General features: G+C 41.1%; 2 protein-coding genes across 3 annotated transcripts; one reads left to right on the forward strand and one right to left on the reverse strand.

Moving 5' to 3' along the window:
• Positions 1-22,620: 22,620 nt before the first annotated feature.
• On the forward strand, positions 22,621-34,129 carry SBSPON (somatomedin B and thrombospondin type 1 domain containing). The gene is made up of 5 exons (XM_030012007.1): positions 22,621-22,968; positions 31,204-31,398; positions 31,975-32,065; positions 32,898-33,074; positions 33,759-34,129. The coding sequence occupies exons 1-5, from the start codon at positions 22,752-22,754 to the stop codon at positions 33,874-33,876; spliced, it is 798 nt and encodes a 265-aa protein (XP_029867867.1). The 5' UTR covers positions 22,621-22,751; the 3' UTR covers positions 33,877-34,129.
• On the reverse strand, positions 33,290-58,578 carry TERF1 (telomeric repeat binding factor 1). 2 transcript variants are annotated; one of them, XM_030012005.2, is made up of 11 exons: positions 58,325-58,578; positions 54,607-54,702; positions 52,260-52,390; positions 51,495-51,581; positions 50,483-50,632; positions 46,885-46,985; positions 46,075-46,107; positions 45,690-45,755; positions 45,556-45,599; positions 44,377-44,441; positions 33,290-36,558 (listed from the first exon to the last, which is right to left on the reverse strand). In XM_030012005.2, exons 1-11 carry the CDS (start codon positions 58,530-58,532, stop codon positions 36,400-36,402), a joined length of 1,140 nt encoding a protein of 379 aa, XP_029867865.1. In that variant the 5' UTR covers positions 58,533-58,578; the 3' UTR covers positions 33,290-36,399. The 2 variants fall into 2 exon arrangements, with proteins under 2 accessions (XP_029867865.1, XP_029867866.1); XM_030012006.2 differs by lacking the exon at positions 46,075-46,107 and having other exon boundaries at positions 58,325-58,575.
• Positions 58,579-60,948: the final 2,370 nt, after the last annotated feature.

The following is a 60,948-nucleotide window of genomic DNA, read 5'->3' on the forward strand; positions in this document are numbered from 1 at the left end:
GTATTCCCTCTCCCCAGTGTATATAACATACATCCAGATACTTCATATGGTATAAGATGGTTTAATGAACTTGTGACTACCCATGGTTATAAAGAAAAAATGCTGAACTGTTTCTCAGTAGAGAAATAGTATGCTAGCAAAGGAACTTCCCTGACTACTCAATCATTATTTCTTACCTAAGCAATACTGTGGCTCCCTGTAAATTGTTTGGCCTGTTAGAACCACCATAAAGTCGGTAAGAATATATGTGCACTGTGCTTGCAGAATGCAAGGATAATGTTTGTGCATGGTATTAAAGAGCTACAATCTGTGGGATCTGGCTGAAGAACAATGGTTTTGTGAAGGTCCAGCTGGTCCAACCCTCAGCATAAGATAAGAGGAAGAGCTTCAGGAGACAGCTGGTCTCACACGGGATTGATGTTGTTAATAGGATTAAGAAAAAGTGATGCCGTTGATAAGACCAAGAAAGAGCAAAACCACTGAAGTAAAAGATAGGTCAAGATGGGTAATTCTTCAAAGACCAGAGACTGCAATCTGAAAGATAAAGGACACTTGTGGGTGTTCTCCGTGTGAAAATGGAAGGAGCATCCAAGTGCTCAGGACAGCAGTCTGGCTCCACTCCCCAGTGACTTAGCCACCAGACAGCACAGTGGGCAGCTGAAACTGGTGAATTGTAGAGACTAAGTGAGCATATGTTTATTCCTGCAAGTAGTTTTACCTAAAAACAGTCTTCCCCTTGCAATGATCTTGCTTATTTAGGATACAATGACTACTGGTGTTAAGAACTGTCAGCACCCATTATTGTATTCAAAGGTAATTATGTAACTTGGCATTGTGCATTCATCTCTCTTCTTCATGGTCAAACTCCTTTCGTTCCAGTTACTTTCAGACCTTTTGCTTATGGAACTGCATAAATTACAACCTGAGTGTTGTATTTTTCCTAAATGCTAACGACAATCATTTCGCTAAAAGACAACATGCAATGTTTGACATATTTGCATTTTGTGATCTGACTGGAAAATTATTAAACATATATTAGGTCATATTCATGGAGTGTAGTCTGGAGAAAGGATGCCAAAACTGATGGTTTGTGTCTCTTACTGTGACAATAGCTACCTGTAGCTACCAGTGTCTACAAAGTATTTTGCCAATAAGTATGAGCTCTTTCTCCCTGTCCTCTCACCGGGCATAAATCTCTTGGCTATTTATTGTGGCACTGAACCCCAGCTAACAGACAGGGTATTTTAGTGTTGGTTTAGGGATGCATTTAGCATAGCCACATAATTCTTGGTCAGTAGGCAGTGTGAGCTCATGCCTGTCCTCAAATGATTGTGCAGACATTCTTTCTGTTGCACTTCTGTAAGGCTGAGAAAAAAGTTGAATGATGACTATCATTTACCACACGAACAAGCTTTGAGACCTTAGGGGCTAATCTCATCCCTCCTGGTACCTCCAGTTCTGAATCAAATCCTTTTTAAGGCAACATCTGTTTACAAAGCATGCTATTCTCATAGCTTGTTCAACTTATGTGACTTTGTCAAATCAAATGTTTCTTCTCCATCCTTTATCTGCATTCTTCATGTAATGTGAACCAAATGACTGTATAATTGGACAGCAAGGAACTCCTGTTTAATGCATATGGAATGAAGGCACCTCAGTTCAGCAGCATTTAACCTCCTCTCAAAACACCACTGTGGCCTCCTATTCCTTCCTGTAGCTCTGATCTTTCATTGCTTGCAGTGTTCCACACACAGAGGCTTAAGTCCATTGGTGAACTAGACCAACTCTTGCTCTACCCAAAGTCAAAAGGATTTGCTTAATTGTAAACAATTTTGAATACAAGACATAAATATGTATTTGTTTGAATGCATTCAAAAAGGTTTATTTGAGCAATAACAACATAATTAAAAATCCAAACACATTTCAATACCTTTTATATCTAACTGGTTTTTTTTCTCTTCCCTCTCAATTCAGACTGCTTCGTCTCAGCCATCTCTCAGTAATTCTGTTTTTGGCCTATCAGTTGTCTACTCTTCTTGGACATTAAATAAACTTTGTATTTCAGGATAACTTTCAAGCACCATTTTACTAGAAAATAGCTAAACCTTTATCTTTGCTGACCCATACTCTACCTGAAAACAACTGGGAAGTCCTTTTCAGATAAGCATTTTGGCAGTTAATGTTCTGTTGCAGTATTTTTATTAGCACTGAATAAATCCCTCAACACACTTCAACAAGTAAATGAGAAAGGAATGATTAAATGTATCCGTGCAATTAAGTACCCTAATATATTCCAAACAAAAATTATTTCATGAGTAGCTGAACAAATGAAGTCTAGTTTCCTATGGATTTGTGTGTTACATGCCTTCATTTACTCAGTCCCTTCTCACTGCAGTATAATCAGCTCCTTTGCTATCTGATTTCTGTTTGACTGAACAAGAAGTAGCAGGGTGCATTGGCCAAATGGATGCTGCACCATAGAGTAGAAACACAGCTATGTTAAAATTGCCTTTCCTTGGTAGGGGAACTACTTTGGTCTTTCTATACACCTTCTGATTTTCCTAAAGCTTACAGGGACTAAATGTATTGCAGGTTTCTCTCTCTCTCTGTCAAACATACTTAAGGTCTCTATTCTTTTTTCAAATATATGTAAAATCTCCACCCCTTTGTCGAAACAATGAAAAAAAACCCAAGAGACAGAGAGGGAGGGTGTGTAAGTCTTGCTTCCTTGCAAAGACTGGCAAAAAATACCCACCCCTACAGGAGACTGCATGAATATTTCTCCGAAGTTCTAATGCCACATGTTTAAACTGTCTTACCAAAATATACCTTGAATTTGTCAGAAATGCTTTCCTCAGTTATTTGTGTTACTATGTAACGCAGGAAAACACATTTCAACAATTAACACCTCTGTCTGAAACATTCGGAAGACTTCGGCCCACTTTTTATTTCCAAATCAAAACTGGCACAAACACATTCCTACTGTTCAATGTAAAAAAGGTTATTAAAATTAAATGCAGTGTCAATGCAAGGTGTTCAAGAATTTGTGACAACAAAATTCTTTGCTAACATCTTTGGCCACAGTCTTGTGATTATGTCAGCTTCAGCCTGGCCAAAGTCCTGCAGGACTGCCCCATAAAACTTAGTCCAGAACTGCAGCTGGAAAATCCTCAGTGAGTCTTTGTCATTTTCAAACATTAAGTTAAGAAGTTTGTTCTGCCAGTAAACTTTCCAAGCTGATTTTCCAGATATTAGGGGGAGCCTTCTGCTGCTGGCAAAGCAATACCAAAATGGACATATCTTGAGAGGAAAGAAGATATTGGTCCCCTATGCTGCCCTGGGAAGGAGTAGGGCTATGGAAAACCTGTCAGGAACCTGATGAGAAGAAAGTGGGCTATTGCTAAGTCCACTCAGCTGTACTGAGCACTTCTTTCCAAAGGTCTGCTGCACCACTAGAATCAAACACTGTGGGAATGTTTTGCCCATTTCTAATCCTTGCAGGAACCATTCACTGTTGCTGGAAGGTATTTGCCTCTGGGCTAAGAGCATTCATGCATATCAACTGGGTCCAGGACACTTTGGCACAAAAAATACGCAGAATAAGGTTAAAGAAAGGATGTTAATTGCTATCCAGCAGAGAAAAAGTGACATTATTGGCACAGGAAAACATATTGCAAGAGGTGGTCTGGAATCTCATTTGCAGCCTATCTGAATGCCATTTCTTTCTTTGTGAGCAGGGATCATGTTGGATTTTTTCTTCATATGAAGGATATATGTTAAATACAACACGAACTCTCAGTTCCAAATTCCAAGCCTAGAGTTAACTCCACAGCCTTCTGAATCAGGTTTATAGAGCTTAATCAAAAGAGCTGCACAGCTCTTCTCATGTATTTAAGAGGACTGCAATATAAATGAAGTGAAGGAAAAAGTGGGTCACAACATTGGCAACCCTTTTTCCTTCCCTCTATTTTTGGTCTCGGAGTTAAAGCCTTCAACATTTCCTTGTACGGACAAAACAATTAATAAAAACCCAAACCTTACAGTGGAGGCAACCATACAACTAAAATGGCTTTACTTTACCAGTGAGGAAAATACATAAAAATGGGCAATGGCCTGTAAAAGCCCCAGCATCATACCACATATGGTGTGAACTGATAAAATTAGTGTAGGCGATCTGCAGATAATGTCTGGGAAATGTTAACAGTAAAACTGTACGTGCTGAAGGCCTCCAAAGTTTAAATAAATATTCCAAGTAAATGTTATGAAAACCTCTACTCCTTTCATGAGAACCTGTTCCAAGAAGGCCAAGTGAGATATAGTTTATTTACATGAATCCCATTTTGATCTTCAATAAAAATAAAGTACAGGCTGTGTTGGACAGGAAGGTATTGCACACCCAGCAGGACAGGGCACAAATCCCGTTCATCTCAGAGGTAGGCCCAGCCTGTGGAAACAGGATATTGCCCCCCTAGGAAAGCAGGCAAAACTTTGTGCGATGCATGCTCCAGTTTTGCAGCTCCAGAGTGCTTAAAAATGCACGTTCAATTGATTCTCCTGTAGGAGGGAATCCGATTCAGTTTATCCCCTTTAGGAAAGCTATAAGAAGCCAAAAGGAGGGGAACATGTTCTGAAACGCTGTGTCAACACACAAGGCCAGAAAAGGCCTTCTGGTCAGCAGGGGGAGAGTTCCCCTGATCCTGGCCCAGCAGGACACTGCCCTTGGCTTTGCAGACTTAGTGCTTGCCTCGGGTGAAGCACAGCCTGGCTTGGAAGCGAGAGCAGAGGAGGTTTAGTGAGATGAGGGGAAGGTGGAGTTGGGGATGCTGAAGCAGGACCATGATGTTTCTGGAGCTGGTGGACCTAACGAAGCTTTAGGTGGGAATAGGGACAAGAAGAGGTTTCAGACACTGCAAGTGGGAAAATATTTCTTGAGAAACTACAGGAACAAGGTTTCTTTTTTCATGTCCCATCTTCCCAAGAACTCTCTCCCTCACACAAAATGCCCAGCTGTCCTCCTGTACCTCCCCACTTGGGTGGCATGTGTGGCCAAAGGAAGAGGACGGAGGAAGGAAAAGGGTAGGGTCGAGGACCATTTCACCTCATCAAGGGAGGGACAGAAACACAGCTGGGCTGGAGACCCAGCAGAAGAGCCCCAGGGGGATGTGCTCACTGCTCTCCCTGTGCTCGCAGATCTCTGCAGAGGGCAAACCAGCTGGAGGAGAGAGAGGCAGAGGAGGAGGCTTGCTGCCAGCTTGAAGTGGGCTGGCTGGGCTTCGGGGTGGCAATGCCTCTGCAAGCAGGGAGCCACGGCCAGCCTTGCTGCTTGGGAGTCCCTCCAGGACGTCAGCCTGGGGCCAGAAGAAGCCCCAGCGGGATGACATGAAGGCTGGCTGAAGCCAGCTTTCCTGTCATTCCTCCCCTCCACCCCTACTGCTCCAGACTTCATTTACGATTGACTGGAAGTCCCACTGTGTTTCATTTACAAATTAACAAATTCCTCATAGGTTCTGGACCAAAGTTTCCATAACCCCTGACTTTCAAGTGGAAACGATCCTTTCAACATGGTGGATCACCAATGCACATTGTGGGTTGTTATTGATGGGCTTGGGCAGTGGAATCAGGCCTCGATACTGTAATTTCAAGACATTTTGAGGTTGCATAGAGGTGGGGACAATGCAGAAAGTGAAAGCAGCTGCTGGGGCCATGAAGAGGGCAGAACTGCCTCCCTCGGAGCTGGCTTATGCCATTTTCTGTCTGAGAGAACTAGGCCATTTGATTCACCTGAAAAATCACTTTTTTTATAGATTCAAACCATGGCACGACAAAGCAGGAAGAATCAAACCTGAGTGACCCACATTTTCAATTCTTGATTTTTAAAGGCTAAAAATCTGAAATCCCAACAGAATCACATTTGTCAGGTTTTAATTTAAATGCATGTCTTCAGTTTCATAATCCAGTTTGCTTTTGGGCTGATGGTACATGTGTCAGGTTTCATGTTTATGACTGAGTTACAGACCCTGAATTAAATAAATAATATGGAACCATGAATGTGTTCTACTTTTGTAGCAATTTTTACTTTGTAGAAATATAAAAATAAGTATTTGCATTTGATTAATAAGTTTTAGCTTGGTTGCATAACTGTGTCATTAATTTTCTTTGTGTTCATTTAGTATAAATTCAATGGCAGAGAAGAAGTATGTCTCATGACAGCCACGTAAAACACTCCGACAACAGAGTTTCTCCATTTACTGGATAAGCAAATTGCTCCTTGGGTTTTTGTGCTGCATAACTTATGGGGAATACCTAAAGACAGGAAATAAATAAACTTTTATTCTCTGCCAGTCTGTGGGTCTGTCTATAAGCAGGTCAAATTGATGGGGAAAATAACAGTGGAGAATGTTCAAAATACCAGTTTTTCCCTTCTGGCTTGCGCTTATGTCTGTTTTGTGCACGATCCAGTTTTTAAAACCTGAATGCTAAAGAGAATGTGAACTGTACATTGTCTCTGCTAACATCATAATATGATAAAATAATTTCAGAGGGTGTTTTTTTCCAATATTAACATTTCAATGGCTGTATTTTCCACAGGTAGGGTAAGATTTTCTTTTATTTATCTACATCATTACATATGATATTCCCAGATGATTCACTGAATATGGGAATTTTACTATATCAGGTGAAATATCTTTGACAGAACAAACAGCAACATTTAACTTTTGGAAAGCTGGCAGTTTCAAAAAACTCCTTTGTATTACTTACAGATTACCAACCTTGATGGCCTAGGGTTAAAAAAATACTAAGCTGAAATAAACTAAAAATATCAACAGCTTGGGTATTAAACATCATGCTTCCCTTGACACAAAAGCAATTTCATTCATCTGCACCATTTCCTTCTGTTTTTATTAGCTGTCCAAATCTTGGAGGCAGCTCTGCAAATCCCAGTCCTACTTTTTTCAGTTTGATAGGTCACACTGAAAACTGATAAAAGATGCTTATGTTTTTTCCTGCTACATTTGCAGTGCTGCCAACCACAAACTTAAAGAAAACAAGCATATATTCCCCATAGCCTTGAAATGGTGTAAAAGTCATGAAGAAAAGAAGAAAGGTGAGTTATTCATATCTGACATGGGACTTTTCAGCCCTGAAACTATAATTGTCTCACATTCTTCATTCTTCGTCTGCAAGTAAAAAAGACAGAAGCTTTGCTTTTAATGCAAGGGGAGATTCTTATGAAATAGAAAAGTTTTAGCTTTCTGTCAGCCAGAATCTTGAGGCTTTAAGAAAAAACAGAAGTAGTGAGATTTGTGATGAAATTGTGAGAGCTGGCAACACCTCAATCAAGCTTGTTCTTCATTTCCATTCAAGTTGAAAGGAAAAATGCCAAAACCATACTTCTGGTGCAAAAAGTGATAAACCAGCAGGAAACAGTCTTGCCCAGTCAGCTTTTTCCCTGAAATGAAAGACAAGCATCTTGTAAAAGGTCTGCTCAGAGTTCCCATGAAGTCAAATTGCAAAATCGGCTCTCGCTGTCTCCAACATTAAAATAGGGTGCTCATTTATGGGGTTGTTCAAGGGAAGAGAGGGTACTCTTCTACCAAAATGAAGTTTGGATATTCTCAGACTGGATAAGCCTGTAGCTCTTTAGAAGCTGGCTGGCATAGACAAATGTTTTTCTAATTGCCTCCTTACCAAGATGAACTTCTGCTACTGGCTTTGCTTTGAAATATTCAGAAGTTATACTGAATACTGTGTTTCTGTTTATGTTTAAGAGAAGCTGAATTTATCAAGCTAAATTAAATGTTTAAAAGAAGTTGAAGTTAGCAAGCTAAATTAAATTTTTGCAATTTATTCAAGAAAGTGAGTTTATTGGGTAAGGGGTACAGACTTAATAGGATAAGTTAAAATAGTGTAGGTTTAAGGGTAAATATGGCACCATGATGAATAGCATATAAAGCTGTATACTCATTATCTTTAAAACATGATGGCAATTCTAGTGCCAAGTTATATTCAGCATCACAATAAGCTTTCTACAGGTGGTGTCTTAATCCAATGCAAGGTCATGTTGCCATCAAAAATGCCTGTGCAATCATCTGTGCTCCAGTTGTGTGTGCCCACCACGTCTTTCTCATTAGCACTGTCAATTATGCAATCTCAGAGCTGTTGGATTGGCTTGCACAGCTGCCTGAAAATCAGCCCATGGAAAAAAAGAAAAAAAAAAAAAAAAGAAAAAAAAGGTTAACATTTAGCTGAATCAGTAAGCTGACCTGGCTCTCTGTTCGTCCCAAATATCAGACATGGGTGGTAGCAGAAATATGTATGCAGTGGCAGTGGAAAGGTAGGAATACCTTTTTCGCAGAAGCATGGTCTTAAAAAAAGCTTAAGCTATTCTTTAAACTGGACCTTGACATTACAATTTTGTCTGGGTAACAAAGTCTGTCTGGTTCTAACTGTGCTGCCTTTCCACCACCTTGCACTTTAGGAAACCCTTCCAACCTGTGCAAACTAGGCTTAAAAGACAGAGCAGATGAACTGACAGCTCTCTCTTGGCAGTGCTTTCTATCTGCTTCCTGCAGGTGTAAATCCCTCCACCAGGTGCCAAGCAGAAAGCCCAAGGGCTGCACTCATTTTTCTTCTTTAAGACTGCTTTGTACTACTGTAGTAAAAATGAATGTAATCATAGTAAAAAACTGTTTGCAAGTCATGACAGTATCTAGCTCAGCATTAGCTTCTTGATGCTACCAGAATGCAGAACATCATTAAATTTTCATTTGTTTCTACAGATATTTAAGGTGTTCATTTAGTCTTTGCTTCATTTTATTTTCACCTGCCTAAATCAAATTAATTTTATAGTAAAGACAAATCTTGATAGGAATCAAATTAACAGGCTGAAATAGCTACCAACACAAGGTTTTGTTACTTACTGTAGCAGAGAGTTGTATACACTTCACTGAAAATCTCAAGCCACTGCTTAAAGAGTTTCTATGTCACAAAGCAAATTCACCATTGCCTTCCTTGACAGTAAGCAAAAAATCAGTGCTTGAAAAATTAAGGAAGAAGAAAATTAAGACTTTCTACAATATAACATGAAACTCTCTTGTGGAACAGAAAGTGCATTGATCTATTAGTGTGGGCAAACGCCTAATGAATACTGCTGTGTCTTTTACTTTGCCACTGTAAAGGAACAAAATGGGGGCAGTGAAGTCAAAAATAACTGTTTACTGTGTGTAAGTGTCTTGCCAAGTCCAGATACACAACTAGCTGTTTGATGTGAGCAATCGAACACACAGCCGTTCAGAATTACTAGACTCACTGTTGTTGGGAAAACAGCTTTTTTTTCCTCATCAGAAAGCAATTATATACTTGATAACTAATTGAGCAATTAAAATCCCTTCTAAGACAAATCCTTTGCTAAGCTTATACTTAGACCATATTTTCTTTCCATGTTTACTAGGTATCTGCAGTTTCTGTCCTTTTTCATTTTATGGCAGGATCCTGTCTCTCTGTTTTGCTTGTTTCTCTTCATACAGTGTGCAGACCGAAGGAACAACATGGGTGAGGGGATTAGAGCAAGCATTAGAGCCGAAGAAGAGGGGCAGCACATGAGCTAGGCAGATGCTGGAGGGGCAGGTGGCACCAGAGGCATGGAGAAGATGGCTCCCAGACTGTGAGGTCATTTAGGTGACATGCTCCATGGTAGCTGTGGGAACGCTAGTGCTGTGCAGGGCTGAAGGATGATGTCTGGATCCAAGAGTAATAGAGTAATGCTGGTAGTTTTTGTTTCTGTTCTTTTGAAGGTGAAGATCTTCTATTTAAGGCCACTTCATCTTGAGGTCAAGATGGTATTCAAGCACTTTTTGTATCTCACACCGTGATGAGGATTGTGTAAAGAGTTTGCATAGCCAGTTGCAACCTTTATAAAACCCCTTATAAACTTGGGTTGACTGACAGAAAAAGGCCATTTACAGTATCTTCCCTAGCCTGGGAGAGATTAATGGGAGTTAGTGATCCCGCAGAGCCACCCAAAGTGTGACGTGGCTTGCCAAATGGCTCTGGGGAGCTGTATTTCTTGCTTATGGTCAGACTTCAGGCTCTCCAACACAACATCAGTTGTTGCAGAGATTCATTCCTGACACTGATGCAGCAGCAGCATTATAGGCCTGAGGCTCTCTGCTTGTTAGCTGCTTGGTTTTTACCACCAACAATAATTCAGTCCTATTAACAAACATGCTATCTGTACTATGTTGTTTCCTTAGAGCACAACCAGAAGTTAGGACTGCCTTGTGCTACGTTTTCTCTGTGTGCACCGCAGAGCCATATGCTACTCATTCAGGGGATCAGTTTTAGCCCCGCTGCTTTAACTGAGCTGTGCAGGGCAGTACTGATCTTACACTTTTAAATCCGATGATGTATAAAGAAGTAGAACCCCATTTTTGCCATTTTTTTTTAATCCAATTCCTAACTGAGAGGACCCATTGATTGCAGTGGAGTCGTAGAAGTGATTAATCTGCTTTTCGTGTACAGTAAGTCTTATTCTGTAGACAAATGAAAACGCATTTAAGGAAAGTGTTCACTACTTGTTTTACTAAGAAACTTCCAGAGAGGATGGGAGTTGATTTGTAAGAAGGTCAAGAAACCAAGAAACACAACAAAAAGACATTCTTTTTTTTCCCCTTAAGTGTTTGCAGAAAAGAGGATAGAGGCTCTTTTATGCATGCTAGGCTGAAAAATCTCCATTTTAAGAAACTGTTTTTTCCTCTAGAAAAACTGTAGAAAAATCTGCTTAAAATCTTGTGTTTTGCAGCACAATCAGCTGCTGCCTGTGGCATCACTTCCAAAGCTGTTTTCCTTTCCCCATAAATAATCGAGTCCCTTTTGTTTGAAGTCTTTTACATCCTGTGCTAAGGCACTCGTCTCATGCACACATTTAAACATGCACATTCAGGAATATGCTGGGAGATTTTTTTTCTCTGAGGCCAAGACAAGGAAATGGTGGAGAACAAGTCTGAAGTCTCTTGCTGTCAGTGATGGAGTTTCAAAGGTTACTGGATAAGCTCTGAGCCTCTCTGTGAACATCTTAGATCAACTGAGAATGTGTCAAGGTCTATAATGTTACCTAGAAACTTAAAAACCTCTGTGGATTAGGAAAACCATTCCCACGGCTTACTTTGCCCCTTGGGCAAACATTGTCATCTCAAAATCCGATAACTTATGGGGCATTAAAAGTCTAGAGGTTATTTCCTTCTGACAGTGTAGTTTGGTCCTCATGGGGTATTAGATGATTATTTTGATTTCATTCCTAGTTTCACCTTCATCATAAATCTTTGCAAAATAAGAAAATGAAACAGATCAGTTTTGTTGTACTTATCTGTTGGTGCCCCCATAATACTAGAAGATAGAGTTTTGGCAGAAGACATACTCTTTTCCAGGAATTGCACTCCAGTGATGAAACGTGGATTTCTGTTAAGCCTGAGCAGAAATAAATAAGAGAGAAAAAAAGATGTAATTCTGCTAACAGTTTTGATATTTCTTTCCCAGTAGTTAGCATGGGAGAAATAGAAATAGGAATTGGCAATCCTGATACAATAATGATTGCAAACATAGCCCAGCACTGAACTTCAGGTCAGGTAGGATTACAGAAGTGAAGGAAAAAACAAGTAGGCTAAGAAACATAGAACAAAATATACCAACTAAATTATGCCTAAGTTGGAAAATCTTTTGTGTATGACCTTGTTTGCAAAACTGGTGCACTACCCATCTCAGGCAAACTGCTGATTATTTTTTTCAATTCCAGATTCTCTGGTCACCTACCCTGGGAGAAAATGTTTGTTGGAACTTGCTGTATTTCTACCAGACTTTTAATTATCCTACTGGGATGCTATTTACAGCCAGCATTTTAGGGCGAGTCTTGGAGGTGCAGTTCCCATTAACATTAATGATGTGTGCGTGCTGTGAAGATAACTATAATCCCTTTGCAGATTAAACACTTGGTGCTGTCAAACCTTTTCCTAATGCTGTAAATCTGAAGGCATCCAAAATGGGTGTAGGGGTTGGGTTTTTTTTTTTCCATATGAGTGACTGCTGTATTTTTGATTGCTTTGGATGAACAAAAAGATCTCTCCAAGACTGATGGTGTCAGCCTGAAAGCATAGTTATGAATGGGTGGTCTGGTTAATGTAGGTGTTCAGGATCTTTGAAAGTCACACCAAACAGTCTCTACAGTATATTCTTGTTGGAGCTAATGTAGTTAAAGTGTATAAAAACTTACAAATTTTAATCCTTCAATTTAATTTAAATCCACTGTCAGACTGCTGGCGGCCCATTCTGCATTGATATACATTCAGTGCAGCAGGAGGACAGTTCTGTGAGTTTCACGAGTTGTGGATAAAACCAGAATGTGATCCCATGAGAAAAGTAATTGTTCTCCTTTCTGAAATATAACCTTCTCCATGCACTAAGTGCAGTATATCTAGCTTTGCTCTCCAAGGATATGTTCTATCTCTAGCTGAACACAAAGCTGATGTAAAGAATTTCAACATCAAACTTGTAGGCATGCTGTGCTGGTCTACAATCAAATTAATGTGCAGATAATTGCATGAGGAATTGATAAACATGTTTCATACAGAGAGGCCTAACTGTGGGTATCCTCTGCGGGTATCCTCTGCCCTGGAGACATCTGCTTTGTAACTAAGCCAATATGAGAATCCAGAGAGAGACAGAAATACAGCTAAAGTACTCACATCTTCAAGTTAGATTGCAAAACAAGGCATTTAAGAGAAAGATATAAACAAATCAAGACACAATGTGGCCATAAAATTAATTCTCTCTTTAATATTATGCAGTTGCACGTATAATACATACATTTAAACGCAGAGATAGTGAGATAAATTCAGGCCCATGGGTAAGTAGGTTTCCTGGGTGGGAAAAGCCCTCACATTTGTTGGCACTGGCTGATGAGATGGCTGTTCTGCTTCATTTGCTGCAGGCAAAGCTGAGCTGGCTGCTGTTGAGTTCAGGGCTGTATCTGCCTTTGCCATACATCCACCCCAACAGAATGTAAAGCCTAGTCACATTTATTGCCTCTTTCTTCTTCTAACCATGCAGTGGTAGTAAATTGTTAATTAATTCTTAAGAGTAATCTAAAGATTTAGCTCATTAAAATGGCCCCTAAATACCTGTAGTTATTCAAGGAGATTATCCAACCTCTCCAAAGCATCATGGAAACCTGGGTGGGAATGGAAAGCAAATGTACTGGGAGAGTCTAGGAGTTAGTTACTACCATCTTACAACCCATCTGAAATATCCTTGAAGGAAATGAAGTGTCACCCATTCGTATCCAAATTACAATCTGCAGTTGTGTGATATTAAGAACAAAAGTTTTAAAAATGGCACAATAGTAAATTTGTGTTGGAGAGAATTTGCCTCAGGCTGCATAAACTGTTTGTGCTGTTTAGCACTATTCAGTACTTTATGAACCTTCTGTACACTCTGGGTAATCTCCATTTTAGGTGACAAAGAGGTTCCCAGGCTGCATGTACACCAGGCCAGGCTTGGTGCTGTTACTACTGAAGTAACAGTAAAAAGAGATGCATCCATCCTGTGTCCAGAGTCTGAACTGGAGGCAAACTCAACACTTCTGCAGAAAAGATTATTTCTCGCTGTTTGTCCCCAGTTGTCACTCTCCCTCCTTCACTGGTTACAGCTGCTGTCTGGGAAGAAGGCTCCTCCAAGTCTTTTTAATAATATTTGAAAATGCCTTTTGAAAAAGGGAGAGGAAATGCAGGTATTACACGTCAGGAAGAACCCCAAATTAATTCAGGGCCATTTTATGAAGTGCAGAGCTCTCAGAAAATTTCTGAGTACACGAACTAGGCAAAACACGGAAGGGCAGATCTCCATGTAAAATAGCATATTTCCATGTAAGTCACGTGGAGTGATGCCAGCTGAGACTGGGGATTGACCTCTTCTTTAAAGTTTATATTATTTATCTTTAAAACAATACACAGGTTTTGTAAGTGGAACTGCAAAGCATTCAAGAATATTTACATTGCAGCAAGAGTGCCTTTTGATACTGTGATCGCCGCGCCTGCCTGCACTTCTAGTTAGCGTTTCTATAAATAAGGAAGTATCTGTTACTGGTAGCCCAAAAAAGGAAGTGTGTAATAGTCCTCCCAGCGAGGTAAGTGCTAAGAAAACATCAACGCGCTCCCAGGCCCTTCACGTGCACTCCTCTGCGAGTCTGGAGAGGCCACATACCTCCGCAAGGAAAACATTGAAAGCTGGAGATGGGAGTGTACCAGGTGATAAGTCATTCAGGGTCTCTGCGGAAAATTTCTCCCAATTCACCTGGCTGCCTCCGCCCACATGTCACAAACCCGTCATGTCCTGCAAGTGCAGTGAGAGCAAAGGACCACTGGGCAGCACCTGTCCATGCCGCAGGCAGAAGCAGCGAAGTGGAGAAGGTGGTAGGAGGGAGAAGCAAGTCATGTTTAGTGGGTGATGCAGTCCTGAGGACACCTGAAGAGAAGCTCCTGAGAGAAGCCTTGAAGGTCACAGTGGCAATGGAGGGAACTTCCTAGACTAGATCCTCCACTTGATCTAAGTCTACGAGGTTAATTGGTTTCTTGGATGATGAGGCTCATTTTCTACCACATGCACGTATTGTGGTTCTGTGGTAGCTTAGTCAAAGTATATTGCTATGAAGACAGATTGGAACACAAGAAGAAAGTGGTAACAACTGGACTAACTGCATACTTCTGAGCTTCCCTCCCCTGCAGAGGTACCTGCACATCCCCTGAAGGCATTCAGGTCCTGACCCTGGTACTTGCAGGGAGAAGAATATACTCAAATCCCGTGGTGTTGAAAGACAAGAGTGCGCCATGGTGGGCCTAAAGCAGACCCTCTAACCAAGCCAAGCACCAGGGCTCATCCCCTCACCCTCTCTTCTCTTTGTCATCCAGCCCTGTCCCACTCCAGCTGAAGGTCACTAGCGGATTACAGCAGGTCTAGTAGTTACGCTGCTGGCAGGATCCAGGGGTGGGAGGCTGAAAACATGGCTGAACACATATGAAAACACAGCTATTTGGATTACTGTAGCATCCGGCAACTCCTCCATTATTTCCAGTCTCTAAACCAATGCCCAGTTTCTTCCTGAAAGCGATTCTCTGCTTCTGTGGTTATCAGCTTGTGACCTGTGTGGCTCTTCTATGGGCTGCTTCTAAGCTGATTAAGAAAGGTAAATTTTTGTACACTAGATATTGTGAGTTTTCTGCAGAGGTCTCTGCATCTAATGGAATATTTTAGGGACCCATAACGTGAAAAAGGTTGAAAATGCCTGCTACTTTAAAGTAGAGCTACTTTAACTGTAAGTCATCTGCCTCTGCGTGGGAATTATCTGGTGAAGTGTTAAAAGCCTGCATTGCACAGATGACAGATGACTGGAGATAATATTTTTTTCTCTCTTTCTGAAATACTTGGTTCCTTTTACTGAAAATAATATCAGGACCCATTTCATGTATGCAGCTAGGACTGATCCTAAACTTGACATGTCTTGCTTTTCTGGTTACCATAGCATTGGATAAACTTCCACATGTCTATTTAATGACATGAGCAATATTTGTGGGGTTTTTTGGTTTTTTTGGGTTTTTTTGTTTTTTTTTTTTTTTTAACAGGGAAAGTGTGCACATTGTAGTGACTTATTTTGGTAGATTTTGGGCATCTTTTTTGGTAAACATATATGCTTCTTTCTATTTAGGCAAGATCAAAGAATGGAGTAGTACCTGACATACAGAAGGTGCTTGGTTCTTGGGAGAGCTCTTCATTTCTGGTGGATTCCTCCACGGTTCCCATTATGGATACTACTTCCACACAGGTTGTCTCTCCCTTGGTAATGGAGCCTTCATCGCATTAGAGTAATTTAACAGTTGACTAGACTAGAGGCATAGTGTGGGACTGGGCTTTGGGCAACCATGAAGAAAAGGATCAAGACTCTGAGCTTGGTTTGAAATTCTGCAGGAAACTGATAATGGCAGGGCTCCACATCTTACCTCTCAGCTGAGACTGTTACATATGGAAAAGCTTTTTCTATTTCCTTCAGATTGAGTTAGGGCTCACAAAATCTCACTGCACCTTTACCTGCATGGTGTGCACACTCGTGTGTACACACATGGGTAGAAGTCAGGGTACTGTACGGTCTGCCTACAATGCAGGGACTCTAAGATCTCTTAGAGTTGATCAGATGAGTTACAAAGAGGTGCCTTATCAAAAATCACATTTGCCTAAGTCCTTCATCTGACTGAAAAGCTTTGTTCACTGTTCTGCTCTTAAACAGCAAGATATGAATGGAATTTGGATGGACGAAACAATCCAGAATATTCTAGATGCTGCAGACGCTAGATGTGTGCGGTTCAGAATATTTCTCTGCAGCCTGAGAGCCAAAATCTGCCCTGTACAGTGACAGAATTACACTCACTTATGTGAAGTGACATGGCTGTAACTAATTGGACTAAGCACGCAAACTTTCACTGCACATAGCCAAAGACAAGCTCTGGCTCCAAATGTTTTTCCCTGAATACATTTTCATGGTACCTGGCCTCATTTTAGCTCGAACAATACATTTTTGTCTACAGACACTAAAAATAGTTCATGAACTAATTAAAACAACCAACAAGCTGTGACAGAAAACAATAAAGGCAAGGAAATGGGAAAGCATTTTTACATAGCCAGCAGCTTCCCTGGCACCCTTTCTAGCTATGAAGAAGGTTATTAGCAAGCCCAGAATTATATAAACAGTTTCCTCTGCCTGCCAGTGTACACCAGAATCATCATTTACTTTCAAATTATTCAAGTCAGCAAAATCCACCTTTTCATCAGACCAGCGGAAAGATTGGCAGAGGTTTTTAAAAATGGGATTATGATCACAAAAATTACTCTCTTTCTCAACAGTTCAGTGCCCTAATTTCATAAACTCATTGTTATTCCTGCTTTCTTCATTGACAAAAAAAAGTGTGTTTATTCCTGCTAGCAGAGCACACTCATCAGCTGCAGGAGGGGGAGTTGCATTCTTCTCTGCAAAACACGCCATCATCAAAATAATCCACTAACTCCAGGATACCGAATCTTTGCTGCTGGATGTGATAGAAAGAAACAAACAGATTGAGTTTTGGACTATGCTGATACTGGTTATAGTTTAAAACAGCAGGGCAAATCTGATCTGGAGTTAACGAGAAATAAACAGTCTTAGCCACTTTTTGCATAAATTTCAATAACAAATTTGAGGATAAGCTATTCATCTCTTCAGCTTTATATCCTGATGAAAAAGGAGCTGACTGGGCCTAAATCAGGACTAATGTTTGCCCTAGATCTGGCAGAACAGTGTGGATGCTCTGAGGCTGTGCAAGGAGAGGCTGGTGGCTGCAATGTGCAGCCGAGGGTGAGGGAGCTGCGTCTCAGGGAGCCCCTCGGGCACACCAGGAGGCCCCAGTTCAGTAAATCCTCCAAGATTGCATAACTTGGAACAAGTGAACAGTCCTACAGTGGGCTTATTATGTGCCTCAAGTTATGCAAGTGCTTAAGTGTTTTGCTGGATAGGGGCCCTAATCACTCAGTATCGTTTTCTCCTACCTTTAAAATGGTAATAATGATTCCCCCATCAGGAAGGGAAGTAATTGATTTAGTCATAATTACAGAAAAGAGGGAGTCTATAACTACCAAACAAAATAATCCAAAAGCATGAGAAACAGGGAAGTATGTGGAATAGTATCCTGGGATGCTTATTTTATAAGAGGCAGTTCTGGTTTGGAAAGTGCTTATCTTAAACTGCCACCTTCTCTTACTCTGGCTGATCATGTGCATTTAAAAAGTAAAACTACCTGGTAAACCCTGCAGGAAGATAGCTAACAAACACGAGTCAAGTGGATTGTGCTCCTCACACATCATGAATAGATGCCTTCACATCTGAGCAAAGCCTTTGAAAGCATGAGTGTCCTATTTGGCCTGAAGAACCAGGACAGGTTGTCTGAATAACAGGCTGACTTTCCAGGACCAGGAGTTAGAAAGCTCATCACTTTATGCATCACCGGTTATGCTGCAAATGCTCTTCTTCAAACACAGCCAGGTACTCGGCATGCTCCCTTGTGAGTGATCCCTGGGGAATATTGTTCTCAATGTCACTAAGACAAATGAAAATTGGAATGACATCATGATGATGCTTCTAGATTATAATAGCATTTAGAATTAAGATAAAATAAGAACTAACATGAGAAAATGTACTTATGACTGCGATACTATTATTCCATAAGCCATAGGCTGTTTATTCAGACAGAATATGTAGTTGTAGCCTGACAGAATAAGGGGGATGTTCTACCATGTGCACTAGCTGAGCCCATCTCATCGTTAATTGCTGCTAGTGGAGGCAGTGCTGCTGCCCCCTGCCCGCCCTGCCCTGGGCTACCTCCCCTTCCTCATGTTGGCTCAGGTACTTCATTTCAGTTCAGCTCCCTGAACCTGTAAAAAGAGAAACTCACAGAAAAAAACAGGAAGAGGATATTTTCCAGCCCTGATGCACTTAGGTTGGGCATACAGATTTGTCCGACTTTTTCTGCCTGGAAGCTCGACAGCAGCTCTGTGTTCATCTGAGTACTTGGACATTTCTTCAGTAACTTACAGGGAGAGTGAAGGCCTTTAAAAATCAGCTAAATATATCCTGATAGATAGCTCTACTATATTCCCACTAACCTCTAGAATTCAAGCAATTTCATGCATCGTTACCAGCCCCAAGCAAAATCCATGGTTGTAATTGAGACGCAGCAAACCATTGTGTCTCCCATGGCAGGGCTGCACCGACAGGACTGCCAGGGCAAAGCGGGTAGAAGGGGAAGGCTGTTTGCACAGCAAATGACCTCTCTCAAATACAGCCAGATACTCCGCATGCTCTCTTATGAGCGATTCGATATAGAACAGCTCGAGCTAGTCATTGAAACAGCACCGTGCTTTCTGTGTAACAGCATGGGGTATGAAACTGTAGAAACCTTCTTTTATGTATCATCTACTGTGTTCTTCTACAGGCTGATTGTTAGTGAAGACAAATTGCTCCTAATTTTTCTTACATACAAAATGTTGCTGTTGCTTTAAGCTGTCAGCTACACTAGCAATCACCATGGTTTGGTTATTCACCTTAGTAGGGATTATTTCTTATCAGGAGAAAGTCTACTTTTTCAGAACAAGGGGAACAAGGGCCCCTTAAGGCAAACTCAAGTTGTAGCTGACTGTGGTGCTCCCGGGAAGCCTGATACTGCGTAGCAGGATCGAGACAGCCTGTAGCCTTTGTAGTCACATCAGTCACCGTGTTGTCTCAATACAAAATGTAAGCAGGTTGCTTTCAGAAGGATATTTCTGTAAAATAAATAGAGCTGTGTGCAAACACGGGTCTAAAAGAAAAAGAAATGCCCTGCAGGATCTTTGAAGTCTTCTCATTTTGTTGCCGTTGGATTAACCTCCTAGCAGCAAAGAAAAATGATCTCTATTTGTGCAAGTTAGGACCTTCCAGAGAGTTTGCTTGTGAGGAGGTGTGGGCATGTGGAATGCTGCAGGCTGACAGATAATGTATTTGAAAAAGACTTTGAAGTTGAGCTGAATAGTCCTTATATCAGGTCCTCAAAGTCACTGCGGATGTAAGTTAAACTTGAAAAATAAAAAGAGGTATTTTACTATCAAACATGTATTTTGCTTCCAGCCTGAAGCTTTTCCCAGTTGCAGGTGTTTTCAGTCTTCTGCCTAATATTATGGGTAGACGTGTACCATAGGAATGGACAGAGAGTAAGAGTTTGGCTCTGCTTTATGTGCTTTATACAGAGAGAGCATAAATAACCATGGTGAATAATAGAGTTGGTAAGCACGGTAAATAATACAGGCTAGTTCTCTTTGGCTTTCTCTTTCTCTTGGCTCGGTGTTGTCTTTGTGGTATTACAAACCAAGGAGAACTCCATGTAAGGCAGTGGGGACATTTTGGTTGGAAATAAGAAAACAATGGAACAAGACTATTGGAACCATTTACTCGTTCGAGAAATTAGTTGAAAAACATGTTTCACAGTCTTGGTTTCTCTTCCCCTCTTACCTTATAATACTGCAGTTATGTTTTAGTTTGGGAATTTGAGTTTTGAGTACCCAAAACTGAAATAGAACAGAAATGGCAGAAAAGCACAAAAATGGCTGGCAACTTGAGCTAGACCATGGTTTTCAAAATCTCAGAGCCAGCAGCAACACCTGCTTTTGGAAGGACTACCATACAGTCCTGAGATTTCTCCTCACCTCTGGGATTAAGAAGAAGTATTTTGGCACCTAGGGCACAGGTGGAACAGATGACTGATGACCTCTGTTCCATGCAATGCTCCTCCATGGCTTATGAGGAAGAGAGAGCAAGGGCTCTGCCCATTCCCTAAGCTTACCTACACATGCCTTTTTTTATCAGCCTTGCCCAAAACTGCTTTTCCTTGCAAAGTTATCTGCATGACAAAAAGATAACCAAAAGCAGGGCATGAGCAACACCTACTTTCTGTGGACCATCTCATGTCAAACTAGAAAGAAATCTCTGCCTATTTTGCTGGAATTGCCTGTAAGTGTTTCGATGCTGCTTCATTGCCCAAGGACACATTGCTGTGTTTCTCTGTCCTTCTTACTCACAAGTTACCTAGTGCTACTCCTAATAGTGAGGAACTAAACTAAAAGGGAAAAAACAAAGTATCTGCTGGAAAAAACTGGGCGAGCTTCTTCTCTCCTTTAATTAAGATTCTTTTTTCTGGTTGCTCTGAAGAATCTGCTTTACTGCATCTAGTAGAAATTTTAACATTTTTCATTTGTATTCTGTTTTCTTTTACTAGACCATTGCAGACATAGTTTCTTGTTTTTCTGTAAACATATCCACTAAGACAAAACCTCTCTTTAATCTGTTCCAAACTCATTCAAGTTTTACTGACTTATCCCTTTAGCATAAGTCATCCGCACATGATTTACCCACTTATAAACGTAGTTTCTACATTGATTTGCTAATATTTTGCCTTTCAGGTGAACCACAGGAATCCAATAAAGGAAGGAAAACATAAAGAGGCATTCCTGCTCTCACACTGCCTTTTACCAAGGCAGGCTGCAAGTCTTGTTCTCCTCTCACCCACCACAGGAACTCCCCCAATGTTCGCTATTCACGGGTTCAAGTTTTAGGCTGGCAACATGCCAGTGAGTTCATTAGTGGCACATTGGATAACAGTGCAGACCCAGTCCTCTGGGATTTAAACAACATGTTAACAGCAACGTTGTGATGGCTAAAAGAAATTAAACTCTGGCTGGCGCAAGCTATCTCAGGGGGTCCAAGTACCCACATATAGCAGATAATATAGTAGACTGTTACCTCCCATCTGTAGGCAGCTTTGTAAGACCAGATGTCTCTTGCCTTAGTATCTGCAAACGGAAATGTGCAAAGCTAACATATTTTTGAAGTCACCTCACCGCTTACTTTGGGATTTGATTCTTGGCTAAAATGATCAGGTCCGTTAATCCCGAAAACCTCTTAGGACTGGAGATAACTGAAAACCAGAATCCAAATCTTCGTGTTTTAGGAAGTTACTCGGGGATCCATCCCGCTTTCCTTGTGCACCTGCAAGTAGAGCTTCTTTTGTTTGTTCTGGAAACAGAGCTTTAAAAAAAAAAAAAAAAAGAAAGAAAATGAAAAACATAACACAAGCAAACGCTCCTGGCTGTGTGGGATGTGCCCTGAAATGAGAAAGCGCCTGTACCAATAAACCACATCCGGTGGCCCCAGGTCGTCCCCACCTGCTGGGCTGTGTGGAGGTGGATGGGGACACTCTGGGACAGCTCTGTGGGTCACTGCTACGTGAGTCACTGCCGTACGGGGTACGGCTGTGCAGTTCACAGCTGTGTGGGTCACTGTTGTGCAGGGCACCCCTGGGGGGACACCGCCGTGCAGATCAGTCCTGTGAGGGCCACTGCTGTGCAGGACATGGCTGTGTGACACTGCTGTGCAGGACATTTTTCTGTGGCTTACCACTGCCGTGACACTGCCGTGCAGGACTTTGTCGTGTGGGAGGGACGTCACTGTGTGGGACATCGCTGTGGAGGGTCACTGGAGTGTGGGACACTGCTCTGTGGGACGTTGCTGTGAGGGTCATCACCACGTGGGACGTTGCTGTGAGGGCCATCGCTGCAGGAGACACTGCTGGGGGGGACATCGCAGGTCACCACTGTGTGGGTCCCTGCAGCGAGGGACACTACTGTGTGGGACACGGCTGTGTGGGTCACTGCTGGACGGGACGTCATTGCATGGGACATGGCAGCGCAGGCCGTCCCTGCACGGGACACCACTGTGCGGGACATCGCGGGGTGGGTCACTGCCACGCAGATCCTGCCGGGTACGTCCCCGTGCGGGACACCGCCTTGCAGGACACCTCCGGGGACACGCACCCTCCCCACCTCCCACTCCCCCCCACATCCCCCAGCTCCGCCGCTGCCCGGGGCCCCTAGGGGCAGGGAGCGGGGGCGGCGGCCGGCGCGGTCCTGCCCGGCCCTGCCCGGCCCTCCCTGCCCGACCGGGCAGGGAGGGCCGGGCAGGGCCGGGCAGGACCGCGCCGGCCGCCCCCCCCCGCCCCCCGCCCCCGCTCCCTGCCCGCCGGGCCCGCCCCGCTCCGCCGGTGGCGGCCGGAGCGCGTATAGCGGTGGCAGGGTCCTCCCGTCGGGGCGGCACGGTGATGGGCGGCGCGGCGCTGTCGGGAGCGCTGTGGCTGGGGCTGCTGTGGGCCGGGAGCGGGGCCGGGGGGAGCTGCTCGGGAAAGTGCTGCGAGGGCCGGGACGCCGCCTGCGTCGGCCAGGGCTGGAGGGAGCGGGGCGGCTACGGGACCTGCTACTGCGACGGAGGATGCCGGCGAGCCGGCGACTGCTGCCACGACCACGGCCAGGCGTGCCCGGGTAGGTGCGTCCGCCCCCCGGCCCCGGCCCGGCCCCCCCCCCCCCCCCCGGCCCTGGGGAAGCGGGGGGGGGGGGGGGGGGGTCGGGCTGGGTCGCAGCCCGGGGCGAGCCCACCGGGGGGGGGGGGGGGGTGGGCGGCGGGCGGAGCGGGGATGCCCCGGGCAGCGCCGTCCCTTTCTCCAGGTATAGTTAGCTCGTTGCCTGCCGGTGCTTTGCGGGCTGGAGGTTTTCCCGGGGTTTGGAGCCGGGTTGTGCGTGCGGTAAGGGTCTCAGCTGTGAGGGGGCTCTGCGAGGCCAAATTTCTCCCCGGTGTCACCAGCCTCGGGGCGAGGGCACGAGCAGGGACCAGGCTGGGGCTGTGCGAGGGCAGCAGCAGGCACAGGAATGGGAAGAGAGACTTTTCCCACCCTGGACATTTGCAAGGTTTCTGGATCGGCTGTGGTACAGTGCCTGGGGTTTGCCAGTCTGGAGTTATTTTCCCTCTGAAATGTGATGTTACTTAATTGTCGCTCACGCTCATCCCAAATACACATCGGTTACATCGGGGGTGTGGGATTACAGAGACGACAGGGAGATTTATTTAGCACCGTCTGTGTCTCTGAGGTGATTCCTCATGTCTTGCCAAACAAATTATCAATGAAATAATTGGGGATATCCCCAGGGTGAGGTTTTGCCCTCATTTTTAGGGGCAGGAATCAGCAAGGATCCACCGTCAAGGCAAGGACTTCAAAATGAGCGTAGGGGAATGAGTGAGAGGGTCCTCTGCCAGGCTGTGGGGGAAGGCCTGGCTCCCAGGGGAGCAGTGGCGAGGAGGAGAAAGTGGCCCAGTTCTACCAAACTGGACCCAGCAGCCTTGTAGGTATTTATACCCCCTCTTTCCATGGCATTTCTACCCTTTGCAGTCCTCACAATTTGTCCTCCCTGACAATGGAGGGAGGATCTGCAATGAGGGACACAGCCCTCGCTTTACAGGTGCAGCACTAGCGCTCAGCCTAACGTCTCTTCCCAGCTGGCTGGACGCACACCAGCCTACAGCCAAAAAGTCACCAGTCTCCGCTGCACAGTCCGGCTAATTAGGGTGTATTTAGCAGCCTCAGCACCCTGCTGACATAGCCACATAGGTTTGGGAAGGGGAGTACAACTCAGACGGCATAGACCCATCCTAGGTGATGTAAAGCTGCACAGAAAGAGTCGGCGGAGCAGAACTCTGACCCCAGGTCTCCAGAGGAAACAGGGTCAGTTCTCTCACCGCTAAATAATCTCTCCAGAATAACAGAAGCGAAAAAAACATGCACCATGTGGTCTGACAGAAGGTAGCATCTTTAAAATTAGCATTGTTTTATATCTTGATCTTTTGTTCAGGAAAATCAGTAGGGGGAGAACTGACAAGATGCTTGCTTGTCATATAGTCACAGCATATTGCGTCTTTTCAGTAAATCAAATGTTTTTTAACATTCAAGTATAACAGGAGAGAGCTAATAAAGGTGCGTAGTGTTAGCATTAAAAGGGAGCTGGAATCCAACAAAAATTTCTATGCTTTTCAAAAAGAAGCTCAACCTTGTGCTTGAAAAGTTCTAGTTTAGACACTTCTCTTACCATGACTTCTGGCACCTGATGATGCCTTGTTGTTATCAAGATGGTACTCTTTGTCTCAAGTTCAGTGGTGGTTGCCTCAAAAGGCATGATGTGTTTGTGCTGCCTCTCTTTTGTACCCTGCGTGGACAGTGGCTGCTCTAGATCCAGGCACGAAGATGGAGTCTCAGTGAAGTCTCTCTGTCTCTCCCTGTCCCCTGCACCAGAGCTGGAATTTGCCAGTCTCTGGTGGCCCAGTTCAGGGAGCTAAACCCGCAGGAAACTATTTCTGTTTTCTCTATTGCCCATTTCTGGCTGGTTTGACTCCCTGCCTTGCCTCGCTGCCCGGTTGTGCGAGCACCAATGCTGGTGCAAGCAAAGGGAGGACATTTTCACGGGTGTAGCATGGGAGGACAGGGCTTTGGCAGCCTGGCGAGGTGGTCCTGTACCTCATACATCCCAAAACTACAGAACTGATCACAAGAAGTCGTTCTTTTGAAGGCAAATGATCATATATACTTTCTATTGCAAGCAGCCAGTAAGTTATGTTTTGTATAAACAGAAATTCCAAATACTTCCAGTGGGAGTTTGTATCAACTTAGACGAGCATGGTCGGAAATTTTAAAGTCGTTTTTGTTCCTGTTGGATGTTGAGGTCTCACCACTGAGTGTTTCTAAATTTTGTCCATGTGTTTAATGACACCGAGGGGGTTTATTGGCATAATTCATTCTGAAATACTGTTTTGAACATAGAGTTCAAAAATTTAAAACAGAAATGTGAAGAAAGGTGACCAATGGTTCTTGTGCAACAGCTTGTTCGTCAGCCTGTTCGCCACTCATGATTTCAGCACCGGCTGAAATGACATTTCACCCTTTTGCAAGTATTTAACAGGACGAAGTATTTGGGGAAAGTGTAAAGTGCCTCAAGCTACGTAATGAAGAAATGTGTTACGAATAATAAAAAAACAATGCTCCAAAAGAATAGAAACTACTGAAAGGAGAGGCGTCCTAAAGCTGCCAATGCTATGGTTAAATTCTGTCATGCCTAAACATTGTCATGGGTCTGGTACTTTATAAATAGATGGCTCAGCAGAAGTCCATGGGCTGCTGAACCTAGGTCCAAGGGTTTTTAAATAAATTTTCTTACAGGTCTTTTAAAATAAATTTCCTTATAGCTCGAACAATGAAGAAAGAGTATTTTTGTACATAGAAAGCATTTTAAATAGAAACTACTGCACAATAAGAAAGCCTGAAAAAGGAATGACCTCATCATTTGAATGGAAGTGGTTACTCTGAGAAAATCCACAAATCCTTGTGCGCTACAACATACGTTTTGCAGTGATTCAGTGAAGATACTGTAATACTCTTTTTTGCAGAGATGGGTAAAAATTAAATTGAGTGTGACTCAGAAAAAAATCTATGATTCACAGTGCTGTAAGGGGGGGGGGGGGGGGGGGGGAAGTCCTGACCACTCAAGCTGTGTTTCATATGATACCAATATAGTTTTTCTGTGTATTTTTGAACTTCCAAGTGTCTTATTAGTTTTCATATTTTGGTAGGTACCTGAGCACAAATCCTGTCCTTCGGGTTCCTTTGGCTTGCATCCTTCTCATTGTTTCAATAAATCATCATCTACCATCATTGTGTTAAGTAAGCTGGACCAATAGTGACATAGACAGAGACCACAAAGATGTAGCTATGGCTCCCTGATACTGTTTGTATTTCAAGAGACGGCGCCATTCCTTTTATGTCAGTTCTGGGACCTGTTCTCTGTCATGCTAGGGAATTTGACATCTTTCCAATAGGCACAAAACTGATGTACTCTCCCTTAATAGTTGATGGGTACTGACTGCAAAAGCGACATTATTATCCCACTGGCCAAATTCCATTCTAGCAACCCAATATTCTTATTATTCCACATGACTAAGGCAATTCATACTTCTTTTTCTAAATGTTGATGACCCTAAAATTGCCACGTATTGCTGCAGATGACCAATATTTAACTGTCAGCTTGGTTTAGTTCCAGTAAGATGTGAAGTCATCGCTTTATTTGTTATGCAGCTACTCAGTCCCTTGGGGAATTTTCTGCGTGGAAAATGTGATGTTAGACCTGATGCTGTCTGCATATCAAGGTGCTAATAGGAGATTTAAATTATGTGGAAATTCTTACTTCTGCAGGTTATTCATACAGCCAGCTTGGAAGAGAGTCAACAGATAAGGAAACTGGGCTACACGACATTTACTGTCCTTTGGGTACTCTAGGTAGAACTAAGACGTGTGATCAGGCATTGAAGTCTATGCTTGTATTATTAAAGTGGGGCCAGGACTGTTTTCTGGCCCTGCGGCCAGGTGGCAAAGACTGTGGTGTCCATACTACATTTAGCACTTGTCCTGGCTAGCCCATGGCAGGGTCTAAGACATTTTTACCATCACTGGTTTTCTTTTTTTCTAGTTCAAAATGCTTGAAACAACTGTCTGAGGGTTGTACTGCACCACAGTAGAGCGGTGCCTTCACAGCCACAGAGACTGTGCCATGTGCCTTGGGGTACCTAGATGTGTCCGAGGGCAGTGCCTGGTGGTGCAGTGCCAAGTATCTGCACGTGGCAAAAAGGGAGCCATATGCTTTTTCCGTGTTATTTTCCAGTGCTGTTCTACAAATCCTACCCAGAACTGTCTGGGGAGGTGTTTATGAGTAAGTAGAAGAAAATGCCAGAGAATGCTAATGGTTAAGCAGGATGGACGGCTGGTGCCTCAGTGCCCAGGGTTGCTCTGTGGTTCTGTGCCAGTTCCTTAGAGCACGGGATGCAGCATCCTTGGCCACTTGCACGCCTGGCGCTGCTGGGCCACTCAAAAGTGGGCAAGTTTGGTCAGAACAGGTGCACAGTGAGACAAAAGGAGGGGAATTGTAATAGTGCAGTATGGACATCTGCTGGGTAGTCTCTGTCAGGGGTTTTGTCTGCTTTATGATGTCTGTAGCGCTCCAAGAAATTAGAGATGTAGTGACAGACCAAACCCAGCAGTTTCAGTGTCTTATGAAAAGAGTCACAAACACCAAAGAAGTTACCACATTTTACTCTTTTTTCCCAAAGTCTTGTACTGGCAGAATCCCAGAGGGCATAAAATATTTTCCTGAAAGAGTAGTTTGGTCCCATCATTTTCCTGCAACACTGACACAAGTACATAACTAGTGGTTAAGCTGTTGTTGTGGTTTAACCCCCGCCAGCAACTAATCACCACGCAGCTGCTTGCTCACTTCCCCCCCATCCAGTAGGATGGGGAGGAGAATTGGAAAAAATAATAAAACTCGTGGGTTGAGATAAGAACATTTGAATAACTAAAGTAAAATAAAACATAATCATAACAACAATATAATAATAATAATGATATTGATGATGATAATAATGGTAGTAGTAATAATGGTAATAGTAATAATGGTAATGGTAATAGTAATAGTAATGAAAAGGAACATAAAAAAAAGAAGAGAAATAAAACCCAAGAAAAGACAAGTGATGCACAATGCAATTGCTCACCACCCACTGACCAATGCCCGAGCAGTGATCTGCCCCTCCTGGCCAACTCCCCCCAGTTTATATACTGACCATGACGTTCTATGGTATGGAATATCCCTTTGGCTAGTTCGGGTCAGCTGTCTTGGCCGTGCTTCCTCCCAGCTTCTTGTACACCTGCTTGCTGGCAGAGCATGGGAAACTGAAAAATCCTTAACTTCAGATAAGTGCTACTTAGCAACAACTGAAACATCAGTGTGTTATCAACGTTATTCTCACACTAAATCCAAAACGCACTGTACCAGCTACTAAGAAGAAAATTAACTCTATCCCAGCCAAAACCAGGACAGCTGTAAAACTTCTTGGGGATTTAAATTGTAATCAGAAAATACAGAAGAAAAGATCGAAAACGTGTGATATGTTCCATTACAAGCTAATGGGAAACAGCATACATGGGAAAAGAAAAAGCTTAATTTGACTATATAGTTAATGAGAGGCATGACCCAAAACAATTCAGAACCAATTTAAGATGGCCCAGCCATTCATTATAACATATATTTTGTACCATTCTCTAAGCATCATGTTGAAGACCTGCCTTTATAAAGGAGTGGAAAAGCAGAGTAAAATGTGATTCACACTACATGGAAAATAATTTTAAGCTTATTTGCAATGTGCAGTGAAAACAAGTCTTTGAAGAATTGGGGAATTTCCATATCAATAAGAAACTCTAATATTAACATAGGCACCTTTAGGTTTTTATAAGACACTATGTGCTAGTATTTCAATTACATGACATTAATTATAACTTTATTGAAAAAGCAAGCCCATCAGAGGACAAAAAGCAGCTAATGCTATTAGGGAAAGCAGCATGGACGAGTACAGAGTGCTGCAGCGTTTTGACTGCTTGTCTCATTTCACGGTTAAGGAAAGCTGCAGACATGGCCGTTCCCTGCTTGCCCAGCAGCATACCGTGCATGCACGGGAAAGCTGCTGCTGCCGCTGGCGTCCAGGCAGAGGACATTCCCTCTGGACACACACACTGACCAGAGGGGAAGCAGCCTGGAGGAATGCGGCTGACCAACCTGGAGCACCTACCAGGTGGCCTCCAGGAAACGAGGCTACTGGGAGTGGACCACTGGTCGGATTAAATGTCCTCGTAGGCCACAAGTTGAGGACTACTCATGTCGGGAACTGGCTGCTTATTCTCAGAGGATTCTTCCTCTTGATGGACGCCCATGTGCAAGACATTTTTCTTACCCATTCTTTCACTGCCGAGGCTGTGTAGACTTGAAGCTCCTTGTTCGAGGGGTCGTGTTTGTTCCATCCGTAAGCACCCAGAGATCATCCTCATCCAGCCCTTCAGGGGTCAACGCTCAGTACAGTTTTGAAGAGCTGTAGTATTCATTTTGACTGCTAAAAGTGAAATTGTTAGGCCGTACAGTTTTTAAAACCAGGGGCTTGGTGTTCGTGGAGGTGAGGCTAAGGAAAGTTCAGTTTCATGGAAACATGTGAAATGGCTGTTTTTTACCGTTGTGTACTGTGTTAATGGACAAATAAAGTGAAGACTCATGTGTTATGTAGCTTCTTACTCAGGAATAATGTGTCCATCACCTGTTTCTGTATTCTGGGAATCAGGCTGCAAAACCTTTTCTTCCAGAGTAGATTATTTGTATACACCTGGAAGATATCTGGCATATTGTCCATGCTTACATTAGCAAGGTTGACACAGAGCTACTCTTTTGCCAGAATATAAATGAGAAATGCAAGAGAAGGGAGAATTATAGATCAGAAAAATGAGTATGACGCTTAATATAAATGAGAACTACAAGGAGCATGCCATCTTTATTAGATGTACTGCGGAGAATAAAATAAGGAAGGAAATGGCTAGTAGGTAACAGATATGATAGATCTGAGCATTTCTGAGTTTCAAGACAACTGAAACTAAGACATGCTTAGTCTATCTACATCTCTCCTGGAAAGGTTACAAAAAGTGACAAACATGAAATAAGGGCTCATTCTCTACGTAATACGATGATTGAGTTTTTTTCTAAAGAACCTGCGTGTTATTTAATCAAAAAGGTGTCAAAGGCCATGAACTAGTTGCCAGAAAAATACCACAGAATACAAAACAATGCATTTTTCTTTCTTTCTTCATCTGAGACCTTCAGTGAGCTCACCTAATATATGTGAATTTAACAGATGAAGAGAGAAGTTCTTTGTACCTCTGACTGTTAGGCTGGGTTAGGAGAGACCAAAGGTACCAGTGTATTGTAACTGTACTATGGATGCTCTGCCTGAGGGATATGCAGTTTCTTATGATTCAAAGTTTACTTGCAAAATAATGGTGCTTTCCTCAATGTTTTGGTCAAGTTCAGAGGAATTTTGTGATCCATGAGAACTAAAATTCAAATATCCAGCAGACTATTCTATAGTTGGGAAATAGCAAAAGACCTTAAAATCACATTTTTACACATTTTATTTAGTATGTTTAAATATCTGCATTGTTGCACAGCTCTGTCTATATCAGTAGCTATACAGACACAGAAACACAACTCCACACATGTCCCTGCATTGTTCTGAGACTAAACAAAACCAAAATTATCACCAAAAATTGTCTTTGCAGCAAGGACTGTGGAGCAGGACACCCTGTGTTAAAACAGCAACAAAGCTGTGGCAGTAGAACTTATTTCAGTGTTGAGGAAAAGGGGTTAGAAATCAATCTGAGGGGAATCAAGAAGGCTGAAAGTTTTCCTTAATTCTGCTACTTTATGTTCCAGCCTTTAAACAAAATCTGGTGGTGTAGGAACTGCCAAGGCAGATCAGACCACTCACTGGTCTAGATAACCCATGAGCTGGTCTGTTTTGGGGCTAATGCCGTATGCTTCAGAAGAGGGTACAGAAGAACCCCACAGCTGTAGTGAAAGGTTTCCCTGAGGAGCTGTTTCTTTCTGGACAAGGGATGGAATAGGGAGCCAAGCACTGCAGGCAGGTTTGAATGTTAAATTTGAAGATGCAAACTCCTAGAAGAGCATTTAAAACCCTATAAATAAAGGTATGCAAGAAAAAAACAGACACAGTGTTATTACTCAAGCTTTTGAGAGCAATTAGGATGAAACAGAAGTCTTGACTACTCGTAATGTTTTAATACTGCTTTGCAGCTCTTCCATGTGTTGTGGGGGAGTGGAGTCATTGGAGTGGCTGTGCAGAACAATGTCAACCTGACCTGCGGATACGTAGGCGCTATGTACAACAGGAACCTAAAAATGGTGGGGAACCTTGTCCTGCTCTAGAGGAGAAGGCTGGCTGCCTGGAATACCTGACTTACCAGGGAGAGGACTGTGGCCATGAACATGGTATTCTCTTTTTGATTTATCTGTACATTGTACCCATCAGGGCCTTCATAAATTTTACTGATGTCAATGAACAGAAAAAAAAGCATCTCTCTGCAGCTAGCTGGTTAAAATACAATTTAAAACCTTACCTTCTACTGTCATATTGCTCTTATTCAATTCTTATATTTTTTTTCCTACTCAGGCTTTTCTTAATTTCTGTTAACTAAACAACTAAGCTGCGTGCATTCCTTCAGTTTGATTTAAGCCCCTCAGAAAGTATCAAATTATCTCTGTGCAAAGTTAGAACACAAATTCAGTACAGAACAGGAAACAGAGCTCCTTGTAGGATTCCAGCTCATCCTGTTTCCTCACAGACTAGATGGCATGCCTAGATGTCTAGATATATTTCTTCTGAATAAGGAGAGCTTAGTTGTAGGGAATGGGGTTGAAGTCTGAGGTTGCCAACATTTTATCGCTTTTTCAATGAAGTCAGTCAGCATCACCATCCACAAGCTCCTGATTCATTCACCCACTGTTACAGTAATTGAAATATGACTCAACTGTGTCTTGCTGCCTTACCGTAACTTTCTTCTTTAGTCCCTGCTTTCATAACTACCTCTGAATATGGTAAAGAAAGAAAACGACGAGCAGCATCTTCTCTCTGGCCTTCAGACAAAGAAGAAGCTGGGTAATCTATTTATCATATGCATGTGGGTCATCTTGTTCAACAGAAAATAGCTGGCTACAGGGAAAAATGTAATTAAATTTGCAATAATTAAAGAATAAGCTATAGCTTGTACTGTTTTGCTCTCCTGCAGTTCATTTGCATGTTCTAGATGTTGTTTTTTATTACTTGCTAATTGTCCTGAATTAGACATCGGGGTCACGGCAAGTCTGAGGATAGCTGCTTTTGAAAGCAAACAGTAAATAATGCTAAACCAAAGCTGAATGTACCCGTAAGTGTAAGTGTGAGAAATTAGATGTAGGTCTCTGAACAAACAAAATGGGCTGCATGTGAGGGGTCTCAAGAGACCTTTTTTTAAATTAATTGACACAGGCAGTAAAAAATTTTGTTTGGTTACCAGTAGAGTTGGTTATGAAGTTCAAATTAGGCTATTACCAGGCCTGTAACGCTCATACTGCTTTGCCCTATGCTGCACTCCCCAAAACAATAAAGCCCATCGGTATTCTTAAAGCCTCTCTTCCGTTTTCTCTTTTAGCAGCACAGAAGTAAAAACATGGGTTACTGAGATCTATTCTTCAACATAATTTAAGAATACAGAACACAACCAGAAAGTGAGATTATACATAAGCACTGGACTGGGGCATGGAATGGAAAGTTTGCATTATGTTCTTAAGAATCCATTAATTAGGTTAGGGTCAGAAACAGACTTGCTAGCAACGAAGTCTAACTTGCACTTCACAAATACCACCCATATGATATGTAAGTACATTTGAAGTGTATACCTAGCTTGTGCTTTATCTATCATAACTAATTTAGTACTTTTCCCTCTGAGCAGATACTGTGTGGAATTTAAAACAGAATCACTTTCACACCACTGTGCTTTGGAGAATCGGCCGTATGCTCGATGGATGCAGTACCTACGAGAAGGACATATTGTGTGTGTAGCTTGCCAGCCTCCAGCCATGAATACTGACACGCATCGCTGTTCTGGAGATGGCCATAATGCAGATAGGTAAAGAAAGCCATTTTTCTGCCGTGTCTTCTGTAGCAAAACCCAGTACAGAAGTTAAGACTTCTCAAGGTGTCATTAAAAGCTGCATTTAGTATACCTAAAAAATGAAATGGCTCATATCACTTGTAGAGCTCAGATTTACCCTTTCAGCTCTCATAGAAATTGCTTTTAAAACCTAGATAAAATTGGGAAATAATTTCAATATAAGAGTTCAGTGCTTTGAATGCTTTATTTGCTGTTGTGAAGGAATGATGCAACTTCTGTAGTGCAAGAGATCTTTTTACAGTTATGGGCACTTTTACTTAAAAACGGTATTTCCTGCCACAATCCAAATCTGATTTCAGGTTTAACAGTGGTGGATCAATACTCCTCTCAAACATATAGACCTGGTTTCTAGAACAGTAATTTTGAAAGTAGATGTTTAATATTTGGAATAGATTTTTATTTGATCCATACATTTATTAATATGCATACTACTTAATACCTGTACAACCAGCTACTCAATCCACCATCCTGTATACTATACTTAGGAATACAGTGCCTGCTCCAGAAAGCATTTTAAGTGCTAGATGAGCTAATTAAAGTCTTACATTATTAAGCAAATCTATGTTCTACAACACAACCTAGCAACATGAAAAATACAGTTTTCAGTGTATTAATTCCTCATTTACTGTCATATTTCAGAAGTAAAATCTTACACTGGGAAGCAGTTGGCAACTCTCAGTGCCAAGGAACCTGGAAGAAGATTCGGCAACTGGAGCACTGTTCATGTCCCCTTGTGCATAGCTTTATTTTTACATAAAAGTTTAAAAGACCTTTAAAACAGCAACAACAAAAAGATTAAGAAAATTAACACCAATGCCAAGAAACCTGCATGTTTCTGCTGCATTTTCTGGAACCTAAAAAAAACTTTAAAGGAGTCAGAACTTTGGAAGAAACATTTCGGGAAACTCTCTCTGCCTTAATACAAAACGCTAAGACGGATCTTCGTATTAGAACACTAGAAGCATTTTTCCATGTTTGTCTTTTGTAATTAAAGAGCTGATGTTTCTAATTGTAGTAGCTGCTTTTCCTAAAGTTCTCATTCTTTACTGGCCACAGTCCTGTCTACAGGCACTGCTCCTACTCAGTAATGAGCCAGCCAAATTCTCAAGTCTGAGAATATTTACTGTCATCATTAAATAGCAAGGGTGAATAAAAATGAAAATTTGAGAGATAAAACCAGATTTCAGTTTAGATCCTTTGTTCCTTCCCAATATCATCTAGACAGTTGTTTATACTACAAGTGGGTAAGTATTCCTGCTCTACATTGCATTTTTCATGTTCAGCCACCTTCATAAAGACATAGGACTTGTCAGCGTTGTTAAGGAAGTAGTCTTGCTCAGAACTTCATGTCACTAATACACAGTGTGAACTTTATGGCAGATGAACCTAAACAAGACTTTGTGACTAAACCTTGGTTAACATTAAAAAGAAAAAATTACTAGTTAAAACTGCTCATGTACAATGATCAACATAGAAACCTGCAATATTAGAGCACTGGCAAGACTGCTATGCAGGTAGCTCAAATCCTTGTTTTGTTACCTATAACTTACCTTCAATTATTGTTAACAGCATTAAAGAGGCTGCATACTGCACTTTCTCACTTGTCAGATACCTGCTATGACTTTTTGAATTGTTGGCTTACAGCTGCTCTAGCATTCCTTGCTGAAGGACAAAGCCTGTAATTTTATCAAGATCCTGAAATTCACAATGTTTGCTAAAAAGAAATTATGCCTTAAGGTTGAGAAAATTTACTGTTAAGACATGCAGCATCTCTGTGGAACCTAAAGACTACTGCTTGCTGCTGTTTCTCTAGGAGCTGCAAGAAGGAACCGTAGCATCTGGTGGCAAGAATAAGGAAGGAGATCTGGCTGAGGTCCTGTCCACAATAAGAGTGTGAAACAAACCTTTGTAACTGTACTTTACCATTTTATCTTAATGGATGCGGGCCTCCAAAACAGAAAGCAAAGAGATTATCTTAATGCTTCCTGAACATTTCAGCCTTCAAGAATATATCTCTTCCTTTGTAGCCAGGAAAAATATCCAAGAGGTTTATTTTATTGTGACCACTTTGGACAGATGCTTTTCCTTGTAAGGTTCTTGTAAAACAAAAACCTTATTCAAGGATAAAGGTACAGAAAACATCTGAATTGAAGAGATTTCACTTTTAAAAGAATGCTGTGGTAAGTTAGTTCAAGTCACTAGATTCACACCAGTATGACAGTGGAAAGTGTGGGTTTTCTGAAGTTGTGGAACTCTTTTCCACACAACCTGAATCAAGAGGGACAGCGTAGTACCATCATCCATTACAGTCTCTCATAAGCAGGACATTTACAGTGACAAACTGACACCTTGATAGTTAGTTACCCCCATCAGAGTGTATCTTTGCTTGCTATCACTGCAGACAGTGGAGGGCATAGATGAACCATGTCTCCTGAGCTGTGCTACCAGTGTCAGTATAGACTCATTATTGAGCCCTGAGCTTTCCCTTTCCTGCTGGTCTAGAAGAAGCCACTTCTCAAGACAAGTTATGTGGCACAAGATAATCAAGAGATGTTAAGAGCTAGTATCATACTGTTACTTTTCATATGTTTTCCATCTCTTCTGCGAGATAAAAAGTGTTATTATGCTAATATACCTAAGTTCAAAATAATGTTCCACCTAGAACTTAAGCTTAATTCTTTTAACAAAAAAAAAAGCAACACCTTTACTACTTATAAATATAAAATTACATAAAGTATCACATTTTTAACTGCAAAAAAAGGAATCAGTTTGTAAAATTGGTAATACCAATACATACATATTTTTTGGTGTAACTTACTCACAGAGATGACAAATCTGACCAAAATTTCAAAGTGAAGCAAATCAGATTAGAATGGGTTATATGGCAGGAGATAAAATGATAAAAAGCTCAATCTGACTAGCGATAAAACCCTTTTAAAGTACAGAACACTTGACTCTGTATTAGCCTCTATCAAGCTAAACATGTTGCCAGTCATTTAGTGCCCTTATGTACAAAACTGACCTTTCTTAAATCACTGCAAGCATTTTCACATTTCAGAACTTAGGTCTTGCGTGTAAATAAAAGGCCAAGCTTTGCATTTAAGTCATCATTACCCAAGCAAGTGAGCTTACATGAACGTTTTATACCTATCACTATTCTGTTTCATGTTTTAGGACAGCAACACTGCTGGACACTCTGAGACTAAAATAAGTTATTATTCTGAAAAGCTAGACTAGGTCCTTATTTAGGGAAAGGTCGAGCTGATTCCTGCAGTCCAAATTAGCCTTGTTCGATCCTGCACAGTGTTCTCCACCGGTCTTTTAACATGACACTAGTTCGGTTGTTGAAGTCACCATGGACCAAAATTTTAGCCCAGTTACCCACTCCAAACTCCCTTATTCCCGATTTCAGTTCCAAGTCTTCTTTGTAAGTCCATCGCTAGGGGAAGAACAGAGAAAAACATTGGATATGTGAACAGAGAAAGGTACTAATGTAAAAGCTAAGCTTATAGCAAATATAAAAGCAAGTTTTTATACAGCTCTCTAGTTATTACAGAGTACTGATGTCTGAGGGTCAGTAGTTGATTTCAGCTCAGTTGATTTCTTCTGAGCACCACAACTTGACACTAAATACAACAACAAAGGTTACCAAGTCAAGCGTTACAACACAGTAGCAGACATCACCTGGAACAAGAACCAAATGCTTCAGCATTCACAAGTTACAGGAGGAAAAGAGAAGAAAGACGACATTGGACAAAGTTTTGCTTCATTCAAAACATGCTTTCCAAAATTGTACTTTATTAGCTAATTGAGCCAAGACAAACCTTGACTGATCCTACTATGCCTCACAAAAGAGAGATCAAGAGAGACACCATTTACCAACAAAGGAATTTCAGTGTGCTTAGAAAAAACAAATCCCAATATTTAAAATGCTGATAGAAGTAAAATGATACGTATTGCATTTGAAAGTGAGATCAGCCATATCCTCAGGTAACAGCTACGCATTTGCTTTTGACCATTTGTTGAACCCACTACTTAATTCTCATTGTCATGACCTACAAGCTTTTTAATCTTTAGGGGATGACATTTCTCTCATAAAAGGAGAGAAAATTACTTGCAGTTATACATCTGCAAGCAATCCCTTCCAATGAAGCTCTCCAGACCAGTTCTTCCTTAGTCGCTTCTCGGTACAAATATCTCCATACAAACAATTTTAAGACTGCACACAGAGTGAAAGAAAACTTAATTTTTTAAAAATCAAATACTTGATTTTTAAAAACTTACCTTTAAAATAAAGTGTGAGGGAGAACTGAGTATCAACTTTCTTTTATTGTGGCTTTATAGAAATATGCATATATAAAATAAAGTTTACAGATCCTATATATCTGATCATACCTATTTTTCACCACTGCATTTTTAATACAGGTGTATTACATACAGTCCTTTTTTCACTCTGGAATAGCAATTAGCAACTTTAATATGAAATTATTTTAAAGCAACTTATTCTGCTAGAATCTGATCCTCTGCAAATGTCTTCAAATCCTTGCTTGCTTAATATACAACTAATCATACTGATGTACGATCAGCATACCTCCTTAGGCAAACTGAATTGCATATCATCTATGCAAATACAGGACAGGATCCCCAGTTGAAACAACTGTGCAGGAAAACCGTTTCTAAAAAGTAAGTATCAATTTTTATTTTAAACTGCAGTTTGCTAGCATGTTCCTTCTAAATTTATTCCCCAAAATCTGAAATGTAAAAAGACTTAACTTAAAAATGTTAATGAGATTAGGATGTACAGAGAATTGTACTGTGTAGCTGTTCCATTTAATTTATCTGTGTTCACTTCTGCTTCTTGCACTGGAGATGTCCTGCTGCTCCTGATGGTCTTATGGACCATAGTAAGTTATGAAAGGAGACAAATGGTCAATTTTCACTGCTCTCATGCTGGCATTTCTGTGAGCACCAGCAGATTCCATATTAAAAATCATTAGTTACTGGACTTTTACAAAACCTGCATGTGTTTACATGCAAGTCATGAGCAAATGACTGCTAAAAATCCAACCAAGAATCTCTCTTATTTCTGCATTTAACCATCATCTGTGTTTTACTTATTTTGGAGTTGCTCTGAAATAGCAAAAAAGTCAGCATTTTTGTTCATAAGAGCACCATGAAATTTACATAGGCAAGTGATCAAAAGCACTGCAATTACTTACTATTTTTCAGTGTGTGAAAGCAAAATAGTTAATGCCTCATAGGCCTTTGCAGGCCTCATAAGTTAATAAGCATTTGCAGCTAACAGTCATGCAGGTCAGAATGATTTAATTGACAGAGGAGTGAATTATTTGTAAAAGGACATACTGTCTAGAGCCTCCTTGTCTGATGAATCATTCGCTGTTGTTATGTACCATATGCTGCTTATCTGACACAGTTTTGGTGAAAAACGGGTTGTAAAAGTTACAGGAACTTTGTAGCTGCCCCAGCTGGGCAGAGTTCACATCTGCAGAAGCTGTCACTCTGCTGCTCCCTGTCCTCTCCTATAGCCATAGCAATAAACTGCTTCTGCTCTGACCTGAGCCAAATTGCAATTCAGGTTATTTCCATGATAGCATCTGGTGCTGTGAGTGGGATTCACATGTCCTTCGGTCTGGAGGACTGCAGGCTGCTCCCTGCCACTGCTTGGAAAGGTACAGGACCTTTTGAAATCCCTGCTGGGGCTTCAGCCAAGGGTCATCTGTAGGCTCCTGCAGCGTGCAGGGGGCTGCTGAGTCCCAGCTTTTAATACAGGTCAGTCCAGTGCCCCACTGCCAGCTAAGAGGGAAGGGTAATTATAATACTGATCTGGTCAAGGTAAGTCTGGAAAAGGTACTTCTGGTATCTGGCAAAATTTAGGAGAGGTTGGTCAGGAAAGTCTGGGTTGGTTTCAGCTATTAACGTGGTATGAACAAGCCAGATTCAGGACAGGGCTGAAGCCACATGCAGCTGCCCCAGCAGGGATTGGCATTAACTTAGCTGCAAGGGCGAGGGGTGGAGGTTTGGTCCTGGATTACCAGTTATCCCCTCCTCTTCCCTGTCTCTAGCTCCAGTACAAGCTTCCTTGGGACCTGATGTTAACAGTCCTGACCAGCTCAGTGGGCCCAGGATAGACACTGTGACCAGGAGGAGCCCTTGTGTGTCCTGTAGCTATTCCTTTGAGTCTCTAGTTATCATCAGGCTGGAATGCCAGCCCGGCAGTAGTGACTGTGAGCTGACACCCAGGCAGCATAGGCGCCCTCTGCCTTTCCCTCATCTCCTTGAATGAGTGAAAAATTTCACCTTTTGCCTGAAAGGGAGACATCTTGCAAGCGTACATTGAAGTTTGACTGGAACAAAGTGCCCATGGGATGAGTGTGTGAGTGCTTGTGTTTAGTGTATCCAGCTGTACCAGCCGGCAAGCAAAAGGACCTGCAAATGCAAACATCTGCGTGCCTGTGAAGCTAGAAAGGGGTGTGTGTGCTTTCACCAGTGAACATACACCTCTACCAGCCAGAGAGGAGGAGGAGACTTGGCTGGCTGCGTTTATGTCCCTCGTGGGTACCACGTGTCGGTGCTGTCGAGGGCAGCACCTTGTCCATGGCAGTCTGTGTGATCGGACGTGTCAGTGTCCTCTTTGCATGTGTCCTGTGTCTGTGTGTCTCTGGGATTTGTGCTCAGCTTCACTACTGGACAAACCTGCAAAGACGAAAGCAGCAGCCACATCCTCCAGCCTGGGCAGGGACCCTGGGTCCCCGGGTGCTGGGCTGGGCTCCAGCAGCCAGGCAGGAGGGTCCTGGATGGGGGCTGCTGGAGGAGGCGGCCACTTCTAACATCCCTTAACAGTTCTGTAGCTAGCAGGGCCTGGTTGAGTTGTGAGTATTCCCAAGATTAAATGTATATAATCCTTCTGTGATGGGAGACCAATCCTTTGCTAATGTGCCCATAGTGTTAAGTTTGTAAGCAAACTTCTAGAGCATTATGGGAGCACCCAAACAGGACCAATGCTAGTAAATCCTTGGGTTAATTGGAACAAGTGGATTGGAAAAGAGGTGTTTGTAGAACATTAGAAGAGCAGTAAGAGTTGTAAATGGCTGAAGCTAAAGGCCTAGTGATCCAAATTTGTAGTGTGTGGATGAAGAGAGGTTTACCAGAGTATGTACAAAACCTCCTCCTGTAACAGGTCACTTCCAACTATCAAATGGATAAACAGTGTTGGCTATAAAACAGGAGGGAAACTGAGAGAATCAGGCTATGGCTGAACTCTCTACAGTTCGAACTTTCAAAGTTGTGAAGAATTGGGTAGAAAGGGAAATGCACAGTTGCAGAGGAATAGTCTCAACTTACAGAGATTTAAACCTGATAAAGGTGAGTAGTAGAACCCAGTGGTACAGAGGAAATTGGTGAATTATGACGGAACAATCATCTAACTCTGCAAATAATGTACCCAGTGGAAATGTAAATCTCATGGCTGCTGTCATTAGACAAATGCATACCATCCCGCTTGTGCACAAGGGATGGCTGGGTAGGACAACCCAGGGCCAGCCAGTATGATTGTCAGTGGCACAAGAGGTCCATATGTCCAAGGACAGTCAGGTAAATCCCTCATCCATCGAGACAAAGTTTGGGGGTTTTTTTGTTTGGTTGTTGTTGTTGTGGTTTTTTTGTTTGTTTGGTTTTTTTTTGTTGTTGTTGTTGTTGTTTGTTTTTTTTTTTTTTTTTTAAAACTTTCTCCTCTCCTAATGACCTGGAACCCTTCTGGGGATCCTTAAAAGATTCTGTGCTTAAGAGCAACAACAATTCAGGCACCAGGGATGGGCCAGGTGACAATTTTGTGTGTCATTGAATTTAAGCTGCTAAAAGCAGCAACAGCACTCAGAGTTGAAAGGCAGGGGGATGTCTCTGGCAGGGAAGGAGCCTAGATAACATTCAGCCTGATCAAAATTGTATTCTGGTTATTCTGCAAGAAGAGAAAATTTGGCATCTACACAAAGTGCAAGCTGACGTACACAAAGATCAAACTTCACATCTGAAAGCTGCACTTATTCCAGCTTAATGCAACTATCAGTGCCTCTTCAAGAAACTATGATCACTGATAAGCCTCACTAAGCAGTGAAAGAATTAAGAGTGGTAGTAGTTCAGCTGTGTTTCTAAACCGTTAGAAACCTAAAACTTCTCTAAAGTAGTCTACCCTTTATAAAAAATACTTCCTTTTCCCAATACGTCCTGTTCCACAGATCTTTTCCAACATTAGCAGTGAATGGTGGTTGGTTTTTTTTAACTATTATTAAAAGGCCAGAGATTCCATTGGAACCATCTAGTTCATCTAATTTCTGAGCATGCCAGAAAACTTTCCTAAATAAAATCTTTATTCAAGTAACACAGTTATGCTTGACCTACAGCACCAGATAATTCACATATTTCCAGCAACAAAGACAATCACAACCCTTGTTACTTGTTGTAATGATTAATTACATTTGCTGTTAAAAGGGTTGGGTTTTGCTTGTTTTGCTTTTAAATTGCTTATATTGAGCTTTTTTTAAAAAATAAATTTCTTCAGTTTAACATATAAATGAGGAGCCTGCCTTACAGGTAAACCAAGAGACTGACTCATTTTCTTTTCAATGAGGAACTGTATAGAGCAGTAACTTGCCCCCCCTCTCTCCCCACTAACAAACAGCCTGTGCCCTCTGGGATGGCAGTTACATAGATGCTAGCATTGCACCATTACAAGCTACCAAGACCGGTTGAGAGACTGGACATAATGAAGTACTATGCTTGAGCTAACATAATCACAGTGTCACATTGCTCTGGACTAGGCATCTGGCTAGCTCAGAATGCTGGCAGAGCAAGCTTGAGCTTGCCAGACAGACTGTGCAGACATATCCTTACATATGTAAAGATCTTGTTACTCCTTAGAGTCAGTTCTGCTCTAGTAACCCATCTTCCTTTGATTGTGCATTCTGGGACTCTGCTCTGTTTTGTTTTTTTTCTTCCAAGTTTAAATACATGGAAATTTTTTTTCCACACAAGTCTGACTAGATTCTGAAAACCCAGATTTTCAGACACATTCTTTAATTTAAGCAAACTGTCAGTCAAATTTTAGACAACTCACAGGACTTGCCATAAATATAGAGGATATAAAGTTGAGTACAAACAGTTCCCTAAATTCTGTGACACTTGCATCCCCTAATTTAGGAACGAGAAAATAAAGTACACTTCCTTTCAATAGCACTGCAGATTGTTGTATGCAGCTAAATGAAAACACAGCAATGAAAGGCTGAAAACGGGCACTGAACCATTGCAATGAAATGCCATTTACAAAACAAGAGCAAACAATGCCAACATTGAAAGAGGGACTACATGGAAAAGGAAGTTCTAGAAGTCAACAGCTCTGACATTCACTGCATTCTTTCAGGCATGGAAGCAATTTTATAACCCAGATTATTAAGCAGAGGAGCAGATTTATTGTTTAAAAGGCCCATATCATTGCTTTCTATACAATATTTATGAGAGGTCTCAGTGGCAGGGAATATGGCATAAATTTCAGACAGACAGAAAAGTCAGCATTTGCTAAGTGTTTAAAGAAACACAGTTCTGAATCTTAATTTCCTTCAAGTTTTTTTAAAATTTTCAATGAGTTCTTCCGTACTATTAGATGCAGTTTCTATAAATTTAGTCTTTACATTTCAAATAAAGTTGAACTATAACAACAGAATTAAGCACAACATCTATTTTTTTTCCTAGCGAAATGTGTGTACAAGCCCTAGACCTGGATACAGTGCTTGTAACTGACCCCATAACAGACTACCTCAACATAAAAATTGGTGAATATGAAGCTGTCATTAGCTCTGTGCCAGTTGCGGTCCAATTAGTTTAAATCTTGATGTTGAAAACAAGATTGGTGGAAGTGTGCATGCTTACCAGCAACTGGCTGACAAGGTACCTATCCAAGTATAAGTTGGAATAAAGTAAATGATTATGTTTTTGAAGGCAACAAGCAAATCCAGTAAGTGCTGATATTTATTTTTAGGGCACTGGTTCTATTTGCAGCTTTTAGGGAGGCTCTCAGTGATTTAACTATTCCTGAGATTTGTGAGAAAGTGAAAAGCTGTTAGTATGTAGCAGGGGGCTTAACCTCCAAGGACAGATGAGCTATCATTAGGACCTCAACCAATCCGAGGACAGCACGTAACTGAAGATTTAACCAGTACATCACCTTTAGTAAAAATGCTTAAAGAATTAGGAATAAGTACAACTGTCCTCAAGGACAGTCTGAAAAAACATAAGCCCCTCCCTCCCTGTTATATGAAAAATGAAATGCCAAAAGGAACACCAGAAAAATGAAACAGCTCACACCAAAATGCATGTATGATGATAACTTCCATTGTTATCTAAACAGAAAGAGTCCATAGTGCTTCCTAAGAGATATTCTCAGGAGGAATTCAACAATGGGTATATGTTTATTTAATATTAATTTCATTCAGAAGCGTTTATCGTCTTACCATAACAATTGAAGAAAATTGGCTATGTGCAAAAATCAGTTTGTAACAGTTCACCCCAACATCAAATGAACTTCAAATTGCCTTCTATTAAAGCATACACTTCAGTACTTCTCACCAATAGGGAATTCTAGCATTAGTGAACATACTAGAATTATTTTAAAGTAATGCAATGAAGCAGGCTTACCCATGAAGAGAATGCAAAGGACTGTTTGAAATGTAGCATTATAAAAAGACCCTATTATTTGGTTTATAAAAACTAGAATAGTTTCCCAAGTAAATATATGTTTTCACTCATATGAACAAAGTATTGAATTATAAAATTGCTAAATCTTTAACATTCTAAGTGGCAAAACAGAAGGTCTTTGATGTTTGCCCAAAACTCTAATGGGCAAATGACATCCTGAATTCTTTAATCCAAACAGTGGAAAGAATTTTTTATTTTTTCACATGTTTTAAAAAGACTCAGACTAAGCTTTAGTAACAGAGTATTTCAACAAATTAAAGGCTCATAAGCATTAGCAACAATATTTGAGACTGCACAAAAAAAAAAAAGGTACTTTTTTTAAAGCAGAAATTAGAACTTAAAAAGACATTTCAGGAGCTGTAGCACAGCTTGAGTAATGTGGAGGATCTTAAACCCAGGCATTTTGGAGACGGACTCAAATGAAGTTGGGAAAAAAATTCTATGCAGTGCAGATTGATTTTATCTCCATTTAGATTAGAGAATGGGTACAAACCTGCCTTCTTCGGCCACAAGCCAAAGCATCTCCATGTTTTTCCACATTTTGCAAGTTGTTCAGACCTAAAAGACAGTTAATACACATCCAGACCAATGAGGAGTCAACATTTAAGGCAGCAGTTTTGCATTCTACTATTTACAAGAGACAAGAATGTACACTATTTTGATATTCTTTGACAGACTGGGAAGATTTCAGTGTCTGTTTATATATGAATATATTTTTATATATGTATACACATGAACCTCACCTTAGTCCAAGGACTCAAAAATAGTTCAAAAAAAAGACACTATATTTTCTACACAACAGAGCTCACAGAAGAATTATATTTTAAACAATTAGGTAACAATTGGTACATAATAATGAAACATTGTTATTTCATTTTGGGAAAAACATTTTCACTATACATACTGTTTCTATTTTACATAGAGAGAGAACAGAAACTAACCAGCAATCAGGGCTATGATACTTTGTATACAGGTTCCATCATTTCCAGAGAACACATGTCAGGTTCTAACTGTGGCAAGCATTCAAGGCACCTTAAGAGTTTGTCCTTCCAAGTACAACATGGCCATGTGCAGAAGCTATAATGTCATCTCTTTGCAGTAAGAGGGTGCTAATGGTTTTCAGAAACTACTTAATATATAATCCATGTTGTAAGTTTTTTAAAAGTAATACCAGGAAGATGCATGAACATCCTAACTTTGTGCGTTTTACACTACAATTTGTTTTTCTAAATCAGCCAACCTCCTTAGTTCCTTTCCCTCAAAGTTATCTAGGTTCTAAGTTAGAAAGAGACAAATTTCAGTATTCCTCTGGCAGCTTTCTTTTGCACAGAATACCATAAATCCCAGGAAAGCAAACAAAAACCCAAGTGAATCAGAAAATAGTGAATGATTTTGCAAAATGAGTTGCCACAGCACCTTAAACCATTCCATAGCTTCCTAAATATGGCCCCCAACAAATCTGCATTTGTGAAGAAACCACTGACAACAATTGGGAGGTTTTTTCACCACAATCATTTTTATATTAACCTAATCACATTGGATAGTTGTTACCAAACCACTAGCCCATTATCGAGGAGGGTGTGGGGCGGGGGGGGTGGGGGGGGGGCAGGGCTTGGAGAGGGAAGTGTTTGACATGACTATTTTGAAAGTATAAAAATAAGCTAATACTCACTCTGAAGAACACTGCTCACTCTGGGTTTCCGTCCTGGATGAGGCCTGCAAGGAACACAGAACTGAAGTAAAAATACACAGAACTTCATGAAATGTCCATGACCAAGAGCAACAACAACAAAAAATAGTTTTTACCTTACTGTAGGTTTTTTTATGCCTCCAGGTGACTGATCTGTAATACTCTGTTGCTCTTCCATTGATCTTAAAAAAAAAAAAAACACAACAAAAACCACACCAAAAATAACTTCCTAGGCAGCAACTTGCCATTTATGTGATTCAATAATATTTAAATGAAAGAAAATCACAAGACTTCTCTACAGAAACAGTGGCATACAAACACTAACTGCTTCAATCCATTAACCCTCTTAACCTTGGTTCCCTATACCTGGAGAAGAAACATACAAGACATCACACATTTAAGTTGAAGACATGAGGCATTTTGCACATCTATTTTTTCATACCATCTTCACAATCTAGGAATAGTTTCCATAGGTTTTTTTGATCAAGTCTGTCATCATACCTCTCAGATGTAATTGTGTCAGGAGCTGCCCTTCTAAAAAAAAAAAAAAAAAAAAAAAAAAAAATCTTACAACTCATCTTCCTATATACTCTGTCTGCATCAGTCAATTTCCTTAACTAAACAAATCCAAGTACTCCAAGTATAAAACTGCAGAAATACAAGTTCTATACCAACTAAAGACTACAATTTATTCTCCATGAAAAACAAGTGGTGATAAGGCTGGAATATTAGTATTTTTCAAAATTAAGTCAGAGGAGGGGTGAAGGAACTGTGCTTCAAGTTCCCCCAGCTTTTCTTAGAACAGCATGTAATTGTTTTGAGGGTTCACATTGCCAGAACCATGAAGCAACATAACTATTTCCCATCACACTAGTATCACTAAGTAAGAGAATCTTATGTTTAGCTGTAAGGAAGAAGTAATAAGACTAATTCCCTTTCCTTATCCTCTTTTTTTCTCCAGACAACCTATAGCCTGAAATTAGGAAGGCAGGACTAAATGGAGCTCAATCAAGCATAACAAAAAAAAAAAGTGAATTGTTTTTATTGTTATACAAGACTGACAGCTGTTTAAACTGAAAAACGTGCATCTTCAACAAGTACTTAAACTTAATGCCAAGCTATTTGATGTAAATGCCAAAGGTAACAACCATAGAAAAGCCAAAACTTAAAAATAGAGAATGTGCTTGTAGTTAATTTTCTATTGGACAGCAGTTTGGAATTTAACATCCTTCCTTCTACCTACACTTAGTTCTACAAGTTTCAAGTTACTGTCCAAGCATGCCCCTCAGCAGTATAATACTTAATACAAACCTTTGATTTGTTTCCAAATTCCTTTTGTCATTTTCATTCACAGTTTTGTTTTGCAATGCTGTTGCTCCCAGTCCTTTAGACTCCACGTGTTTTGTGGCTGCCTGCAAGAAATTGAATTGATGCTTTAAAATTAAAGCCAGCCAGTACCTAGATACCTTAGTTTAAACTAAGATTAATACATGTACTCTATTAGGACTAACAGTGCTTATTTCACAGACCCTTCAGAGATAGTACTATTATAATAAGTAGTTTCAAAACAACTGTAGCATGTCAAGTTGAAATCCATCAAAATCTTTATCAGCTAATAACTCAAGAGAAATTTTAGTTATAGCCACAAGTGATATTTATATGGACACAAAAAATACAATGAATACTTGCATAATAAGAGAACATATAGATGTGTGAAATACATTGCAGAAATTAACTAAGACTGCAAACACTATCAAAGTACTCCAAAGTCTGTTTTTTACAACTAAATTAGAAACTGAAAACTGGCAGGCCTCACAAGTTCATCCAGTTCTGTAGCGCATGGCAGGATCAAGCATACCTATAACACTTGCAAAAGACACATGTCTAATCAGACTTTAGGCTTGTAATGTAACCGTTCCTGTATTAGCAAAAGAATTTTGTAACATCCTGCCTAAACTTTTAGCCACAAACTAAGATTATTTCTCCTCCATTCTCAAGAGGAGGAAGGAATAGTTCATTATTCTTTATAGAATGTCGAGAGGATTGCAAGATTTGTACTTTTCCATAGATTGTTCCCACTTACTTGCTATAATAAATAACAACTTCAAAAAAAAAAAAATCAATTAGTTCACATGAAGTCATTCTTGCCACTTTGCTATCAACGTTCTTCTCTAGCATCTTAAGGTATAGTTACTGCCCAAACCATAAAAAATCCTGGCTGCGCACCATCATTACTAAGCACAGCCAACCGTCTTCCATCCGACACTGTCTATACATCCCAAGAGGTGATCCGTTTTGCAACACTCAAATATACAAATGATTCAAAGTTGACAGTCACTACAGGCCCAATATTCTTTTTCTGCTTAGCCAGTTGCTCCCACTTTTCATCTGTTTCTTCCTTCAGGGCTTGCTTTTGCCTCCTGTTAATTTTCTTTCACCCATCCAATTTTTAGTCTTCTTGAAACCTTAACCTGTCCTTCACAGTAGTTTGCAGAATCTCTCAATATTTATAGGAGTCAGATAATATAAAACCACCCTCAATTTCACTCATTCATCCATGAAAATACTGGAAGGTATTCTGGTCACAGAATACTTCCATCACAGAAGAAAATGTTTCAATGTCAGAAATTTCACAGCTACCCAAACTAGCACATTTTTCAGCTGCAAGTTTTCAAAATACTGACTCTTTTATAGTGGTTGATAGTAGCAAAACATGTGAAAGTGAGGACTTATCCATGAAGATAAATGGGTAGAAAAGATTTAGCTAAAAAAAAAAAAGTTTAAATCCACTATATTGTATTTTAAAAGTTAACAGTAGCTTTCAAATTGTGGTTGTCCCTAAAAATAATTCTTTTGAAAGAGAAATGAAAGTTATAAAGAAAAATTACAAAGTATTCAGATCAATGCCTTCTTGGTATAGGTCTTTTTTCCTTGTAATGCATTATCTGCAGACTGTTCTTAGGGCAGCTAATCTGTAAGTTTCTTGAAGCGCAAGAACTTCATCAACAGTAGGAGCTGCAATCTTGTAGATTCCAAGCTTGACAATAACCTAGAAAAAGCAGCCTACAAAACAGTCTAGCAATGTAGAGCACCTTATGGTGGATGAAAAGCTGGACATGAGCTGACAAAGTGTGCTCGCAGCCCAGAAAGCCAACTGTATCCTGGGCTGCATCAAAAGAAGCGTGGCCAGCAGGTCAAGGGAGGTGGCTCTGCCCCTCTACTCTGCTGTGGTGAGACCCCACCTGGAGTACTGCATCCAGCTCTGGAGCCCTTAGCACAGGAAAGACAAACTGTTGGAGCGGGTCCAGAGGAGGTCCACAAAAATGATCAGAGGGCTGGAACACCTCTCCTATGAGGACAGGCTGAGAGAGTTGGGGTTGTTCAGCCTGGAGAAGAGAAGGCTCTGGGGAGACCTTATTGTGGCCTTTCAGTACTTAAAGGGGACCTATAAGAAAGCTGGAGACAAACTTTTTAGCAGAGCCTGTTGTGATAGGACAAGACGTAATGGTTTTAAACTAGAAGGGGGTAGATGCAGAGTAGATATAAGGAAGAAAATTTTTACAGTGAGGGTGGTGAAACACTGGAACAGGTTGCCCAGAGAGGCTGTAGATGTCCCATCATCGGAAACGTTCAAGGTCAGGCTGGATGGGGCTCTGAGCAACCTGATCTAGTTGAAGATGTCCCTGCTCATTGCAGGGAGGTTGGACTACATGACCTTTAAAGATCCCTTCCAACCCAAACTATTCTATGATTCTATGATTTTACTTCTACATATAGCACCAGAAGAAAAAGAAGAGAGATTAACAGTTACAGCTAGAGCATTTTTCTGTAGAGAACACAGGGTACACCGCTGGGAAACAGTTACGTGTATTGCATGGCAGAAGTGCAAACTCTTTACAAAGTTGTCTCCTCCATGTCCCACAGTAACTCAGTCCAAAGTAAAGATTTCAGAAGTAAGATTGCAGCACTGGTACAGACAGTAGGACTGATGTGCAGGCAGCGGGGGTGCAACACAGAGGGAGAGTATGCTAGTATGGAGTTCCAGGCCTTCTCTACCACCTTCAAACCTCCACCTCCTCTTAGACTCAAAGAAATAGCCTTGAAAAATAAACTTGAAAATTGACAGCCGAGTGAAACCATTAGAAGGTATTCCTTGTATTATACTTTGAATGCATTTAATAAGTTCTCTGGTCTCTCTTTCTAGTAAGAAAATGAAAACCCCAGAGGAACTTCAGGTTTGTTTATTTAAAGTTCGCTTCCTATTACCTTTAGATGTTTGTGCTTTTGTAATTGAGTAATTCAATATTCTTTTATAGGAAGTAAACATAAGAGAAATTCTTTACAATCCTCCTGAAGATGAGCTGCAGGAGGAATGTTGTCCTTGCCAATTTTAAATCACTTTTGAGCAAGACAGTTTATAAGGAGCTTTTTTATTTACAGGAAAACAACAGTTTTCTATCTCCTAACTCCTCTGACATGCCTAAAGCTTTTAGCCAAATTAACATGTGTTGATCTTTCAGTTTTAATACGAGTCATATAGACTTAAACAAAATTAATATTTAATATAATTACATCATCTTTTAAGGAGTCTCAGATCAAAACTGCTTCTCTTAAACATACACTAAATGACAGACCTCATTTTAATTATGCTCTTTTCCTAACTACTTTTCTAATTAAAACAGTTGTGGAAAAACACTCACAGAAGATATTTTAGAGGAGCCTTACTCCTACTAACTTTCTCCTAAAGTTATATACAACTTTTTTTTTTTAATTAATAAGACAATCCAAAGGAAGGTAAAACATCTAATACAGTAACTGAATATTGTCTAAACTCCCCTGAAAGTATAAATCTATTTAATCTTATCAGGTACCTCTTCTGAAATAAGTTTTGAAAATAGTTTTGACATACCTGTATTAAGAAGTTAGTTTCAGTTCTTTCCATGAAAGGTTCAATGTAAGACTTGATTTTACTTGTCAAAAGATCGTAACTGAAGGTTTGGAGAAGGGGAACATATGGATCCTTGCTTTTAATTATGCTTGCCAGCTTCACCCTTAAAGGCTAAGAAAAGGACAGCTTTATACAACACAAAAAATATATCCAGCTGTAAACTTGGCATCTATGCTAAACAGGACATACACAAAGCTAAACACAATGATTATATAGTTTTCTGAATATGCCTATACAACTTCATGCTACAGTTTGAAAGGGTTCTAAAGTTAACTAGGCATAGTACCACGTGTTTACTTTATGTGCTCATTGAATGGTTAAGTGTAACTTTACAGTGATCCTCATTTTCATTCCGTTTATGAATAACACTGAAAGCAGGGCTGTCAATGGAGCAAAAACACCCAGAAAAGGCCAGTCATTACTGGGCTCTCTTTTCTCATTTGCTGCCTCAGGAAGACTGCCATTGAAAGCCGTTTACAGTGTTCAGAAAAAGGACTATTTAGTAGAGTAGCATTAAGGACAGCAACTTCACATTTTGTCTACCAACCACTCTGAATCTTAGAGACCCATATAGCCCAGAATTAACTTCTGTGTGCAGGTTGCATTTTTATTTATGAATTTGGATACTATTACCACAGCCTACACTTTCCAAACACCTGAATCCTCTGCATGAAGAGTGTACCTGAAGAATAAATTATACACATGCTACTATTTACAAAGAACATGTGTCCTAATATACAGAAGATGATAAGAGGCAGCATTTTTGCCTTTGTCTTTCTGCCTGCAGTCCTCCTTTTGCTCTTTTCTCCACCTCAGCAAACTCAGGTGTGTGCACTAGCCATTATTTTAAAAAGAGATATGAATAGGCAGTAATTACAATGAAGCTATGCAGGTAGCATATGCTAGCTTTGGAAACCCATTCCCCTCTTCTCTGAAAATGAGAGTGCTTAATGCAGGTTAAGCAAGTTACTACCTTATCTGATTCTGAGTCTGTAAATAGCCTTTCAAGAACTTCAGCAGCCTCCTTGAAATATCCGTTTTCCATATGGACTGCTACAATCTACAACAAATATAATTACAAGATGTGCTGAAATACATTTCACCTGAGATTCAGAAAAAACAAGTGAAGTCACACTTTTACAGTTTTGTAACACTTCCAAAATCCAGGATTATATATTTAAGGGTCACTGCGTTATCTAGTTATAAAAGTTAGTTCTGAAGTAATATTAAACCTCATGTATAAAGGCCTAAAACCTCTCCATCGGGCATTAAAAGGACCCTCATTGATGCAAAACATCCCATACTTACCTACTAAGTATTGCTTTCATCTTTCCCTGACAGACTTTGTCCCAGTAGCTGTCAACATGGTTTTACATTTCTCTTTGAAATGAAAAGTTTTCTAATACAAAGAAGCATTTTAAGAAAAAAGAAAAAAAAGAGCTATTTATAACACATTTTAAAGCTCAAGATACTAGTGTTTTTAAATTGATCTCTCAGTTGATATCTCATTTTTTTCAGATTGGCAGCTTTTGAAACAGTTTTGAACTGGGACAAACAGGAACCAATTTAGATAGGAAAAGGTCCCCTGTACAGATCTATTTACTCTGTACTTGAAAATACAACAAACTTAAAAGATTCAGTTCAGCCTGCTAATAGCCCAAGCTTTTTGTAAGAGGACCCTTGCTTTAGCAGAAGGAATAGGTAGCATTCTGAAGCATTTTGATTAAGTCACACAGACCTGAATTTGAATCAAGCGGCGAATATCTCCATGAAGCTTTTCCAGTTTAATTTCTTCCCTTTCAAGCAAAGTCCAGAAAGACAGAGCAGATTCCAAAGGTGACATTCTTTCATCATTTTCAAAATGGCATTCTGCGGGGGGGTGGGGGGGGGTGTATTTAAAAAAACTTAAAGGATAAAGCTAAATATATTACATTATTTATACACAATAAAGTAATATGTACTATACTTAATTTCAACTCCTTTTTCCTCAAATAAATTTTAGTCTTTCTCTTCAGGTGTGTTTAAGAGACCTGAAGTAACTGCCTTCTTTTCAGAGAGATTGGTTCTTCCTACTCTTGCTAATAATATTACTGTTGCATTTTTAAGGGAGATTATGCATCTGCTAATTATTGTTCACTTAAAATGCCACTTGTAATAGTGCTAATTTAGCATCATTTATTTGGGCTGGCATTAATAATACTCTTACATTAAGCTTGACATCAGATATCAAAACATTTAGTATTGGTACTGTTAATTTTGTAATATAACCACTATCCTAAGTTTTTCTCCTCAGTCTATCTCTCTATTCCCATGTCTTAACTTTTTGTTATATTTGAAGGGCTTAAACTGAGAGGGAAATTCAAACAGCTTAACACAGGAGTGTCACTGAAAAAGCAGAAACAACGTCCCACGTCATCGTACCACTGTGCCAACACCAAGATTTGTGCAAAATCCCAGCAAGCAGGGCCAGTGATCGGTTCTGGTAGAAATGTAGCCCAGCCACATAACCATCCACTCACTCTAGTAACAGTTTCCCAGTCTGACCACTGCACATGTGAGTGTGACAACAGAACAGATGCAGTAGGACCTGGCAGGTGCACAAGACTGCTTTTTTCTCCCATGGCACTGCCAGCTTAGCTCAAGATGTTCATTGAACTATAGTCTCACTTATTCCTTCATTTTGTATGACATCATAGCAGAATCTCTCTCAATATCTTCTTATTCCTTACAGTAAGTATTTTTCAGACAGAAGGTAAACAACTTAAGCAATACTGAAAAAAAAAATATATTTGCTACCCACTACAGCAAAAGACAAACACTGAAAATTTAAATAGTATTATATGTATATATAGACATTAAAAAAATAACACTTCTGTGTTTCTCTAATTATTGTTTCAATCAAGTAATATGACACTTCATATTAAGTTTATTTTAATATTGTAAAAACAAAGTGTTTAGCTCTTAAAGAGCTGGCATCTGAAACAGCCTACTCTGTTTTAAGGCTTTATTAAATAAATTATTAATTTAATTTTTATTAAATATTTTAATAATTGGAAAAGAATTAGGAAAGCTACCATACAATATATTAGCCTTCCATGTACATTGTGCAACTACATCTGATGTAATGCCTACTAAGCACATGAAATCTTCCTCACCACACAGGTCATCCTCTACACTGATGGATAAAAACACATGTTAAAGTCATATTCCCAAGTGTTATATATAAGAATACAGTTTTAAAGTATTATCAGAAAATTTTCATAATTTTTATATGAACTATTTTAAATATTAGAATGTGATTCTCAAGTTGAACTAAAACAAGAGTGTTATTACCCAACAAGCAACACAAGAAATTTCATTTTATAAAAACAAGCCTTTGTGGCACTGCTAGGCCAGAATACACTTTTTTCTTCCATGCTCATGCTAGCAAGGCAGCTTCTGAAGTCCTTAAATTCCAATGAGTTTTATCAAGCAGTGATAAACTTGCAGCAAAAAAGTTAAGTCTTCCAGAAACTTGAGTGTGGAAGCAAAATCAGCTTGGCTAAACCAGTAAGTTGTGAATACTGCCAAACAGGAGACATGGTAGCGAATAAGAGTCCCAAGGACCTGCTGCCAGCTGAAAGTCTTACAGCCTTCTGTAAGGAACAAGGGCAGTCATACTTTTCATCCGTATTCTTATTCCTACTGTCTGTTCTACTTCAGCCTCTAGAGTTACACATGCAGAAAGAAACACACATTCTGTGCTTTAAACTTGCAAATATTGCTCACTAAGAGCTAGTCAATCTTTTCCACTATATTTCTTTTGTTGATGCTACTCTGACAAAAAAAGACCTATAATTGAAGAAGCATATAGTCATTCAAAATCAAAGCAGCTAAATTAGTCAGCACAGAATAACACTGGTCCTGCATACAGCTCAGTCACATGTGGAATGTAGAGAGACCAAAATTTAAGAGTTTAGTCATTTTATATATATATACACACAGTAAAGGCTACATGAAAGCATACCTAATACATCTTTGTGCAAGTTCACACAAATCTATTTAAACAACAAGTGGAAAAAAAAGAAAAGAATCAGAGTACTTACCAAGGTTTTTTCCTTCTGCAATTCTTATCAAAAGCTGACAGAGATACACCGTTTTTTTCTGATGTGTAGGTATTTTGGAGAGGCCATTAATAAGAGCTGGAAAAGAAGAGAAATGTTAAGTTAGTCTTGCTCCAGCACTGCCACAGTGTGGCTAGAAATATACTAGACAGTGTGTTATCAGACTTTAATAATCTACTAAATTTCTAATTCATCAGGAAACTGATGAAGCACATTTAGTTCATATTCTTCCATGTTAAAAGAACTTAAATCATATTTAAGAATTTGACCAGAAAAACCTATCCCTCTTGCAGTTCACAACAGTAACCTAGAAATTGTAAGATGCATCACAGGCTTATTTCATCAAATTAGAAGACCACAGTATCTTACATAAATAATGAAGTTTTGTTTGGCTCAGTAGCTTATTAAGAAATGTTCTCTGGAGCAGACAGTTGTCTTTCAGTAGAATGCCCACAAAACATGAGCCACATGCAGACTGGTAACACTTACATGTTGCTACAACAACTGACAGACCAAAAGCAGTAAAAGCTATGAGGAGAGCTTCGTCAGAAATGCAAATCTACAAGGGAAATCCTCCTCGCAAGGTTGGAAGGTCACAACGATTATTATACATTTTAGAATGGGAGCTATCATGAGATTATTTCCATCATGCTGGTTACTGGGAACTTCATATTTTAATGTGCTGGATATAGCCATTTGTCTTCACAGCATAATACAGAAACATTCAAAATGAAAAGTGAAGAATGTGGCAAGTGACTTGTTGAAGCTGCAGACTGAACACCCTAGTTGAGAAGTGTTTATGTACACATTTTGGTGTCAGCCTAGCAAGAGCCAGGATTCTGGGGCATGGGACCCCCAAGTTTTGCAGTGACACAACTAGAGCACATAACACGTTGTTTTACTGGGAAGTACTCAGCCTACTTGCTTATAGTGTATGATCATCTCCTATGAACAATGGATAAGCATGAAATTACAAAGTAATTAAATAGCCCTGAATGATTACCTAAGACAATATCAAGCAGGATATTGTCATTTGGGCTTGGAAGAACACATTTACAGCTGCTTCAGTGAGGACAGGTGATAGAAGAGCTTTTAATTCCTATAGCCAAAATAGGAAATAAAAAAAAAAAAAAGAACATTGCTTAGAAGAGCAGTAAAGTGCCACTCATTATAATCACAAATTCACACATCTTCCATAGCAGACAGAGTTCAATTTCAGAAAGTTTGGATGAGCTCAATGATAGAGATAAGCACCATCATCGTGCCCTGAAGATGGAGCCAGAGCTTGGAAATTTTGGAAGTAGGGAGAATACTGTAGCTGAACACTTCCGCAGAACAAAAGGGGTCATCCTGGCAAGTAGCTTAAGATCTTTCAGCTTTCTCTGTTCTTTTAAGGTGCACCTACATTAGTGCTTTAATTCAGAGCAGGGGTGCGTTTTTAAAGCAAACTTCCTGTGCTTGGTTTGTACAATGGAGCAGTCTTGAGTACACAAACTGAATTCCTTTAGAACTATTCCAAAAAACAAGAAACTTTGAAACGTTTACTGTGTGGACACCAGGTCCTTAGCAGCAATTACTCACAAGTAATGTGGACAGACAGAAAGAGACACAGCCTTAGTAATCTTTTATAGACTGTTCTCCCTCCCAAGGCAGTTTCTCTATTAATTTGTTTGTTACTAGCTTCCTCAATCATAAATTGCTTTCCTTCCTATGGCCACTCAAATGTATTTTTCATCTTAGCCTTTCATTAGAAACTCTAGAAATCCAGTTCCTTGCCATGTAGACACTTACACAAGCTAGCTCAGGTATATAGACCATAATATCCTGTCAAGGCAGGATAAGGTACGCAAGGCATGTAACCTTGCCATGCTGTCTTTAAATCCTTAATTCCATGTAGCCTAGCTATTTCTACTTGGCAGTGTACCAAGCTATACAGAAATATTATTTACCTCCTAATAAAATAGCTTGTCTTGTTGTTCCCTTAGCCTTCCTACCTTTCTGTACTTGCTTCAGTTTGAATTGACCTTCTTGGTTGACAGCCAATCATTATTTCAGTAGGGTCTCACTTTGACATATGCAAGGGTAATAGTTCTGTATTTCTATGACAAAAACCACACCCACTTTTCTAATGCAGTCTTATGACTGTGCTTAGCTTTTTCCATAGACTTTTACACTTCTGACTCTAATCTTACAGCACCAATATGACCAACTCTTTCCTCTGTTGCTGAGCAGAGCAAATTTGGAATTTGCTCCTGCTATTAGTTTCAAGTGCCACGTGACCTCACATTCTGTATGTTTTAATTAATTGTTTCTACTAATACAGGCCTCAAAAGTTTTCCTGTTCTTATCAGGAGATATTCCAATCTGCTTCTGTGTTGACAGTGTCTCTGCTTCCCACCTACGTCTTCATGAAATTTCAGCACGATTCTCCCACTGAGCCACAGTCCCAAGGCCAAACACAAAGAAGCACCATTAAAAATTTAATCTGGCAGCCCCCCATTCACTGTACTTAATTATGTTATCTTTAGATTTCTTACCTCTTACAATTTCTCATATCAATCTCCTTACTAATCATTCTGCGTGCCATTGCTTTCCATTTTTAGTATGAATTGTTTAAACTTTTGCAATCACATTTACTCGAGTCAAGAACACACACACACACACAAAAAATAATCCCCAAAATCTCTAACCTGGTATGTTCAGAAAAATTATTTCTAACAGAAAAACCACCATAAATCCAACAAATCTATCTGAGACCAAGCCATTTGCTTCCAGCTGTTAACTACTCTCATTCTCAAGTATTTCTCATTTTAAATACAATTTTTTTCCATTCAAAATCCAGTCACCAGACTTCTCCACCTTTGTCTGCTAGACTATAGTTCCTTGAAACACTTCCAGTTCTTCTACCATAACCCTGAATATAAAGTCAAGGAACTCAGTGTATTTAAGTAATTCTACTCTGGTTTTTACCATGTTTGCATCTCTTCACAAAATCCTCTTCAACTTTTTAGTAGCCTTGAACTCTCAGCATCTGAGGCCGCAACTTCAGTGACTGTTCACGGTATATAGACAACCATGTTATACATTCAAGCTTCACAGAATCAAGATGATAAGTTAACAGCAATGCTCGTATTCACCGAATCATCTAAAAGTCCTCACACCCGACCCCTCAGTAACCACTGTTTTCTTGGAACAGTTCAGCTTGCTTCCCTCCCTAGTCTCTTTCAACCAAAAAATTTTAATTCCCCGAAATTGTGATTATCTCACAATAGTCCAGCAGAGCTACCGTTGCAGGCTAAACTCAAACACCGGTGGGTTAAGCAAGCAAACAAAAACTCAGCCTGCGCGGTTTTATTTCCACCGTGAGCAAACGTTGCCGACAAGATTAGATCGCCTCGACAGACCGCCCTGCGTTCTGGGAATCTCCCGACGCCCTCAAAAGGGCCGACAGCCTCCTCGACGCTCGCGACCACGCTGCCCCCCAGACGGGGTCGGCAGAAGGCAACGCGCACGCCCAAAGCGCGCTCGCAGGGAACAAGAAGCGCGTGCGGCAGGGCCGCGAGTGCGTTAGCGCCCTCCCCAGCGAGCGGGAGCGCGCTGCCCCTCGCGCCCTGCGGGGACACGCTCGCTGCCTTCGGAGCGGCCGAGAGCCACGCGCGCCCCCGCCCTCGGAACCCCGGCAACCGCCGCCGCCCCTCACCCTGCGCCACGGCCCTCCACCGCCGGAACGGCGCCGCGCGCCCCTCCCCGAAGTGCCGGCACAGGCAGTAGCAGGCGAACTCCAGCATCCAGTCCGCGGCCACAGCTTCCACCTCAGCCGGCGGCGGGGCGGCGGCGGCGGCGGAGGAGGAGGAGGAGGAGCCGCCGCCGCCCGCCGCTGCCGGAGAGCTGCTGGCCACTCCGGCCATCTTCAACCCGCCCGCCAACGGCTGCTGGCTGGCGCCGCTCCGCCAACGGCCCGCCTCGCGCTCCCCCAGCCCCGCCCCTTGCCGCGCGGCGGCCACTCAGCGCGGCCGCCTCCTCCCGGCCCTGGCCGCCGTCACCTCCGCCGGTGGGCGGGGCCGCGCCAATCAGTCCTCTGAGGAAGGAGATAGGCGGGGCCCGGGCTGGGCGCGGCGGTGACGTCATGCGCCGCCCGGCCGGAGGGCGGGTAGCGGGGAGGTTGTGCGGCCGCCTGGTGCCGGTAGGCCCCGGGACGGCGGGCCGCACGCAGGAGCGTGTCTGGCACTGTCTCGTCGGCTTGTAGGAGCCCTTCTGCAGGGCATCCCCTTTACCTCGAACTGAATAAACGACGTGACGCGGCCCACGCGGTGTAAGTGGCCCATGGCACCCTGTCCCCTGACAGGAATGTTCTGGAAGGTCTGGGCTGTGCCCCCGCTGGCCACTGGTGATTTGAGAGCTTTCCCCTGCTGTTGCTCTGTCCTGAGAAACTTTGGTGTAGCAGTGCGAATGCAGATATCTTTTGGTGTTAGAGGCTGAGAAGTTGAAGGACCGTCCTGCCCTGGGGCAGGTGGCTGTGAGAGCTGCCATGGTTTCTGTGAGACTAAAATGCAAAACACAGGTGTTTGTGCATGTGTGAGGTGAAGGGCTTCCTGTAAGAAGCATGTTGTCACATGGATTCTGGAGAGAGAAGGCTGCTGGAGGAGGGAGGGAGAAGATGACAGTGCTGCAGAACCTGGAAACTGACAAGTGGAAGCCTCAACTTGGCAGTGAAGCCCAGGATGAAACATGAAGAGTGACTGAATTAATTGGGGTGTGGAGTGCGTCTATCTGAGAAGGCAATCCTCTGTACGTTTTAAAATGTTAAGGAGAAAGTAGGTAGTCAACGATGAGATGAATTTAAGGCAAATGCTGAAGGGCAGAACAATTTTCTTGTCTGAGGCTTGACAGAGGGTGAAATAGTCTTTTGGTAGATATGGCGAAAAGGTGAAAGGCTTTAACTTGAGCTTAACTTTACTTCTGGGATGAACAGTATGATATCAAAGAGCAGAATGAATGAACTGGTAGGCCTTTGCTGCCTTTGACTCCTGTGGTCACGTTAAATGCACCTGCGGCAGTCTTGCTGAGGTCAAACAGAGAAGAAAATATATAATTTAAGATTAAAAAGATCATCTATTTTGACATCTTTATTAGTAGAAGGTAAGATTTAAATTTGCACTTTGGAAGAGATTTAATGTTTGGCAATAGTTGTAAGCTTATGTTGTAGTAAGCTTACAGATGCATGTTTGCACGTGTATCTACAATAACAACTTCAACGACATGGATTCTTTAGACTGGGCAAATTTGCTGTTATTTGATATATTGCTTGATAGTACTTCAGGATAACAGCAAGCCCGAAACTGTGACAAGCTTTATCAGGCTGCTGACAATCTCAGCAATCAAAATTCTCAAAGTGTTAGAGTTAGTATAAGTGATGACATGAACCAGTTAGACATAAAAAATGAGATCATTATGCATTATTCTTTAATTGAGCATGTGTTTGTGGGGTTTTGTAATAGAAACGGTGGCAGGAAGGTATATCAAAGCTCGAAATTACCGTGATCAAACAACAGCAGGAACAAACCTGCAAACTTGATTTTTTTGGCATTAATTCTGTTCAGGTCCTCTTTGCCTCCAGCAGATTCTGACTGCAGTGGTTCAAATGGAGGGAGACTTGATAGAAAATGTACTTTGGAAAGCCACAGTAGTTGCTTTGACCTGTTAAGCCTCAGCAAATATCCCCAAACCAGTGCAGTATTTCTACATTACATTCTGTGACAAACACTTGAGTTTTGTCTGACTTTCCTTTAGTTATCATATTTCTTTATGGGTGAATTTGTGTATCTATCTAAATTATCTCCACTTCTAACACCTGGAAAGTCCAAGATACTTGTGCACCTTAAAACAGTACATTTCTGCCTGCCTTGTGAGCAGCAACAGAGGACAGTGTTTTAAAACTGTCTCTTCAATCTGAAAACAATGTGTGAAGATGCTTCTAATGCAATTAACTTTTCATCTAGGAAAGTACAAATTTAATGTAATTTTCAAACTCCTTCTTGCAGCCTGTGCCCTTCTGTTGTTTTGCACATCCACAAAGGAACACTGACAGACAGTAATGGGGCAGGGAAAGCCCAAATAATCCCCTGCCCTGGATACTCGAAGTCCCATCACAGGCCCATCTCCACAAGCCCAGAGGAGCACAGGACACCACGGCAGGCAGGAACCCAGACTGCAGACTGGTGGGAATGAACACTGTATCCAGGCCCCTCCCAGGGTTGCCCCAGGAGGGCCCCAGCCCCCCCCCTCCCCGTGTCCAAGCGTGAAAACCATCACCATCAGTCATCA

Source organism: Aquila chrysaetos, chromosome 4, assembly GCF_900496995.4.
Source record: "Aquila chrysaetos chrysaetos chromosome 4, bAquChr1.4, whole genome shotgun sequence".
NCBI lineage: Eukaryota > Metazoa > Chordata > Aves > Accipitriformes > Accipitridae > Aquila > Aquila chrysaetos.

What these genes read in the sequence shown, in the direction of transcription:
- SBSPON (XM_030012007.1), top strand. Translation starts at nt 22,752, where the DNA reads ATGGGCGGCGCGGCGCTGTCGGGAGCGCTGTGGCTGGGGCTGCTGTGG. An exon ending in GGACTGTGGCCATGAACATG is followed by an intron (nt 31,399 to 31,974) that starts GTATTCTCTTTT and finishes TTTCTTCTTTAG; the next exon opens with TCCCTGCTTTCATAACTACC. An exon ending in GATGGCCATAATGCAGATAG is followed by an intron (nt 33,075 to 33,758) that starts GTAAAGAAAGCC and finishes GTCATATTTCAG; the next exon opens with AAGTAAAATCTTACACTGGG.
- TERF1 (XM_030012005.2), bottom strand. Translation starts at nt 58,532, where the DNA reads ATGGCCGGAGTGGCCAGCAGCTCTCCGGCAGCGGCGGGCGGCGGCGGC. An exon ending in TGCAGAAGGAAAAAACCTTG is followed by an intron (nt 52,391 to 54,606) that starts GTAAGTACTCTG and finishes ACCCCCCCGCAG; the next exon opens with AATGCCATTTTGAAAATGAT. An exon ending in GCCGCTTGATTCAAATTCAG is followed by an intron (nt 51,582 to 52,259) that starts GTCTGTGTGACT and finishes TATTTGTTGTAG; the next exon opens with ATTGTAGCAGTCCATATGGA.